We start from the raw sequence: 72,089 nt of genomic DNA on the forward strand, positions 1-72,089 counted from the left end.
ACAAGCTTTCCACTTAACTCTTCGTTTTTGCTTTCCCTTTGTATAAAACAAATAGTTCCTCAGAAAATAGTCTTTTAGCTTTGAAATGCTAATGAAATACAATTCCGGTTTCCCACTTACACATGCCCAGGACTATTCATCAATGAAAACAGAAAAATGTTATCAGTAAAAATAATGATAATAAAAGAAATATTGCTCATGTATAAATTCATGCAGGCTTCTAAATAGAGCTTATTTCACTGATGTCTCCTAGGCATGCTTATTGCAGTTTGATAGTGTTACCGATCCCAGTCCAAATAATCTGATATCCAGCCAACACATCATAGATGGGAAACAATCTTCATACTGGGGTGGGATAAATTCCTGCTGGGGATGTTTCCTTTTAAAAATCTGAACAGGTATGTAGAAATTATAATGATGGCTTCAAGAACTGATAAGTATACCTTCACAAGAAGTTCTTAAATTCTCACTTTGCGGCTTTCTTTTCAATGCCAGAAATAATAGTCAATATATGATAGAGAAAAGGTAAATTGGAATCCATTGCTAATTTATACATTTTATTAAATTTACAAGAGTTGCTTTTCCTTCAGTTTGATTCTTGGAATTGAACTACTTGGAAACTGAAGATTGAAACAAGAATTAACTTTCATTTAACCATTTAGTCATACCAACATCTGGACAATGCCCCATTCTTATGTTAAGGGTTTGATTCATTTTCAATGACTGCACATATTTTGCCTAGTGGATGCCTCTAACAGTTATACCACCATATTTTAAGTACTCGAAGTTCCACAGATCCTGATATGTTAAATAAACACTTATTCCAAAAGACAGTTTCAAAGATATGATGTTCCTTGTTGATTTTATGACTCTCTACAACTTTAGATACTTCTAGATTAGATGGACTGAACTCCCACATTCCAACACTCCTAATTCTTGCATAATGGCTGATAGAGATATAATCTACCACATCAAGGTTTAGAAGTGGCTGATCCCCTTTACTGGAATAAAGTCTTGCAAATCTTTAATGTCTATCTTCCATTCTTAATCTGTCACATGATAATAAAGATCTGACGGATCATTTAAACTCCCCAGAGATGATGAATAATCCACTGACATAGAGATGTGAGGATAAATCATATCCATTGAGATAATTTTAGAGGTAGCAAATAACAGAGCAGAGATTTTAAAGCCAACATCTGCATGGTAGGATGTTGAGGTGCTACAGAAGTGAATATGAGAGGAAGTTTATTGATAAGTCTTTTGGAGAGTCTTTTGGATTTTGCTTGTAATGTTAATCCTTACTGCAGCTGATCAGCTTTAAAAGTAAAAAGACAATATGAAGTCAAGACTTTTGTGAAAAGTGTCTGAAAACTCTTATTATACTAGCATGCAACCAGGCCAACAGATCATATGAGCTAGCTCAAGAACATCTGCAGCTCCAGCCAAAATGACTACAGATGTGTCATGCCACAAGCTCCACCCCTTTTAGATATCCATATGTGATGTCAAAAGTCTCTTAGAAGTAGAGCAAGGTTGGTACAACAATGCTTTAATTAGATTGACTGCTTTGACCTCTTTGTGGCTACTGCTGAGCTAGCTTCTTTTTCAATAGCCTTGCAACGGGGTAATGCAGATGCATATGTGGGTTGTGATGGATAATGCTCTGATGATTCTCACAAAGACCTATCTAAGCTCCACTCACAATCTTCCCATCATTGCTGGGCACAATTGCCACTATAATTCTGTCACTAGCATCTTTTCTCCTAAGGAATCCATCTCTATCCAAAAGTTTACTTAAGGAGGAAGAAAGTGATAATCCTCCTTCCATCAGTAGCTTTAATAGAAGGGAAAAACCTTGGGAGAAGGCCCTGAGGAGTAAGAGAATTGGGTGCACAGGCATGAGAGGTCCCTTAACCATCCAAGCTCTCCTAGAGCAGAATTACTTATTGCATCCTTGGACTGCCATCTAGTGGTTCTTTTTTTAAACTAACCTGGATCCTTTTAGAGAAGAACATGCCAGAAGAGCTTATGCCAGGCCTCTCTATGAGATGCTAGTGAGCCTTTTTAGATAACATTTATATTCTCTCAAAATTAGAAGGTGGTTGGGCGGAGTCCTGGAGGTAATCTCTTCAAGGTTAACTGGGAAGACTTCTGCCCCACTAGTGAAACATGAGGCTAGATTTGGGCTATTGTGAAGGCTTCATTGCAGGAGGGGAAAATTTTATTGACCTTGAAGAACAGCTGGCTTTAGGTCCCAGCTACATTGAACAACTAATATTACCAAGCCAAACTCCCATTTCTAGGGAAAGTTATTGAGAAGACTGGTGGACCAACAACTCCAAGGGACTCAGGAAAAGCATATTATTTGGATCTTTTAAAATTAGGGTTCAGATGTGGATATGAGGCAGGAATCATGTTGATTATTCTTATGACCTGATTTGAGGTAATTTTTAGATAAGGAGAGTATGACTTTGTTGAATTTCTTTGTAACATTCGATACTATTCATAACTGTATTTTCCCGAATAGCCTGCAAGGGCTGGGAGTAGATGATTCAACATTTTCCTGAATTCATGGTTCCAGTCATATTGGGGATATTCAAATCAATTCTAATCAGTGCTGTTAATTGAGAAGCTGATGAGAAAAGGACAAGTAGAAAATGAAGATTGCCTTCCCTCAGATAAAAGCCCACACGATTAGTTCCTTAGTATTTGATTGTCCAAAGTATTTACCATCTTTACCCACTACTTGGATGCAGTGGTGAATTTTTTTTTTTTTTACTACCGGTTCTGTGGCCGTGGCTTGGTGGGCGTGGCATGGGAAGAATACTGCAAAATCCCCATTCCCTTCGCACTCCAGGGAGAAGGAGACTTCCTTCTCCCTGGAGTGCGAAGGAATGCAAAATCTCCATTCGCACCCCACTCTGGGGCCAGCCAAAGGTGGTATTTGCTGGTTCTCCAAACTACTCAAAATTTCCGCTACTGGTTCTCCAAAACCTGTCAGAACCTGCTGAATTTCACCCCTGCTTGAATGGAAAGATACCCCATTTTTCATATATTCTTTCTGTGTCAAACCTTTTTGAAATAGGATTGACATAGGAAAAGGGATAGACAGTAAGTACTTCCCAGCCAAAACATAGGGTTAGGTAGAAAGTCATGTGGCTTATTCAACACTCATAATTTTTAGTACTCATAGTGCCTCTCAAAACCAGTTAACTACAGGTACTGAGGTACCAGTATATATTAAATGTACCTTATCTCCAAGAAATTCATAGAAGAAGAAACCTTTTTCTCCCCTTTTTAAGCTTTACAACAGTTCTGCAAAGTAAATTGGTTTGATGGTGGGACAAATCACCCATAACATATTTGAGATTTGATGTTCAATGTTCAATGTGTTCTTTGGAGTCTGACACTTCAACGACTAGAGTAGTTTGTTTGTCTTAACTTTTCTTTGGAGTTAACATTTGGCCTTGGATGTTGGATCTGCATGGCCCTGTCTAGCCATTGTGATTATAGATAACCATTTAATTAGAAAGGGGTAGAGTAGGGTAGGGTAGGGTAGGGTAGGGTAGAATGGAATAGAATAGAATAGAATAGAATAGAATAGAATAGAATAGAATAGAATAGATGTATTTTCATAGCACAAATAACCCAGTATATAAATTGTGGGAATTTTCTACCAACAGATATATTAGGGGAATATTGATATTTTGACCTTGTCTCCTTTTTTATTTTTATTTTTATCCTTTTTTATTATACTGCCAGTAAAATGAGATAGATATTTAACTATTTACTGATAAACTCACCACCAATTGTAATATTTTTCCTTGTTTTGCTTTTATTTTATTTTTATTTTAATGTGCTTTTTTGTTTTTTGATTTTTTTTAACAAACAAACACAGACAAACATAAAACCACCTTCCAGTTACATACAGTGTGTCAATTGGTTACAAAACTTTTGTGCTTCCTCACCATAGTTTTCACTTACAATTTATATAAAATCTCATATTATCAATCTGGTATATATGTATACAATTATTATCATTGTTAAACATTTATTTGACTATAACTATTATTACTTCCTTTTATGTGAGATATTCTAAATTAGGAATACATTTCTATTATGGCATTTCATTACATCATAACCCTAACCCTAACCCTAAAATCATCCAGTAGTGGTACATCTTTATATTATATTCTGTATAAAATTGTTTATCTTTGGTTACAAAACTTTTGTGCATCCCCTCCATAGTTCTCACTTACAGTTTATATAAAATCTCATATTATCAATCTAGTATATATGTATACATTATTATCATTGTTAATCCTTTATTTGACTATCACAATTATTACTTCATTTTATGCAAAATATTCTAAATGTAAATAAATTTAAATTAATGTTTATTATAGCATTTCATTACGTCATCCTGTATCCATCCAAAAATGGTACAATCTTTTATCTCTTGCCATTTGTAGTATTTGTGTTCTAATTGCTTTCTTGGTAGATCTTACATGGACTTCTCTTGGCAACTTGTTTTTAACTGCATATCTTGTAAAGACTCAAAATCCCTCATCTGTTCCTTCCATCATCTTCCCTTTGGAATTCTGCCAGAATTTCTATCATTGCTTCTGCCAAATTTTCTCCCTTTTTTCTTCTATATTCTGGAATCTGAGGTAAAATTCTGATCTGTCAATCTCCCATTCCAATATTCCACTCTTGTCTTTTTCAACCACGCTCAATTTGCTGTCAATATCTCCAATTTTCTTATCTCTTTGTTCATCTTTTTCTTCAATTTGTTTGAAATCTATCCTCATATTTAATCATCATTTGGTAGATATTCTTAATTTTTTCATCTGTTTTTCTTGTTCTTTGTTCAATATTCTCTGTTCTTTTTTCAATGTCCTCTGTTCTTATTTGTATTTTTTGAATTTCTTGCATAATCATCTGCAATGTCACTTCCTTTTCTTTTTCCTGCTGCAACATCATCTGTATTGAGCTTTTCTGCCAGATAGTAAACATTGCCACTATATAGAATCCAAGGCTTTTTTTATTAAGGTCCAAACAAAGTTAACAGTTCTCTTTCCAAGTTCACTGCAATCTTCTTTCTTTCAACTCCAAGCTTTCTTTTCACTCCAGTTCAACTACTGATAGTACCCCAGAGGAGCACCTGTATAAACAATCTGTGCTCATCCCGATATCATTTTCAATAAACAACTCAGAGTCCTTGAAATATAACACCAGCTCTTACTTTGCACAAGATTATCAAATGCTCAAAGAAAGAAAAGAAAAACAATGTTTCCAAGCCTCCCAGCCTCTAAGTGGCAGTTACTTCTTTTCCTCTAGTTTTACTTCCCTCTTTATATTCCATACTTAAAGTGGAGAGAATTTTTTTTAAAGAAAATGCAATAGATCATTGAAAAAAGAAAAAGAAAGTTTTAAACAACAAGTATTAAAAAGGAGGGGGGAAGCATTCCAGTTTTAAAAATAAGTGTTTGTAAAAATTCCAGCAATAAAAGTATTAAAGAAAAATAACACACTAAGTTTGACTCAGGCTTAATCTCGCCACTGGACCTCTTCTGTCTTCAATTTTAACTTTACTTTTGATCTTTTAGGGTGTTCTCTCATCTAATAATAAAAATTATCTCACCAATTCGACACACTTTCTCTCCAGCTTTCCTTCTATTTTGGAGCTGTCCCAACTTTCAGCAGCTTTAATGGCTGCTTCTTTGTCACCAGAAAAAAGGGCTTCTCCAGGATCTTCCAGGGACCTTGTGATGTCCCTGGGATCAGCAGGATGTGCCCTTTTCTAACACTGTTTCTACGGGATGGTTTAGGTCCAAAAGGACCGTCCAATGGCAGAGATATCGATGGCGATCTTGGAGCTTCAAGATCACACATCGTACCATCGTGACGTCAGCTCCACCTTCCATGTGTTTTTGTTTTTAATTCACTGGTCAGTGAATTAAAAAATATTTATTCATACATACATACATATATTTTGGCCTCCTAGATTTATAAAAGGTGTTGTTCTTTGGAAGTATGAGAAAGAGCTATACCTTGCTTAATCCAGCCAAAGTGTATTCTTAATTGAATATACACCTTTAGCATCTCATACTACATTGCTTAAAGTACTTGCATTGCAGAAGATGCCATGTTGTAGTATGTGTTGTAACAGAATGGAGAATGATCCGAAGATTCCTGCTTTGCTTTGTTTATTCTCATAGGAATATGTACGATCACCACAAATTAGTATCATTTCAAGTCCATCAAACCACATAAGTTTAATACTTCTCAAGATCATTAGCAAAGCATTTGTCAGGCAGGGCAGGACAGGACAGTTGAGAATACAGCATCCTGGCTTCTACAATTTGTAGTCAATATATAATCCATTGACTTTAACTGATCAAATTAAGCCCAAACATAACTGATCAGTGGAAATCTGTTGCTAACCTTCACCTGATTTCTGGTAGCATTGCTTAAAATCAACAGAACACATGTCCTAACATATGTTTATGCCCAGAGCATAAAGAAAAAAACCCATTGATATGGAAATAAGACTTCAGAAATTATTAGATCTTTAGAGTGTCCGTTTCAATTTAAAGTTAAAAAAACAAAAATATTTTGATGCTCTAGGAACCAAAGCTCTGATATAGTGTTCTTGAAATCACATTCCACTGCAGTATAAGTATACTTAAAACTAGAATGTCTAATCAAGATGACATATGATTAACCAGATATTCTCATGTAAAATGTAGGGAGAAACTAGGCAAAAAGTACATTTAATGTAATTAGATTCAATTAATTGTATTTATTTAGAAATTTTCTATGGCTGTCTAACTCTCTCTGTGATTCTGGGTGTCCTTCAAGGATAAGATCCCAATACAAAAATCAATAACCCCTCACCCTGCCCCACTGGTGACAACAATCAGATGAACCTCTTGATGGTTCAATCAAGACCCCAGACCCATTGGCAGAACCACGTCTTCAGGGCTTTATGAAAGAGTGCAAAAGTAGGGACTAATCTTATCTCTGCAGGATGATGTTCCATAGGGAGGAAGTCACTACAGAGGAAACCCTTCTTCTTGGTCCTATTGGATAGACCTCCTTAGGTGAGGGAACCCATAGAATTCCTGGCTCCCACTCTGGTGGGTCAGATAAATATGACTGAGAAAAGGGGACCTTCAAATAACCTGGTTCCAAGCTATGAAGGTAACAACCAGCCCTTTTATTGGACCCAGAAACAATTCAGCAGCTAATGCAGCTCCTGAAAAACGGTGACATGTATGCAAATTTAGGCTTGCACAAAACCATGTAGGCCACTGCATTTTGTAGCAATTGAAGCTTCTGGATACTTTTAAAGGGCACCCTCCATAAATGCAACTTAGTCAATACTGTATATCTTCCTTTCTTTGAGCCTATTTTTCATTTTGTGGGATGAACATGCTCCATTTTTAAAGCTATTTAAAAAATGTCTTTATGATGTTACTTTTGTCTTATTCCTTGAAACAACTTAAATTCGTTTCATTTTTAAATACTTTTCCCTTTTCTCTTGCAATATTTACCATGGACATTATTTAGGATGCTTCAGTGATGATGTGAATGATTATATGGTCACAAATTGAAATCTGCCCAGTTTGTATTATTGTTTAGACTGATCTGGCACACCCACTCCTTTTAGCCAATGGATGTTGCCCTCCAAAGGAGGCTACTTTGGCCTGGGCTGTGGAAGACCAGACACTGGTTTCTCTAGAGGCATTTTGTGAAGCATTTACTGTTACCAGACTTCTCCCAAACCAATAGGCCAAATCATCAGAGATTCAAAGACAAAGCTCTAGCTATTTTTTTTTAATTACAGATAAAATGGATAATGTATAGATGTTTTCAGTTCTGTTTGTTGCTTTATTGTTTACCATGTTTTAAATGAGCAGTTATTTTACATTAGTTTCTTTTTGAACCTTTTGAACACTGCCCAGAGTTACATCAATTGGAGTAGCACGGATGGATGGATGGATGGATGGATGGATGGATGGATGGATGGATGGGCAATCCAGTAGGTCAAAGAAAACCAGTACGTGCAGCTGTGGAGCTTGAGCCATATACACAGCTGATCCAAGATTCAAATCTAATTTCTATTTCTCCCTGCCATGCATTCCAACAGGCAGAGAGATATCTGCTTTTGGATAGGAGAAGTAGTCACTATCATTGAAGCACTTCCCTTGTTACTATAATGGAATGAGCTGCTCTCAGGCCCTTTGCATCTGACTTTGCCCAGTTCAGCCCTTATTGCCTAGACTTACCCAGACTCCTTATTTCCATGCATTTAGTTCTCTTTTGAAAAAAACCTGTTTTGAACACAGAGGTCTAGCAAATAGTACTTCTATATTTAAAATTTTAAATTAGACCTAAAATAAAGTATATTGAATCCATACATATAAGGAATCACTGTAAGACCTTATTAACATTTAGAAAAGGATTGTATAGCAAAGCCCTGTTGCAGAGATAGTTGATTTCAACCAGGACAAAGTTCCAGACTCTTCTAGTTTTGTGTTGCTGGTTCTGTCTCTAATGAATCATCTACCTCCTTTTAAAGCAGATTTTAAACATAAACTGAAATTTGGATGATTGTCCTTTTTCTGTGCCCATTATTCTGGTAGAATGGGGCAGGGCTTTTGTGTCTCCTGTATGGGTGCTATTGACCTGAGTCACCCTACGCTTACCTCTTCTTCAGTCCTGTGATGCTCAACCAGGCTACTTTCAGAAGAATGCTAGATCTGTTTTCCAAAATAGACCACTGGCAGAATAGGTGTGTATTAATGAATTTGCTATGTATTCAGCCATAACAGACTAAAGCATCTGTGACCTCTTAATGAGGCAGTTGAAAGATAGCTAGACCTAACAAGGTTGTCTTCACATGATCTTCCTTTGTCTTTTTAATAATTTTCCATTGTCATATTCAACCTTATCATCTGTTGGCAAATTTTTGAAGGGTTTCTGGGTGATATCGAAAGGTTGGGAACCAATGTAGTGCCAGGATCTTACATTGTGCACCTGGCCCTATCTTAAACGATTCCAGCATGGAGGCATGACAGCATGTTTCTTTAAAAAAAGGAAGTATTTACATGCTATATAAAAAGGAAGACTGTCAGAGAAAAGGTTAGAGTGTAGACTTCTCCTTGTCATGTATGCTTTGAATGTTCTGGAAATAATTTACTGAAAGGAGCATTTGACTGTTTGTTTCCTCCACAAACTGTTTGAAGCAGTACAATCAGATTGAGTACAATCAGATTCTTATATTCTATGAGGCTGCTAATTATTACGCTTCTTGGTGAGAAAAATGTAGCTTTACTATTTTTTGCTGGCAAGATTTTTAGACTTTTCATCTAGCTTTTTCCCCCCTTTTTTTGCATTGCATTTTTGTCCATATCTCTCCAGTCCAATTCATTCTCTAAAAGCTGCTCTTGCAATTTAGTCATAAAATGATCACAGAATCCCATTCTCTCTATTAACCAGTCCAATTTCTGTGGGCTGCTCTAATCTCCTTGCTGAGGTAGAAGCAGCTTTGCAAATGTCTCTTGCTTCAAAAATGAAATAATGGGAGCAGTAGCAGATGAGTGGTCACTGCAGGAGTTTTACAGAGCTCCCTAGCTCAAAATGTGCTACTATTATTTAAACTGAGAGGAAAACAACAATTGTATGTTTTATCACATAGAGCAACAAGGCACCAAAGATAGGATGCTTGCCCATATCTATTAGATAGAAGTATGGGACAGGAATGAAGAACTTGGGGGCACAAGTAGCCAGCCACTACCTCTCCTTAATATTACCAATATTAGCTACTTTGATCTTCTAGATTTTAATGGAAAAGGAAGCTCCAATAAATGGGTTGGATTTGAAAGAAGAAGTGTTTTCTCCCAAAGGGCTAGTTCATACTGGAGTAAAATGCTCTGAATTCTTCTTTTTTTTTTTCTTTCCATATGTAAATGTTTACAATGAAGCACTGGATTTCATTATATCATCATGATTATCTAGCATACTATCTCCCTGTTTCCTATTAAAATAATAACGACCTAAATTGGACTAAATTTTAAATGAATGCTTTCCATATCTATCTGTCTTCCATTTCTTAGTAGAAAAATTAAATCCAGTTCTATTGGATATTTCACTTAAAAATCACTACTTCAGACTGTTTGTGGAGGTACTGAATAGTCAAATGCTCCTTTCAGTAAATTATTTCCAGAACATTCAAAGCATACATGGCAAGGAGAAGCCTACATTCTAATCTTTTATCTGACAGTCTACCTTTTTATATATCATGCAAATATTTCATTTTTAGGGGAAGAAGCCCCGAAACATGCTGTCATGCCTTCACGCTGATACTTCCTTTGTGTCTCAAAGATCATTGATAACTTCATTTGTGCACTTTTCATACTCATTAAAAAGCCTCCTGAACATTGGTATATGTGATGTTTTGCAGATTGAAACATCTGATGGGATTTCCTAGAAGATTGTTTCCTAAAGGATTTTCATAACTACTATGTTAGAAAGGACATTATTTTGATAATGCATAAAAGTCACTGTTGTTAAACTGGTTTGTTTGTTTTATTTGCCAGTGCTTCTATCGGTCATAACAGCAGAGCTGTTTCACTGCTCAATCAATGATGGGATTCCAAAAAAATTATTACCAGTTCTGTGGGCGTGGCTTGGTGGGCATGGCAGGGGAAGGATACTGTACATTCCCACCTCACTCCAGGGAAAGGTTACTGCAAAATCCCATTCCCTCCTGATCAGCTGGGACTCAGGAGACAGATAATAGATGGGGGCAGGGCCAGTCAGAGGTGGCATTAATATAGGTTCTAGTGTGAATTGAGACTTGGCCTGATCCATTAGAATTAATTCCACATCAGCCAGGAATATAGAGTAAGATTTAGAATGTATATGCACCCCCAAACTTCAAAATGTTATGGTACCGTTTGTAATTCTAAAACACACAAACATGCACATATTAGGAGGAGTTACTAAGGAACGTGTGAAAAATAAAGAACTAAGTACAAAAAAATGCACTTGTCTATTATAGGTTGCACATGAAAGGTATGCAGACAACAAAAAAACAAAATCCTCTTTTAGAAATGCTTAGGAAAATAGGTTATCAATAATTCTGCAGAGTCTTCCTTCCCCCTTTGAAGTAAGAAAGGTAACAGGAATTACATTTGCAGATCTATTCTTCTTTACATAACACTGAAGAGTCATGCTCTTCCACAGCAAATCCATTGTGTGGCAGAATAATGAGCCTTAAGTTTCTAACTCACAGGAATTCTATCCAGCCAATGGAAAATAGTTTTACACCCCTCTAAGGTGATTAAATACGTTTATTCACCTTAAATATATCAAATTGATTTCAGCAGATTTGTTTTTCTCTTTTAGTGCTTTTAGCATCTAGCCAGAGCGCATTTCCATTTTCTAGGTAACCTAGAAACCTGCAGGTTTCCATATCACACAATACAAATTTGAGGGAATATCTATTATGTACAGAGGGGTTAGTTGCTATGGTTGCAAATTAATATAAATTAAGAGAATAGTATTACTTTATGGAAATGCACAAGAAAATGATTTGATTTAATGAAGATTTGATTGACTTGTCCCACAATTGGACTGACTTCAGTGAAATGAATGAAATCTGATAGCCATAAAGAACTTTCCTCCTGCTTCCAGGTTGTTATAGAACATTTGCTTTTCAGTTTCCCACTTAAACTTATATATCGCTTCATAGTGCTTTTACAGCACTCTCTAAGCGGTTTACAGAGTCAGCATATTGCCCCCAACAATCTGGGTCCTCATTTTACCCACCTCGGAAGGTTGAGTCAACCTTGAGGCGGCAAAATTTGAACTGCTGAACTGCAGCTAGCAGTCAGCTGAAGTAGCCTGCAGTACTGCACTCTAACCACTGGGCTCTTATTTAGAGTTCTGGGGAAATGACATGGAGTGAATGGCATGATGGTCTCTCTGTCATTGGCATGATTAAGTAGTTATTGAGCCTTATCATTTCCACAAATTCTGCTTGCTAAAAATGTTTAGGAGAAGAATGTCCCTTTGCTTTCCTCCTCTTTGAACATAACCACCACCACCTACCCACTGTCTACCAATGACTTTGCTTTATTGCTCATTCTATTTTCTGAGAAAAAGAGAAGCGAGACCATTCTGTTGCTCTGGCTTCTTCTGATTGGTTCATTTTGTGTGTGTTTCTACCTTTTCATGAAATCCATAAACTATTAAAAGCCTTCGATCTATCCAAGTGTGACCTCAGGGTATGGTCAAAAAAACTTTTTTAAAAAAGCAACTGACATAATGTGATCAAAGCTCCATCTACGTCTTATGTGAAACATATGTCCAACAGACAAAAGGAACAGGCAAAGCTTTGATTGCACCTGTCATCTTGACTTTCTTTTCCCTCACTCCCTCCAGACACCCTTGTATTTGTGTGATCTACTCTATTTGTGTGATCTACGCTCTAACTTTACCCTTATACCAACTAATGCAGTCTTACATTCTGTGCTAGCTGTTCCAATTTAACTTGAATTTCCACTCAGCACTCTGAATGCCTTAAATTTTATTGACCTATTTAAATCAAGCTTTATTTTAAACTTCCTTGTGAAAGCAAGATTTGTTAAAAAGTCCCAAGAAGAAGAAAATATCACTGGTCAAACATTTACTGCATTTAAGAATAGGTGATGGCAAGCAATGGTGGGATTCATTTTTTTTTTACTATCAGTTCTGTGGGCGTGGCTTGGTGGGTGTGGCAGGGGAAGGATACTGTAAAATCCCCATTCCCTCCTGATCAGCTGGGACTCGTGAGGCAGAGAATAGATGGGAGTGGGGCCAGCCACAGGTGGTATTTGCCGGTTCTCCAAACTACTCAAAATTTCGGCTACCAGTTCTCCAGAACTGATCAGAACTTGCTGAATACCACCTCTGATGACAAGACTACAAGTGGCTTTCCCCTGTACAAGAAGAGCACTTTTTCTATGTCTGTTTCTGTGGCATTATACCTGTGTAGCAGTCTGCTTTAGCTGATTCTGCTAAATTGGGCAGAATGTGGTCAGGTCATAATCATTGTTATCTGTCCAGAAGGGCCCAAACTTTTCCAATGATTCTCGGCATCTCAATGAAGTCAGTAATGAAGAAAGTGTCAAGCCTGCAACCGGTTCCTTTTAAGATCTTTGGTCTGCCACACTCTCTATTATTTTACTGTGCTTTTTCATTAGTGGGGAATTGGGAGGTGGAATAGTAAGGAATAGAATGCGTTGTTGTCAAAATAAAAAATTCCTTCCTAGAAGCCCAAGGTCATCCTTTGTCTCTACACCTCTGAACCTGACCGGAACTGGATGGGTAGAACTGCCAGCATGGCAGTGGAAGATTGAACCATATGATGGATTTGTGGGTGTGGGGGCAAGATCATGAACTTTCAACTGGTTGGGGAAACCCAGGAAGCTTTCAGATTCGGGTTTTCCACAGATGTGCCAACATGTCTCTCTTAATAAATTGGAACTTTAAAGAAAGCTCTGCCTTGAATTCTGATTTAATTTTGGGTGATATTTGGAACACTGACAGTAAGTTTGCCAATCAGCTATGTCAACACTCCTAGCTTTTTAGAATGATCCCATTCAAAAAGGCAAATTAGTGGTCACTCTTTACTCTCATATCAAGCAGCTAACTTTTGACACAGTTTCAAAAATGTTTCTGGTAAGGTATTTCTTGCAGTTGGTTTAGCACAACCTGGACTCTTTGTTGGAGGCCATGTTCCATCTATAGGCAATAAAACCTCACCCCACCATGATAGTGGAGGCAGATGACCATGCTATGCCCAAAACCTGTCTAGAAGCATGATGGTGTTTCCTATTCAAGATCTGCTCACCAAAAAAGGGTGGAAATGGTCCTTTGTGAGATCTCAACTGGTACAGAGTACCCTGTTCCATAAATAGTTGAATACGAATGCCTCTACATAAAGCTGGGCTCCAGAAATAATCTGTGCATCACCCCTTTAGCTGCATAGCAGCAATTTTGCCTCTGCCAAGTGGTTATCCTGAAAATACTAGATTGTCCTCATTTTTCCTTCAGGGGAAGAAGTGCTATTGATATATGCTGCTGGAAAATCAATAAGACTCACATGTCTGAGAAACTGAATTTTATTTTATTTTACTTTATTTTATATATCCCTACTTCTAGGGACACTTGTATCAAAATATTTACAATGGCTGCACATAAAATAAATGTTGAGAAATGGCAAGTATGACAGAACATAATCTAGCAAATACATGTAAAAACAGTATAATGAAGAAAGCAGGAAAGAGAATACTGTTTATATGAAACTTGCAACCCTGAAGCCCTCCTTACTTTTCATATCACTCAAGTACAATAAAGCAGAGACAGTATTAGCAACTTCCTAAGCATAGTTTCCATTATTTTGAACTGATCTATGTGGTGGGAAGGCAAATGATAACTCTGATGTAATAAGAAGTCTCTCCACTTTAATATAGCAATTTTCTGCTTGGCCCTCTATTTGCAAAATTTAATTAGCCGGTCTTCTTATGTCTTGGGAGACAAACTATATGCAATAAAAACAAGGGGAGGTTTAAGATGAGTACATACGCACACAAAACAGAAGCGTTGTTTCTATTATCACAGAATTCTGACTCAGGAACCTGTTTTATAGTACAAATAATTTCTTTCTTGACCAATGCAATATTAAGGTCTGCCTCCAATATACATTATATATTATTGTTTAAATGCAAGTTCCAATATTGAAAGTCCCACTTTAACAATGTTCCACCCCCATCCCCCATTCTATTCAATGAAATGAGAATTTTTTTAATCTAATTTGATGCTGGGAGATGAGATCACATGAGCCAGAGTTGAATGCCTCAAGGATTGACAGCTTGAAGAACACAAACTTTATGGACCCAACAGTTCTATCTTCATAGTATAGCTTTGTAAAATGAATGTATCCAGTTTTGCTGAAAAGTTGAATATCTTAATGACATGCTTTATAATTAGGAATATTGTTTGCCTTTCTCCACCTTCTCTCATCTCCCTTTACCATTCACCTCTTTTTCATTCCCCAAAGGCTACTGCCTTCTATCTTCTTCAACAACAGCAGCTCCATTTCTTTATATGACAATAAAGAGTGGAAATTAAATATTTTAAAACATTAAATTTAAAGGGTACAATTTAGATAATATTCAAACAGGTTTATTTTTCACATTTCATATTTTTTAATTCCAATGAATTTCTGTAGGGAGGAAAATGAGATTTTACAATGAAGTGACATCTCTCCCATCCAAAATTTGGAAAATAGACAAGTTGATAAATGGAACTGGTTATGGAACAGTTAGATGACTTAGGAGATGCTGGTTAGTTTAAAAAGTTCTGTCACCCAGTACTTCGTTGCTGTCCTTTAGCATCAGATGACTGAGGCAAGGACCTCATTTTACTTCATAATGTGGCCAGCTCTAACACTGCTTAATTTGGAAGGGAGGTTGATACTTTTAGTGTCACACTTCATGATACCTTCTTGGATTATTAGAAATGGGTGGATAATGTTCATGGGTGATATGTCATACTGCTGAAGGATCAAGAAGGAAATTGAGCAACTTATTTATTTCTGACTTTTCAGCTGTCAGTGAAGGAGAAGATGGAGGCCTTTGAATGGAGTCTGAGAAATACCACATCTCTAAGCTGAAGATTCTTCAACCATCTTCGTGGTCTTAAATTCATAACAGGAGAGAGTCTATAGCAATTCTCTCTTGTGGAGTTTTCAGTGTTTCGGCATATTGGGTGAGTAGTGTATTCATTATTTTTGGCAAACTTCTCATAGCAAAGTGAGTTCATAACCCTCCCACAAGTCCCCTAATTTCTAATCTTCCCTCTCTATTTCACTCTGACAACTCTCATTTTTTCCTGAGTACAAGATACAGGATCCCAATAATAAAGCTAAAGCAAAAGCAGATCCAGGCAAGTATAAAGGAATATCCAGGGTGACTGGGTTCATAATAATGACTAAATCGGGCAGTATAGATCGAGGCAGCAATCAAAATAAACAGCCCTGTGAAAACAAAAGCAAGCAAGCAAATAAATAATAAAATAAAGTAAAATTGGGAAGACACTTTAAAACTTTAGTTTATCCAAACAATTGTAGATTTCACAGTGAAAAGAACTGGAAAGAAAAGGATTAACTTCCTTTAAGTGAATATTGAAAAAAATCCAACTGCTTTGTTATTATAAAATAAATATATATTTTGTTTTGAGGCACATGGTTTATGATTACCTTATCAGATGGATTTTCTTTTAATCAAATCCAAAACCTAACACTCAGTTGATAGGAGTCAGTTGCATGTCTGCAGTCATTCCATATAGAGCCATAGTTGATATCCTGAACGCTGAACACATTATTTTCCCTCACCCATTTTTTCTGTCTTTTTTCCCTTCCTTATCAACATGCCCGATAAAAAAGTTCTTGAAAACTCCAATGCCTGCATGCTACTTTGTAATCTTGAGTTGGTCTAAAAAAGATTGTCTCAGACTCAATATAGAATATTTCTATAGTCTCTTATGGAGGGATGTGGTGGCTCAGTGGCTAAGAGGTTGAGCTTGTCGATCAGAAGGTCTGCAGTTCAGTGGTTCAAATTCCTAGCACCGCATAACGGAGTGAGCTCCCATTACTTGTCTCAGCTTCTGCCAACCTAGCAGTTCGAAAGCACATAAAAATGCAAATAAAAAATAGGGACCGCTTTGGTGGGAAGGTAACAGTTCTCCATGCACCTTTGGTGTTTAGTCATGCCGGCCACATGACCATGGAGACGTCTTCGGACAGCGCTGGCTCTTCGGCTTTGAAATGAAGATGAGACCATCCCCAGAGCCAGAAACGACTAGCACACATGTGCAGGGGAAACTTTACCTTTACGTATAGTCTCTTATATATAGATAAAGTCGATCTGAATGCCTTGGAATTATTATACTTTCTTCTTTATGGTAGGCCCCTGATACCTGTAGTAATGTAATTGTTTCTGTAGCCTGTCAATGAAGATACTATCTATTTCCACATATAGTGAATGGGTTTTTTTTAACATTGAAGCACCTTGTCAAAGTTCCCCAAGTGAAAAAAAAGTATAGAAGGTAACCATGATGAAAGACCCTTTTCATCAATAGCCTTCACAATTATAAAATACCCTCCATGTGGAATTTTTCCTGGTACCTTAACAGCTATCAAAGAAAGAAGACTTTATGTTTACACTTTGGTTTTCTATTTTCTTATTTCTGATAAATATTTTACTATTTAAGCAATGAACTATGTGCCTCTTGGATCCAATAAAACTATATGAAGTACTAGATAATAGTACTTCACATAGTATTAGTAGTATTTCCTACTTGAGCAGGGGGTTGGACTAAAAGACCTCCAAGGTCTCTTCCAACTCTGTTATTTTGTTACGTTTACATATCATAACTGTATACCACCCTTCTCCAGTATTTTGGACTGATTTCCAGTCTGCTACAATAGACAATGGTTTTCCTTACAGCAAATCAGCATAATGGCTCCAGTGATGTAGAAGCGTTTCCCCTTCTCCATGGTGAAGAGCTGTACCACAAACATGACCAAAGAGACAAAGGAAAAGATGATGGCCAGGATCATGAAGGCCTGCACAGCCTTGAGGGCAGCTAAAGACACAAGGAAAGGAAGAGAGTAAGAAAGGAATGCAGGAGTTCAATGTATAGCAATATATCATTAAAGCAATATCCATAGATAAAAATAAACAGTATATTACCCAAGTCATCATTGTGAACAACAATGTCCTGGCAATTGATTTCTGTACATTGCTTCCACAGCCCTGAGGAGTTTGTTTTCTGAGAAAGGGTGGTTACCATCCAGACCTAAAATAAAGCAGAAGAAGCTTTCATATTTGGATTTCTTCCCTTCAGGAACTGACATCAAGCTAAAAGTGGAAGCCAGTTTAGCTGAACTTTTGCAAAACTGTCATCAATAAGTACTAGGTTTTCCACAAAGGGTGATGTTTTTGTACCAAAAGACATTTTGGATTATGCTGAGATATAACAGATATTAGAGGGTTTTTTTTCCAACAATGCACGTACAATAATATGTGATTATTAGAATACATATACTTGCAAAATGCGATATGTTTAAGATAATATAAACTTAGAAAAAAGAGTTTGCCAAAATAGAAGGCAATTACTGATGTGAAATTTAACATTGATTTTGTAGGGATGTATAATAGAATGATTTATCTGAACAAAAAAACAAGATTTATGAAAATAGTTGTTGTTGTTGCAGGATCCAATCTGGGTTGGTCACTGGAACCAGAGGATTAGTCTTCCAGGTTTTAATGCTGGAGCCCATCCTCAGGGAACTTCTCTCTACTATAATGTGTGCCTTGGGCTATTATATGGGTCATATTTATGTGGTGCCTTCCTATTGGTTAATTGGTGTGTTGATGGCTGGCTATTTGCTGTTGTTTCCTTGTGTTGCCAAGTCCTTGGCTCCTAGGTACTGATAAGCTGGTGGTAAATCAGTACTCCTGTTGACTGACAAAGAGCCCATTTCCCAGGTTTCAATCATTTCCCTGGCTATCTTTGTACCTGCATGGCCAACAATCTTAGTCACTGAGAAATTGAATGTATGTTCTTGTTCATTACAATGTATTTGCCTTCATTCAATAGTTATTGTTGCTCAGAAAATACTGTAATTAGCAAGTCCCAATTAGAAGCTCATCTAGAAAGTCCATTTTGAGTTTCTTTTATTCTTGGGGAAGGAGAGGAGATTGGTTTCCAACAAGTGAAATGGCTATTTATAAAATATTTATTTTGTAAAAAGCTTGTTATGTTCAAACTACTTGCAAAGTAGTATTGGGATTTCTGCTGTTGTGGCAAATTTGGAAATGTTTGAAACCAATCCTGATCTAAGATATAGAAACTGGGGGAAAGAAACTCAGTGGGTATAAAATGAGAACATTGAAACCTAAGAACTGCCAGCTGGATTAAACCAAAGGGCTATTTACTCCAGCACTGTATCACACAGTGTCATGTCTGTTTCATCTGAGAAATTTATGAGACAGTTCTTTTCATTGTTGTTTCCCAGAGGCTAGTGTCTAAAGTACAGTATGCTGCATTTATTCTGGAGACAGTTTACAGCCACCCAGGCTACTAGTCACCAATAGCTATGCCTTCCTGAAATATCTACATCTCTCTTGAAGCATTTAAAGTGATAGCTATTATCATATTTATCTCTCTTGAGATTTGGGCTTCTTGGCTTGTGATAGGAAGACATATTTACTGCTTTGTCCCAGATAGTGCAAATGAATCAACTTTGACTTTCAGCACCTTAATACAATCATATACCATATATATGGTTTGTGATGGATGCTCCAACTGATAGTGTTTGCCCTTGTACACTAGGTATGAAGGACTGTCTTGTACTAGTTGACCTATTTCTTCATCAAGTGTTCAGTATTTTCTGTTCTGACAATAAGTCTCAATGGCTTAAAGCAGAAGCCTCTTACATCATCTTGTACCTGATCATTTTCAATTAGAAAAGGGTCTAATTGGAACCCAAATAGATGGCCATGAATAGGTCATCTATAACTGTTTCTGTAACTACTACTGTTCCACTAGGTATGATCCCTTCCTAGAGATTATTTCACAAGAGCTAACTTATCTCTTCACATGCTCCTCAGCCTTCTGTTCACAGGGTTTGGATCTATTTCCTCAGCAAGTCAGAAACATAGGATTAACTTTTTTCAAAAAAGAAAACAGAGATTCTCGAGTTTAGGTTTTACCAGATGTGCTTATTGGAGAACTGCAATCGAATAACTAAGATTATCAAGCCAGTGAAATTTAGAACAGCAAATTCAGGAAGCCATGACACTGAATTAAATAAAAAAAGTTTGCCTCATCATCTCTTGCAATAATATATGTTAATCCTTGCTGCATTTATTCTGTTTGTAACACAATGTATTTATAAATCATACAGAAGGCTGAAACCCTCCCATTCATGGGCATAAACAGGAGAGGGGGTCAAGCCACAAAAAATGTAGTGCAAATCACATGAATCTTTGCCCCTCCCTTGCCTGTTTTGACTTCCCTCCCTCCACCACAGATGAACTGTTCCCTTTGCGGTTGCCTTAATACCAGAAGCCAAACTGGCTGCTCCATGAACGGTCTTTGAGAGTTCTCAATTACAATGCAGCCACATTCCCAGATTTTAAAGAGTGCAAATAATTTATTAACAAGTATCCTTTAGGAAGCATTAGGTGCTAGATGCCCCGAGAATGTGGTGGAAAAGGTCATACTTCTGATGTCATGAATATTGTAGTCCTTCAACTGGATTTTCTCTGTGAGCTAAGCAGGGTCAGAGTTATTTGCTTTTTGGTGCATTTGTATCTTAAAAATGTTTTTAATGTAATTTGATATGTTAGCTACCATTTCATTTATATATTGACCCCTTAGGATAGAACTATATTTTCTATGCTTCTAGGTTATAGTGAGCAGAATAGAGATCCATTTAGAGCAGATTTATTTAGAGGAGAGCCATTGAAACAAATGAAAATACAGTTGTCTATTTCTTTATATAATTTCCTTTATGATTTTGGAGGCTGCCTGATTCTTAGGTTTGCAGACATCATATATACTGTATATAATGTCTGCAAACATTATAATATTAACCTAATATAGGTTAATGAGATATATGGGCATCAATTTTTCAAAGCCTAGTCTAAGATATAGATCTTAGTATTACTTTAAGAAAGGGTATAGGAGGGGCAGCAGTGAATTCTTATAACTTGCAACATGAAAATGGTTTCTTGGGTTTTATTCCTTGTAGAACCTATCCAGATGAATGTAACTGAGTGTTCCTGAGATTTTTTTTTAAATATACATTATTTACATAAAAAAGTAATTAAGCTGAGTACTTCAATGATACCCAAACAGTTGATAGGGGCCCATTTGGTCTAAGAAAATCTGAAGGAGAAAACATGGAGAAACACAGTAAAGGACATAGTACTTTTGTTCCAGCCTCTTACTTCATAAAATATTTTAGAGGAGATCCTTGGGGAGAAATCTAACTGCACATTTGCTATCTTCCATATTCAAATGAGAGTCATGAGAATCTGGAATGCATACAACAAAGATATCCCTACATTTCTCTCTCTCTATTCTATTCTCATGGATTTCTGATGTGAGGGGATAAATGCCAAATACTGGAACAACAGAGTGCTGAGAAAACAAAGAACCTATTATGGTTTCCTGAGTTTTTTGGCTTCTGAATATCTTTCCTGTTTTTGTTCAATAGTATGTTGGCTTGTGTGCCATGTGTGTGTATGAGTGTGTATAAAATAAGTAGGCTGCTTCAGATAGAAGTATCCAGCAGATGTCATCATAAACTAAAGCAAAGGAGCCAGTTGATATGTAAATATAAGCGTGGCCAAAGCAACAATGAGTAACACATTCCACTGTCTTTCTGCTTAGTTCACTTCTACCGTTCGTCAGCTAGCAGTCCAGAGTCAATGCTGTGAAATCCAATGAGGCTTCTTTTCTAATAAGTATACCTATTCATGCAACATTGGGTGTGGGTCATTGAAAATCAGTCCACGGCTGATTTTTTTTTAGGACACTGTTTTCTTTTCCAAAGGAAGTGGTGGGAAAAGAATCTTGAATTTTGAATCTTTTACCAGAAGTTTTTTTAAAGCCACAAGTACTTCCCCATTACCCCCAGAATTGCTCAACCATGCTATTGAACCATTATAAAATAAATAATTTGGGGGGGGAGACTGTTCCCTCTTATTTGCTTATCTCCTGAGGGTTATCCTTATTGTGAGTTTATTGAGATTAGTCTAATTAAGAGAACATAACGGAAATTATGTAGTTTAGAGCTAATGTCTCCAACATCAAATCAACCATACATTAACTTTACTGAAATATAAAAGGAATAACAATAATTGTGAAATACTATTGTAAAGGAAAAAGAATTTGATTGCTTGTTATTTTATTGAGATTAACAAAACTAAAACCATCTTAAATTTATCTTCCCAACCTGATCATCACTGGACTTCAAGCCACATTACCAGCTATGTAGACTTTGGATTGTGGAAATTTTAGCACATCAGGAGGGAACCAAATAAGATCAGGTTGCTTCACTTTTAACCCTGGTTCTTTTGAAGTATCAATCAACTTAAACATGAAAGGTTTTTAATATAACAGAGTGGGAGAGAGGTGGGAGGGAGGGAGAGGGAGAGAGAGAGAGAGAAAGAGAGTCTACAAGGCAATTCCTGCTCAATTAGAAAAAAAAACAGTGGACCTCAAAACCTATTCACACAGTCACCAAGGGCAATCATAAATATCAGAAAAGCCTGTTCTAGCCTGTGCTGAGTTAGTTTTTTATATCTCTAGTAAGAGAAAGACCATGCTAGTGTATGGTAGACAAAAATCAGGACAACTCTGGGATCACTTTCCAGACTAACACATTTTATTAAAAGACATAACACTTCACAAGCCTCAGTATCAAATACTGAGCCATAGTTCCCAAAGACCTATGCCTTGTAAATAAAATATGTTAATTTGAAGTGTTAATAGATTCTTCCTGATTTGTGTATCTGTGCCTGCCCATGTATGTGTGTATATATGTGTGTCCATGTGAAGTTTGTTTTTAGTGAACTGTATCTAAATACTAAACTAAGTAGTTTAAATTCTGCAAGTGTTAAAAATAAAATATGTTTCAAAAGGCTACTTGGTGATCAAATTACATACTAACATTTATAAATACAGATATTATTGCATATCCGTGACATTATAGCATTTTTTTACATTTGTAGATTCCTTGGTGTTCCCTGAAGTTGTGTGTGTGTGTTTGGTATTTGGGTTTTTTTGCAGAAGTTTCATTAGCCAACTAGGTAAAATTCTCAGAGCATGAAGAGAGTGGAGTTTTCTCTCTGTTTATGTGCAGGGGCTCATCCTGTTACTGTTGATATTTCTTGACATTTCTTTGGCCTTCTTATCTTTTGTCAATCATAATAACAAATTAAACAAAACTTAAAATGCATGCAAATTTTGTTCAGAGGAATTTCTACAACTTGGCCCGAAATGCCAAGTACTACAGAATTTAATGGGTACAATTATCTCAAGCCTACTTTTGAGAAATTCTTTACTTCCTGACCAAGAGTTGGGGGGGGGGCTGTCTTTTTTGCACAAAATGAAAAAAATCCTTTTGGAATTTACGGGGTGGGGAGGCATTTATCTATCTTTTTTTACATTAAAAATGCCTTATCTGTGCCATTTCCTGGAATAATGCATTTAATTATTGAAAGAAATACTGATCAGAAGAAAGCTATGTATGATGATCCAATCCTGACATCTAGACTTCCTTCTCTTGGTTCTTGGTTGATTTGTTTGATGCTCTAGGAACAAGGCTTTCAAGCTCAATATTTTGGAAGAGTGGAAGGGACAAATTTAGAAGAAGATTGCTCTATGAGGGGTCTTGCAAAGAGGTTAGACCAATTTTTCTCAACCATGGCAACCTTGAGATCTGTGGACTTTAATTTCCAGAATTCCCAGCCAACATTCCCGAACTTTGAATCCTGTTCTGCTACAGGTAATTCCCAGTCATAGAATCACAAAATTACAGAGTTGGAAAGCACCTCAGAGGTCATTTAGTTTAACCTCTTGCTCAGTGCAAGATGCAGCAAAACAGATTCCATGAAGTGCTAATCCAGCCAGCAAGGGCAAGCTTAATTCTATTGGTTTTTAATTATCACAGAGGGCAAGTAAAATTGGTACATGACACAGTCAAAAGAAAAATAGTTATACAGATTCATTATATGGTATAGTATTAATAGTGTATGTGAATGCAAGCAGACCTAATCAGTCATAAACTGAAGATTTTAAAAGAGTTCAGTTAATCAAAATGAGTTAATTTACCATATCGTTGCTGTTGTTACTGATTTTTTAATGCACAAAATACATTTCTGTAATAATATTGGAAATGAATACTGCTACTCTACTTGTCACAGTTTGATAGGAGATGGGGAAATAAAAGTTAAAGCTTTGAGAGGAAGAATTAAATCCGTTTTTACTTATTATTTGGATTATCCACGTAGTACAGGGCAGTGATGGGATTCAAAAATTTTCACTACCAGTTCGGTGGGCATGGCTAGGTGGGGAACATGTGACTGAGTGGGCCTGACCAATGTGACATCACTCATGCCCACTCAGTCACATTCTCCCCCACCTAGCCCCGCCCACAGGAAAAGATAGGAAAATTTTAAGGATTTTTCCCTGTCTACCCCTGTCCTCCCTTTTGTTAGTTGCCCCTGTTTCCTCGTTTCCTCCCCAACTACTGAAGGTTGCTTACCTTCTGCAGCAGCTGGTCCAGTCCGGAAGTCCCATTGCCTTGCAGACTTGCAAAGCAATGGGATGCGCATGCGCAAAGAAGATGGCGATGACAGCCATCGTCAACAGGAGGACTTTTCAGCGGCCTACGGTCAGCTGCCAGCCTCTTTGAAAGCCGGTATGCAAAAAGGCAGCACAAGCAAGCAGCAACCAAATGGGTGTGGTGAGCAACCGGTGACAGGGAGACTGGTTCAGGGGTGAGGCCAGCCGGCCATTGCTACCGGTTCTCTGAACTGGGCAAAATTTCTGCCACCAATTTGGGCGAACTCTCGCTAACCGGCTGAATACCACCTCTGGTTTTCAGGGGTGTCAAACTGGTGACTTGCGTGCCAGATGCATCATGCTCAGGCCACACCTATCCCAGCTCCGTGAATGGGGAAAATGTCACAAAACATCACGGCAATGTGACACAGCGAGTTTGACACCTGTGAGTTGGTTCTCTCTAGAGAAAGAGAGATACTAGCACGCTCCACTCAGTGCTAATGTTCATGTAGTCATAGAACCTATTTTAACAATTTTAGTGCTCAACACATCTGGAAAACATCAGAGTGTGGAGTGTGGATGACTGATAAAATATATAGCTAGCTATTTAAAATAACAACATCAATACTGGTTTATATTTTTCTTTTGCATCAATTCAACCACATTTATTAATTTAGTTTTAGAAATGACAACACAGAAATGTGTAAAATGCATCCTTTGTTACTAGGTGTTATTGTGCTTTTGCCTTTGCTGCTCTGTATTTGTCAAGTTCCAGAAACCGGTAATCTTGAAACTGGGAGAGTACACAGTGTTTCGGCATGGACAGGAAGGAACCACGCTAGATTTGTCATACAAACCAAGAAGTCTGCCAAATGATATATCCCTCTCTTCCCCATTGAGGTTGGCTTTGCCAAAGAGTTCATGAGAATGTTTTATGGTTCCAAAACAGACAAGCCAGGAAAGACCTTGTAATTATACAACAGACTGTCTGGCAGGTGGGAGAGCAAAGCATCTTATAACTAGTATGTCCTAACTCACTCAACTTGTTTCTGAGTGGGCTGGGTCCAGGTGTTTTCAGGATCAGGGTAAGGGAATGGAATGATCTCTATTTCACGCCTTTAGGCTGTTTTGAATTGTTGCTTTGTTTCAGTTAATAAATGGGGAATATGCCAAGCCTTAGGGCGTTACTTCTTTTGTAATTTTGAACAACCAGATTTAGAAATCTTATCCCACATAAATAAACCAGTCTGTTGTCTGTTGTCTTTTTTCTGGAGGTAATTTGTTTTGGGAAAGTAGTTCAGCATAAATATATGGTTGATGAACTGGCTTTTAAGAATGTGTAAATCAAGAAGATATGACCTGTCTTCCCATGTCTGTCACTCTGCAGATACAGTCAATTCTATTTGGTCCACACAACACCCAAAACTGTAATGTGATTTATTTGGTTTTGTCTTAACATGCCTTGTGTGATCACAGGCATTGTAGTTTGCATACTATGGTTAAAGGCTCAGTATAGTACAAACTAGCCACGTTTATTTAATGTAGTTAAAAGATCCATAGTTTAGTGTGATGTCTGAAATCGCTGTAAGTCCTAGATTCTTAAGACAGGAAGAAAGGAGAAGGGGAAGTCTAACACTATTAGAAGATCCTGCATTTAGGAAAATAGAGCTAGAGATCTTGTTGAGCCATGTGCTCTAAGCTGCCAATCTGGAAATGAAGGGACTGACAGCTTAGACCACATGGCTCAACAAGATCTCTAGCTCTAGCCTACTCTGCCTTATTAGACCGACAGGATTTTTACTGTTTTATAGCCAGGTAATCAGTAAACTGTACGTGGAAAAACTCCCAGTAAGATTCACACATTTGCCTTTTTTCAAAACTGTTGTGCTCCTTATCTCACTCTTGCCCCATAGAAATAGAAGCAGGATTGAAAATTCTTGATCACTCACCCTTATACTTTCATCCTGTCCCAACCATGATGCCCACAACTATCAGATGCCCCTAAACACAGAAAAGCTTCTGATTGCAAAAGCATTGCTTGCCATGGATCTGAACCAAGTTGAGGAGATCCAACAGCTTATGGCTGCTACTGCAGAACAGAAACACTGAGAAGGTTTTGCTACTTACGTTAGCGATAGTGGAGACAAAGAGCATGACAACAGTGGCAATATGAACCACAAATATTCCAGCCAGTAGTACCAACATCTTGGTTCTTCACTTCAGGAACAATCTCAGATGCAGAAAAGCCTTTGGGAGAGAAACAGATCTAGGTTAATCTAAAAAGCAAGCATTGAATGTAAGAGCATGGTTCAATATTAGTTCTATGCAGGCAACAAAGGACATATTTTAAAAAAATATCTGATCAGTGAAAAAAATGCAGTAAGTTGGATCTGCAAACAACCACTGTCAACTTATGACCACGATTGAGCCCAAAATTTCTGTTGTTAAATGAGACATTTGTTAAGTGAGTTTTGCCCTATTTTTACAACCTTCCTTGCCATGGTTGTTAAGTGAATCTCTGCAGCTGATAAGTTAATAACCCAGTTGTTAAGTGAATCTGGCTTCCCTATTGACTTTTCTTCTCAGAAGGTCACAAAAGGTGGTCACATGACCTTGGACACAGCAAGGGTCATAAATAGGAGTCAGTTGCCAAGCATCTGAATTTTGATCACATTATCATGGGGAAGCTACAAAGGTTGTAACTGTGAAAAATGGTCATAATGTACATTTTTCAATACTGCAGTAACTTTGAATGGTCACTAAATGAACTATTGTAAGTCAAGGACTACCTGTTCTAAGAAAATCTTCAATTTAATTATTTTGAGATGTTAGTGAAATACTGAGTAAAAGTCGTACGTATTTGAAGAAGGAGCCTAAATAAATAAATAAATCTATGAAAATGTATAGGGGTGTAAACCTTTATTGTATTCATTTTACTTTAAATCCTATTTCTTTACTGTTTACTACATTTTATCCCATCCTTCATTTAAAGCAGAGATGGAAAACATTGTGACCCGACAAATGCACGATAGACATATGCGCGCCGACAAAACTGCGACTTCAAAATCATGCCCACAAATTCACGATGTCAAAATCACGCCAACAAAAGCACGATGACAATAAAATCACATTTTTTTTAGGGTTAGGGTTAGGGTTATGGTTACGATTAGGGTTAGGGTTACGGTTAGGCTTATAACGTACATATGCGCTATTTTGTCATCACGCATTTGTCATCGCGCTATTGTCAAAAATCAATTAGCGATTTTGTTGTTGCGGTTTTGTACATATATCTATCATGCATTTGTCGGTGAACCGGAAAACATGTGTTCCCATGAGACCTTGTTCTAATTTCAGATCTCACCCGGTTTTCAAACTTTGCCCTGCCTCATTGGCTTTCCATTAGCCAACTTTTGCTCTGCCTTGCTCCCTCTAAATTAACCTTGGCAACATTAGGACTTCATCTCCCAGAATTCCCCAGCCAGCTTTCTGGCATCCTGGCAAACAAGGTAACACAGGCATGAACAAGGAAAAGTACCGCAAGCAGTAATCTTACCTTGAGGTAGGGTGGGGCAGCCTATAAAATTTATAAATAAAGAAACAAACAAACTTGGGAGAATCCTGGAAGGGGCTTATCCACCTGCTTTTATTTTCATTACTATAGAGCAAACTCAACAAAGGATTTTCTCTCCTCTTTATAGTTGGGGCTTTTCTCCTGCTCTAGTTCTTTATTCTGAGCACATGCTATACTTCCAGGGTCTTTGGAGTGAGCAATAAGTTATTGCTTACTCAGTTTAAAAGCTCTGGTCCTCACTATAGAGACAATGACCTGTCAATCCAGATATGCAGGTTCAGTAGTCTATGATACACAAGCATACCAAATAATACTTTGCAAGCAAAAAAATATTGGTTTATGCATGATATAATGTCTATCAATAGTAAATGGCTAATGTTAAGCAGATTTTGCATGAAGGCCAAGTCACATGTGTCTTTTGAATGTCTTGAGAATAGTACCTAAGGACTTTAAAAGTTTTTCCAAATTGCAACTGTTAAAATGATAAAAGGGAAATATTTGCTGTATGACTACTATGTTCTGCATTACAAATTATCATATCATTGCTTAAGAGTTGCTTAAGGTAGGCAGCCACGTAAATAAAAAGAAATAAATTAAATTATATATTAACTGTACTTAATTTTAATTAAATGTAAATTCCAATTAAAATTATGCTTTGCCCTGATTTCAACCACAATTTTCTTTTGCAATGCAGTTCCAAGTACACTGTTCAAAGACCCAGGGCAGCCTTGCCAGAAAAAAGGTTGCACACCTCTGATGTGTTTTGGGTTCTGTTTATCCCATCTGAATACTTCATTTTCTATCTAAGTTCATATAATGCTTTTGTATGTCTGTACATAAAGTAGGAATAAGAAAAGATCTATGGTTTTGCTCTGAGCAAAACAATGCTCATCAGACAGATACCATATTTCATTTCAGTAATGACCCGATCTTCCAAAAAACCCAGCCATGTAAGCTTAATGAGAATTAATGTCAACCATGGAGTGGGTTGTTGGCATTTGTTGATGGATTTTACTGAAAGTATATTCATCTCATTATGAAACTCTCAAAATTACAGTTACCAAAGTATTGTGCTTGGAATTGCATCCCGCAGAATTGTGGGTGAAGTCAAGGCAAACTTAATGGAAGATAGGGAAATGTGACATGATATTGCAATATTAGAATAAGTGGGATTATTCTGGAAGCACGATTCTCTTCCCACCACCATCCTAAGTCCAATGAATTCCATTGGTGATGGCAATATCTTCATATGTCTATGCTTCCATAAGCACCTCCAGGTGCTTTTGACCCTAACTTCCATGACTCCTTGTCAACACAACTAAATGAGATATGGAGTTTTTAGGACTACTGGACATGTCCACCTTAACATGTATTGTAAGTTTTTGTTTGAATTTCCTACAGCTAGAATAAACTGTTCTTCCTGATTTTACTTAAGTGATAGAGAAATATATCTTGTCCTGGTTTTTTTTTTTTAAATCAGTTCAGCGAGACAAAAACCTGCCAGAATATCTTGCAAATGGGAAATACCTAAAGAAAAAATCATTTGGACGACAAAAGGCAAAGTATTCCACATACTCTATGGTCAGTTCCATGAAGGTTTGTTCACTCTTGTTTAAGACTCAGCCTTCTCCATGTGTTCTTCAGAAAGACTCAATAGGTAAAATAGAAATTGGTTTCATATATCAGAACAACCTGAGGGCTTTCAAGGCAACAAACTGGCAGCCAATGCATTGTAGTTGCAATATGATCCTGTTTTTTTTAAAAGGTGTCTATTACCACCCTTGCTATTCCATTAGCAGATGCTACTTATCTGTGAGTATGTGACCACTCTAGCAAGCAGCCTCCCCATGTACAGCCTGCATTGGTTATATTTCCAGATGGCAAGCTTATTGTACAAGAGTATGGCTGGCATCTGCATGAGAACATGCTAGGCTACTATCAGACTGGATGCAGTGACATTTAGGAAGACCTGTTGCTGGAGAAGAGGGATCAATGATGTTACTGTGGAGTTTTCTGCAGAAGAACAATCCAGGCTTTATAACGTGGGACCCACCCAATTCTTTTTAGTACAATAAGTCTGCCTCAGTGCATTTCTGAAGAAAGCTGTCATTTATTTGTAATTAAGTTGATTCATGTTCCCATTCTTTCCTGACTGAACAACTAGTGATTATCTGTGGGATTTCTTAATGGTGCTGCAGTGTGTTTTTGTTAGGAAGTGGAAAAAGCTCAACATCTTAATTATCTATGATTCTGCAGCAATATAGAAGCAAATGTTAAATCCTGCATGACAGTGTTGGAATCTCTGGTCTCATGGCCTTAAAAAAAGGGGGGGATAGATGTACATATGCTTCCTCTTTCCTTAGATACTACATTAGCATTTTTTCATCTCTGACAATGCTTTTGGCCTTACTGACATCTCTGCCATACCAACAAATAGAGAATCACCAGATAAATTATCACAGTGATGGCTATTTTTTTTGTTTCACGTGCCAAAAGCATGCATGGCCGCACCCATAATGCAATGTGTTCATGACCCTCCATGCTCACATGCCCCCTGCCTCCCCCACATCCATTTTTGGCTTCCAAATTGGTGCAAGAGGCTTTCCAGGCCCAAAATGGGGTGTGGGGGACCACGCAAGGTCCCAAAATACAATGTGAGTGCCCCTCATGCATGCAACCTGCCTCCCCTGCACATGTGTGTATGCACCCCCACATGTGCCCTGCCCCCCTTGCATGCACGGCAGAGACCCAAAGACCAGCTGGCCAGCAGGAGGTGTGCACACATATGGGGTGGAGCTGGGCTGAGGCAACGGCTGGCATTCCTGTAGAGAGGGCTCTGCACGCCACCTGTGGCATGCCATCACAATATTATCATATTAAACCTAGAATGAAATAAACCCCATGCTATTTTATAGGATTGCAATTAATAAGGAGCACTTAGAAGAATTTCTGCCTTAAGAAACAGTTGGGCGTGGCATGACAGATTAGCAGTTTAGGCTGTTATGCAGCATTGCCCTCAGACTAAAAACAGCTGCAAATAAGAGGCTGGGACTGGAGAGACACTTGCAAAATAATCGCTTTAGGGGTGGAGCAAATTTGCAACTGGATCTCATGAGCTGCACACTGTGAGAAAAATGAACAGGAAAGTACAAATATCCACCTTGATTATTCTTGATAAGTAACATGAATACAAAACAAGCAAGTGGAACTACACACTCATGGAAATGCATTAATGCTAAAACTTTATAGGCGAGTATCATTGTGGCAAAGTAAGAAACAATAACCATGGCATAACTCATGACAGGGATTTAAAATAAATGTGCAATTTTAGGAAACAGCTATTAGCTGCTCTTACCTCCTTTGCAACTCAACAAAGACTAGTTGTTGCTTCTATTGCTCTAAAAGTTGAGAGTCAGACATTCCTGTTGATCTATTCAGAGGTAGACAACTTGTTTTGCTTATCAAGGTTGCAAATACAATCCCAGCTATCTCCTAGCAGGGCTGGGAAAAATTATTTTATGAAATCATGGAGAGTTACCATCAGTGTGGGAAGAGAATGTTAGGCTAGATGAACCAAACATGTTTCTTGATATTAGGTTACTGCTTCAAATTAGAGTGACAAATAAACACTGATATCCATTCCGATTTGTTAGCTATGCAGCTCTATGCATTATTCAGAAATAAGTTCTCTTTTTTCCAATAGGGTTTATTCCTAAATGCAGATGATTAAGAAAGCAACTTTAATCAGTGGAGAAGAAAGCTGTATTAGTGCCATTTTTGTTGCCAGCAGGCATTGTGCCTGTAATCAAAAAGTTAAAAACAGAATAGCTGTGATGATAAAATATATAATAATGCAGATTTCTTTTAATAATGCATTTCATGGAAACCTTAATCATAGAAATTTATAGAATCACACGTGTTACTCATTTATTCTACCATACCCATTTGCTTTTCTTCATTTAATTGCAGGCCTGCATGCATGAGAGAACAGTTTTTTAAATGTATTTGTCCTGTTTTGGAACAAGATATTATTTTTACTAAGTCTATCCAATTTTATCATTTCTTCTCTAGCTGTCCTTCATCAAAATTAGTAACCAAACAGAACACTCAAGATTATAGAAACAAGAGACAGAAATGACATATTTTGTGCTCTCATCCAGGTATTTTCTTCTGTGAATATATTCTCAAAGCCATTTTTCTCCCCTAAATTCCTTTCTGCTGAAATCTACTGGTCTTGCATGTTGAATACTAGCTGTACTTCCAACCTGTATTTTCCTGCTATTGCTTTGGCCTTACAGCTCCATTATCTCCACCACCACCACCCAGTACAGTGTAATAAATGGGAGGTTTACAGTGATGGCAGGAGATGACATCATAAACATGCATTTTCATCTAATAACTGCAGGTAAAACTATTCATTTAATAAATGCCCAGAAGCCATCCAATCAAGAGGCACTTATCCCAAAATAGTGATTCTTCAGGGCAAGGAAGTTTTTGATTTACTTAATTGGTAGTTCTATTCCTCAGTAATTGTGGCTTAAATCCACTCCTGTTCTGTGAATTCCAACTATGATAGTAGTAGTGGAAGAGCCATATTTAATTATGGAATGAGGGATTTAATGTAGCTTATTTTCTACAGAACATTATATTCAGTATCGCAAACTACGATGATTGATTCTGTGAAAACAAAATCATGAGCCTGTTGGCATTTTTCTTTTCTAAGAAACATTGCTAACAACTCTTACATGTATTCATAGAGAAGAACTCTTGAAAAGACCCCCCCTCCCACAGAAAAGGGAATATATAATGAGAAACACCTTTGCTATTTGTCTCTATGATGCAAAACTTTCCTGTAACTGTCTAGTTTGTCTCTATTTATTGGAAAACATTTCTACCCTACCACTTCTGCTATATCTGACACAGAAGAGGGAATCAAGATGGCAATAGGCATACCTCATTGGAAAGATTATTCCAAAGGCAGTTGTCTACCACGAAGAAGGTCAGTTCTGGGTAGCCACTTGCTGAACTTCATCAAGAAAGGATATCAGGAGTATGAGGCTAATGCTATGCCCTAGTCATCTGTTGATTGTTTTTTTTTAAACTTCAGGAATCACCAACTTAAACGTTCAGATTTCAAAGAGGAGCTATACATTTATCTATACACAATATTTATTTACATGTGTCTATTTCCCATAAAGAGGTTTGATAACATGCTTCAGGGAGCCCTTGGAAATGCAAGGTTTCTGAAATCCTAGCAAGTTTTGCATTTTTCATACATATAGAAAGGGTAGACTGAAGAAAAAGGGATAAATTATATTCTCTAGTACAGAAAAGAGTTGTGTAGTCATTCTTTGATTTGCACAGCTACTGTGCAGAATTTAGATCAGAATTTATCAATAGATGTGATTTGCAATAGCTCTATAAGGATATCATGCTCCCAGCTGCTTAACAATAGCAGAAACCAACCAATCTGCTTCATGTCTTAAATTTTACTGCTGACATGAATAAAGCTTGGGATAATAAGCACTGGAATTTGCTGCAAGCTCCAGTAAATTCTGGTATTCAAAACAGTTTTTTGGACTCAGAATTCTTTTAATGTTAAACATATGTTGTTTGTACCAGGCTATGATTTGATAGATTTTGGTGTTCCAGTACAAAGCAGATTTTGGTGTTTCAGTACAAAGCAATGTTCTCCATTCCACTATTCCTTCCTGACCAACTCTGTGAGCTGTGTGACAGTTTTAGTTTTATAGAAATAGATTTTTTCTAAACCTGTTTTCAAAATCTCCTTATTCAAAAGAAATAAAATTTATTAAATGAAATATATGGAAAGACAAGGATGAAATTTAATCTAATGAAAGTGTGATGATGTTTAACTCCACCTGAGGCAGGATTTTTTTTAATGCCCACAATACTACAATAACTTGTCTAGAACTACTTGCTCCTTTTCGGCCAAGTTTTCTGTGCCTCTCAAGAGACAAAATAATAATAGAAGAAAACCTTGTCTCCCACTTACACCAACAAGTGAGCAGATGTCGCCCTGCCACAGTAGTATTTCATGGTATACAACAGGGGTGGGTTTCAACCGGTTCGCAGTGGTCCCTGCGAACCGGTTGGTCGGCGAACCCAGAAGTAAGTAACTTCCGGGAACGGCGAAGGGCCCACCCGCCCGCCCGCGCTCCTTACCCGGTTTTGATGAGTTCTGTGCTTCCACGCATGCGCAGGACGCATACAGTGCCTGCACGATCCTCCAGGAGCAGCTGGAGCATCGCACAGACGCTAGTACGCATGCGTGCACCGCGCGCGTGCACGAGGACGCCGCCGGCCCCATTCCAACCGAACCGGTTGGAACGGGGCGAGAAACCCACCCCTGGTATACAAGATGTCAGGCCTGAGTATTGCCCTAAACCAGGGGTCCACAAACTTGGCAACTTTAAGATTTATGGACATCCACAAGTCTTAAAGTTGCCAAGTTTGAAGACCTCTGCCCTAGACCATGGGATAGAGAAAATAGTTGCAAGGCAAAGGGGAAAAAGTCATTTCCACAGCAATGACAAAACTCATCCCTGCCTTTCTGGTAGCAAGGAAAAGCTTCACGGTAACTGAGGTATTCATAAAACTTGAGAAAATGCATAGATGCAGAAGGCATAGGAGTGTTTGCAAAGTTCAAAACAGCCATCATTTTAGCAGTTGCTCATCGGAAGGGATTCCTCTTAGAGGCATAATTATATGTGCCTCTCATTTTGGTGGGAGGAAGGGGGTGGGTGAAATCAGCTTACCTGGGAACAAAATGCTTTTCACCATTCAGACAGAAGTGCCCTCACTAGTCTACAGCACTTCTGATCAAAGAAAAACATGTAGTAAGGCGGAGTTTCTAGGGAATCTCCCCCCCCCCTGAAAATACCTGACATACATATACACATATTTTCTTTGAGCTTCAAAATTGAACTGGAGTCTACAAAGCAATGTTCCATTTTCTGGTATCACACTTATTTTAACAATACCTCTAAGGTTATTGTAAGCCACCCAGTATCATTCAGGAGAGTGAGACAGGTAGCTTATAAATTTAATAAATTATAAATTATAAGCTTTCAGGGGGCATAGGAGAGGGCTGTAATCAAGTGCTTTATTTTAAAGTATTCTTCATCTCCCTTCCCACTAACCCCACCCACCCACAAACACATACATAGTGAAATGTATAGGGGCTGGCAGGGAACACCCTCATTGATTTGCCTTACAATAAATGACTTATTTCTAACTAGCCAGTTATTCATTTGTTGGTGGGTAACACTTCCAAGGACATGCTTTCAAGATTCCAAAAGTTCTCCTTTCTGATTCTACTGCATTGTGAAAAGAAGCAAAGTGGAGATTCCCTATTCACACAGTGATGGAAGGAAAGATACTAGCCTGGATGAAGCCAATCACCCTAAAGCCGTTATTTGCAAGGTTGTTCCTTTTGTAATTCACCCATCCTTCTGCTTGTGGGTAGTTTTCTGAGGCATATTCTACCCTATTTGGCATCCAGAGAGCCTTAAACCCAGAAGTGCCTTCACTTGCCAAATCACATTCTGAGGCCCCAGGAGCATCACTTGGTTTTCAGCAGCAATGCCCCAACTCCACACTAACTCTCCAGATGATCTTCTCCTCATCTTCATCAGCATTCCCTTGTTGTCTGCCCATGATATGCCCTTTACACTCATAGTACATAAATAGAAAGAAGTAGTGGCATATTTAATAGAAATATAAATTTCTATTATATATAAATAGAAAGAAGTAGTGGTAGGGAAGATAAAAGAGGCATGGCAGTAAAAGGAGGGAGGGAGGGAGGGAGGGAGGGAGGGGAGGGGAGGAAGGAAGGAAGGAAGGAAGGAAGGAAGGAAGGAAGGAAGGAAGGAAGGAAGGAAGGAAGGAAGGAAGGAAGGAAGGAAGGTTTTATGATTGACTAGCCAGGATTTGATGGAGAAGGAGGAGTGAAAGTTTTATGTTGCACACTAACTACAGGCCTCTACAATTTTGTATTTCATAGTGAAGAGATGGCATTAACAGTACTTCTTGTCAGGAAGCCCCTTCCCCTGGCATTTGCTTCAGCCTCCCTCACAAATGTGATTCAGTGGCCAAGTGTTAGCTCTTTGTCAACAGGATTAGTAACAGAGCAAATCAAGTATTAGGACATTTGGAAATTAAAGTGATGAATCAAAAGCAAATACTGTACATGGTAAGATTTGTGATACATCAAGTGCTGAGTGCCGCGGCCGCCCTAAATAAAATATGCGATTCAGCTAACTGAAACCAGGCTTTTATTTGGGAGTCCTGGCTCATTTAAGTCATACAAGGCCACCCATCTCCCTGAAAAGAAAGGAAAGAAGTTGAAGTATGTCACTTTTTGTTGTAATCATGTTTCTGATGAAATAGCCTTTGTACATATGCTACCTGCTCACTAAAGTAGGTTCCAGCAACTCAACACTGTAATTAAGGGATTGTTACAGGGGCAAAATTCTGACAGATTCTGGAGAACTGGTAGGAGAAATTTTGAGTAGTTTGGAGAACCCGCAAATACCCCCTCTGGCTGGCCCCAGAGTGGAGAGGGAACGGAGATTTTGCAATATCCTTCCCCTGCCACGCCCACCAAGCCACGCCCATAGAACTGGTAGTAAAAAAAATGAATTTCACCACTGGATATTTATATTTACTTTATTTTGGAGGAAATTATATTCATGTTATCATATTCTCCTGAGCCGCAGAAGAGTACAGCAGAGTGACAGATTGCATTAGAACCTGATTTGAATGCAGGAGATTCCATATTCTGGGATCTCCAGGAACAGAAGATGAACAGCAGATGAGAAGAGAAGACTCATCTATCTCTGATCCTGGAATGCTACTAGTAACAAGGAAGAATACTAAGCTAGATGGTCACGTAGCCTGATTTGTATAAAGACTGAATAGGCAACACAAAAATAATTACAAATAAAACCTCTGACCGGCCTATTAATCACGTTCTATTCTTCTTTGAATGGGAAGTAACTGATTAGTTTTATCAGTCACTCACAAATAGATAAATCATAAATTCAGTCTAGAATATATGATGGAAAAATCATTAGCCTCTGATGATTTTTATGCAATTCATCAATTCATTTTAAAAACCACCAATTCTATTCCCACTCCTGCAACTTGCTAAATTGTGAGATTGTGTTAATCCAAAAGGAGAAGGCAGTGAAGTCAAATCATAATTCCAACACACTCTGGCCAAATCTGATCTTTTTGTTCCCATCTGAAAAGCCACAGATGGGCTACTACAAAAGTTTGTAGACTCTGTTTTGACACTTCATCCTGATGCTACATCAAGTTCGATATTTTAAAAGGAAAATGGATATCCAGAATGTGCATACAACGTTTAGGACATTTTATTTATGAGCCGTAAATAAAAACAGTTAAATATATACTCATTGTTTATATATAGTAGTCTGAGGGTAGACTAACTTCTCAGGAGTACACATACTTGTGCACGATGAACAATATGGTAATAGGATATGCCAGTAAGGCAACTGAGCATGTGTTGGCTAGTTTTTTAAGGAGAGTTTTTGGTGAAGGAAAGCCCATGAACCACCTGAGCAGTGGAATCCCTCAGTGAGCAAGTCTGGACAGCACCAATCAATACTCAGAAAAGCATCCTGGCAAGAATAACTCTGCTTTTACTTGCTTGGTTAGACAGATGGAAAACATGAGCAACATCTTGCTTTCCTGGTGACTATGATTCATTTGGAGAATGGATGACTCTTCTGAAGAGTAATAAATACAGCTGACATTTGCTCAGAAAGTGTCAACCATCAAGCATTAAGTCATGCAAGTATCTCTAGAAGGGAGGCAACTGCAGGCAACTGCCTGAGGCTGGAAGTAGCCAAGAGCAACCAGGGAGGAAAATATTGTATCTCTCTGGTCCCACCCACTTTTACTCCAGACTTGCAGCAATGAAGGAACAAGAAGGAAGAAGCAGGGAACAAGAAAGGGGGTGGGAGAAAGCCTCACAGAGATCTTTCCTTCCCAGTTTCAAACCATAAAATGAGTCATTGTGTTGAGATGGATAGCAATAAACAAACAAACAAATATCCTTCTCCAGTTTTATAGAGTAAGACAAAATTAAGTTGGTGCATCATTCACATCCAGTGCTTTTGTAAAAGCTGCTGTTGAATTCTGATTTTCTTCTGGTTTACATATAGCCAAAGGCTTTAGAGCTCTTGACACTTTCAGGGAGGGAGGGAGGGAGGAAAATAAATCAGAGTAGAAAAAGAGGATGAAACATTAAGACAGATTATAGGGCTGGATTTAATGTACTGATATGGAACAGGATTGATATTTAGAAAAGAGTGTTACACTTTATTGTGAGAGGCATAACTTTTTATCGCATGGGTGTGCAAACCTTTGGTGATCAAGTCACATTTAATATGGGAAAGAGCCACTTAGAACCACAAAGTGACTAAGTAGTATTACACATGAGGGTGGATTTAATTTAGGGGAGTTCGAAGGGTTTTCTTATGATATGTCTATTTTAGAGTTGTACTACAGTTTTCTTGCAATTTCAGTAAAAACAAATAAGAAACTATGGTGTCAGCTTTTGGGATTAGCAATTATACAGAGGCCACTCAGAATTGCAAAACTCAACTTGGGAACACACTTACAATACAATACAATAGCAGAGTTGGAAGGGACCTTGGAGGTCTTCTAGTCCAACCCCCTGCCTAGGCAGGAAACCCTATACTGTTTCAGACAAATGGCTATCCAACATCTTCTTAAAGACTTGCAGTGTTGGGGCATTCACAACTTCTGGAGGCAAGCTGTTCCACTGATTAATTGTTCTAACTGTCAGGAAATTTGGTACTACTTGATACTACTGATTAAGTATTCCTTTGAAAAGTATAAAAGTATAGCTTCTCTCTAAGTAATATCACTGTATTCCTAGCAATTCCTCATGTATATGACTTTGCATTTGTGTCCCATTATGATTTGTGTGCACCACTGAAAATCCAAGCTATGAACTAATATGATGTAATATTACTTTTGTAGTATGTGGAAACTTATGGCAACTCTGATAACAAATATGCTGCCTCACACGCTACATAAGGAATTGGGAAAATGTGGTACTTGCATACATTCTAATTTTCTCATGTTTGCTACAGCTTTTGGGAGTTGGAGTTCAACTACATCTATAGGACCTTGCTTCTCATTCTCGCTCCAGACCAGAACAAGCCTTACTCCCAATTGCTCATTGGCTAAGATCTGGAAGACATGGTGCCTTCTAGGGAATGCCATTTGATGAGAGCATGAGATCAAGCCTTGTCAGGGGCTACATGGGGTCAGGCCGTATCAAGGGCTGCCCTCCTTTTCTGGAGCAGTATTCCCCTGAAGTCAAATTATCCCAATTTTTAGGGCTTTCAAAATCAATCAAGATCTGGCTTTTTTAGTGGATCTTCTGGGTCTGGTGTTACAGTTGTCCTCTCCTGTGTGGGAGTAATTGGAAATGGGTTGATGCCTGAGAGCATGCAGTATTTCTTATGGTGATTATTATTATCTCTTTTATTCATTAAACATAAAAATTGGTCAACTGAACATTTAAAAATGTATCACAAATATCATTGACTGGCACTGATGGTTGATACGGGTTGCTGCCAGCATCCTGGGTAACCAAGTACCTTCTTAAAATGTACGATTATTATTATTGTTGTTGTTGTCTAACTACAGCATATATAAATAAAGAAACTAGGAAGTGGATACTGGTTGTATTAATGTAATAAGTGTTCTTATATGGGGGGGGGGGGTGTCTTTCAAACATTACCCCAAAAATTAGGAAATAAAACACAAGTGGAATTATTATACAATTTCTCTTAAAAATGCATTAGGTCAATGCTTCTGTCTCACTGCATGTTTTTAAGCAGCTTAGGATATTAATGATGGAGCTTAGAAAAATATTGACAGTGGTCAGGCGGTCTAAAATTCACCCCTGAACTCTGTAGGTTTTTGTTTGAACAAAATAAACAAGAATTGCACTTTTGCTAGCCCTTCTTTCAACTACATTAACATATATTTTCCTAAACTGGAAATATTAAATGTGGGACCTGAATGAAAGACATCTATATGCATTTGTTGCATATTGAAAAATGAACAACATAGAACAACTACCTATGGAAAGTAGCTATTTTTTCATTGTATATACTGTATTTCTATTCAGAGGCCTCTCAAGGTATCTCTTCCACAATTTAATAAAAAATGATCAAAACATTTTTTTGTTGAGGAAATGGGAAAGAAAGTAAGGATGAAATTGCTTCAATGGAGGAGAGAACATTTATTTGATCCAGCAGCCTTGTTTTCACAATTGACTATAACCATAAATTCACCTGGGTAGCCCTAGGCAAGCTCCAGCTTTCTCTCAGCTCCAGTCCCAACACGTGTATTACAACAATTATATTAACTAGCATGGCTGTTGCAATGAGTGCTGAATAATGTGAATAAAGCAAAGCAATTTACCACTGGGTAGATCCAGAGCTCTTAGTGCTTCTCAGAGGGAATGGTTTTGTCCTGCTTCAAATTCTTCTTATGATTTTCTCCAGGATGTTAGGATAATAAGGTTGGTTCCACTTAGAACTCTAAAGTGTGTAATCTCTTAGAGCTATAATAAAGTTCATGCTGGAACAGGCAATGTGATTCTTGGCTTTAATCCTCATACAAGAATCTACATGTACAGTACTCATTCTACCTCTGGAAGTGAAATAAAACATGCATATTTTGTCATCTGAAAACTTTTTTTCTCATGCATACCAATGTGTTAAAAACACATAAATACAGAAGTAATTTTCAAAGGTTGCAAGGAATTACCAGGTGGTTTATTAGAAATGCCATATACAACCAGCCACTGAGATCTACCAACTTTTTAGTAGCTTGAATGATCCAATACAATTAGATGAGCTCTGCAGACTATATTTATTGAATTATTGATTGCATTTATGTCATTGCCTATCTCACTAGCAGGTGACTCTAAATGGCATATACAATCAAAATCCAAACTAACGATTGCAAAATTGAGGATCTTCTGGAAAGCCAGCAAGGTTGGGCCAATCTCACCTTTATTAGTCATACACGGATAATTAATATATTCTTATACATTACATACAGTCAAGAATATGGCTTAGGCATTGTATATGTATATAGCATGAGGAAAAAAGCAGAGGAATTATTTGCCAATTAGCCCACCACTTCTTCCCCCTTCCCAATACACACTCCTGTTTAGTTTCCTTGAAGTCTTCGCTGCCTGCAGTTATGCTTGATTTAATGAGTTGCTCTGCAATAAATAGCAAGTGGCAATATTTCTAGTCATGTCAGGAAAACTACTGCTAATTGCTGAATATCAAGCAGTTTTAAAGGCATAGTCAAAAGGCTGAAAGCCCTTCAAGTGCTTTTTGCAATAACAAACATGGCATTAAAATGCTTAAAACAGAGTTGCCAAATGCTGCTTTTCCCTGTCTAATCAGCATCACCTGCAGAAAGGCACCACAGTATATTTTTCAGGTATACATTTTGTAACTTTGCTAGAAAGAGGTGGGTAGTAGAGGTCGATGTAAAAAGAGTAAAAACGACAGTTCAGAAAACTGGAAAGACTTTACTAGACCCTGGTCTAAAATAATAAAACAGTGTCCTAATTTATCTAGAAGAATCATACCACCCACAACCATTTTCAACACAAACTTAAAATCTTTATTTTACCCTAAATATATACTGAAAAGAGAGAAGTGAGTGTAAGTTGGAGAGGCTGCTTTGGATGTATAAAGAAGTGTTGAAGAGTTCAAAATTATGTAAATACTATGAGTGTCAATATGTATCAACTTTTATTACAAAAGATAACATTTTGCTCCTTGTGTAAAAAATTATTTTTCTTGTCTTGATTTTGCTTCTACTCTTACTGTAACTCCACCTAGTTGGATTTCTCACCTCAAAATGGACCTGTGACACATATGAACATTGAACTCCAACATTTCCTTTGTAACTCTTCTCAAACAGACTGCTCCTGTGTTTCTAAGATGGAAAAAATGTTTCTTCTTTCCATTCTCTTTTATCAAAAGGTGTGTCTACCTATAATTCATGTAAACACACTGGAGAATTCTTAAGTATATTACAATAAGGATGTGGAATGGAAGAGAACAAGGAGTGGTCATCTGAGAATGCAAGAGCCAAAGCATCCACAAATGTAGCCATGAACTAGGACACCACATGGCCACATCATGCTGTTTTCTACTTCACATTGAAAAATGTAAGTCTTGGGGATGTGGATTACCTTGGTTTTAGTCCCCCCAAATATCAACCATGAGATTAGTCTTCTTTCTCATCCCAAACTGTAGGACCACAGTTGGGGTTAACTCCACTTGAATGTTTCATTTTTCCCTCCAGTACAAGAATATTGAAAGCAAAACAGAACTGGAGTGATGTTCTGATGGATTTTCTTCCTGAGCTATAACTGACAGCAGATTTTAAAAAGTATAGCTGCAGTGTAGTGGTTTTCAAAATGGTAGAATGCTGAACTACATGGCTACCATATTTGAGCTGCATGAATCCATCAAGACAATAACTAAACTACAGAAAAAGTATTGGCATTTTCCTCATCTCTTTGCAGCCTTCTACTTTATCTAGTTCTGGTTATCTAGTTATGGTGGCCTAATCTGTAAAGCTACATTGTTTATTTTAAAATTCTTTTTAACTTTTTACCCAAATCTCTTTCTGAAAATTCAGCTCTGCCTTCTTTGTGTTTTAAAAACCTCTCCAGAATCCAGAGGCATTATGAGAAGAGTTCTCACTGCCTAACACTTAAAATAAAGACTATTTGTCCCATTTGAGATTGAAGAAAAGCTTTCTGTTATATTAGATGGAAAGTTTCAGAATACTCATGGGGTCTTCAGAGATTGTACACGATGCGGCTTGGTCTCAACCTAGGGCCCTGTTTAGGAGGAGACGCTACATCAAACATCTCTGTTCTTTCTGCTTTTGCTTTAGGTTTTGAAAAATCTACTAAAAACAAAGCAAAATATGAAAATATAAAATGCTCTTCAACTAACATGGATTTTTCTATATTATGCAATACAGGAGCTGAGGGAGCACCCTCCAGAGTCCCTTCTTCTCTGCAAATAGAACTGCCAGGGGTGGAGTTCAAAATTTTTAGCAAGCAGTTCTCTGCAGGGTTGCTGGGTGGACATGCCCATGGTTGTCATGGCCTAGTCGGCCTCCTGCGCCATGGCAGATGGGGGTGTTTTTGCCCTCCCTGGGCTGCGGAGGCTTTTCTTGAGTCTCTAGGAGGGCAAAAACGGCTTCCCCGGGCTGCAGAGGCCCTCTGGAGGCCAGAAACTTCCCAAAACTCTGGTAGGCCCATTTTTTGCCCTCCCCAAGCCTCCGTATGTGCCTGAACTTACCTGCATCCAAAACGGACCACATGGGGACTCCTGGGAGAGAAGGGTGGGTGGGGCCAGCCAGGAGTGGGATTTGGGGGTTCTCCAAACTGGACAAAATCTTAGCTAGAGGTTCTCCCGAACCCCTGCAAAACCCAGCAGCCCACCCCTGAGAACCGCACATTTGTAGGAAAGCTCCTTCCTTAAAGATAGTTTTGAGAACTTGCATGTGCCTTTTTGTTTTGTTACTGATGACAGAAGAGGATTTCTGCTCCGTCTCTTTGAATCCTGGCTAGAAAGCAAAGAAATAATCTCAAACATTTGCATCTAATTCTTTGACTCCTCATTGTGCTATATTTTGAAAAGCAAAGGCCTTAAAAAGGTATGGTGAAGACCAGACACAAAAAAATTGCGGCCCAACCAATGCAAGTATGACATTTGATTTCATTCAATTGAAATCAATCAACATTAAATTAACTGAATGCAGAGATCATGATTGCTTATTGTGCAAGTGATCATTTTGTACTTCAGTCACCTAAAGCAGTGGTCTCCAACCTTGGCAACTTTAAGACCTGTGGACGTCAACTCCCAGAGTTCCTCAGCCAGCAAAGCTGGCTGAGAAACTCTGGGAGTTGAAGTCCACAGGTCTTAAAGTTGCCAAGGTTGGAGACCACTGACCTAAAGAATTGCAATTTGATAGTGAGTTTTAGAGGGACTCTGAAGTCGCACTGTGGGTTGCCTTTGGGTTCCACAGGGGCCCCTTGGCTTTAAGAAGGGCAGGAGAGGCCATTGGGCTTTCAGTTAGGCTGGACCAAAGTTCTTTTTCTAACAGTCTTTCTATTCAATAAAGACATAGCTGGTTCTTGAAGAAAGGAACCCAAATAGCTGCCAATGTTCCAGAGGCTGAAGATACAGATTCAGAAGTGTAAAGTCTGGCACCATTATGGTTCCTGTGTACAGATCAGTACAGAACAATATAACTCCTCAAAGTTATAAAGTGCTTTAACTAAGCTTTGTAACATAACATTCTCTCTTACTAGAGGTGTGATTCTCTATTCTGAAAATAATTAGGGTATCTATCCTGCTGAAGACTTGAGCTGATTGGTTTACTAAGCATATTAATCAAAGCATAAGTCCTTCCCATATGCATGTAACCTTTTTGAACAGCATTTAATTTCCTACTCAGACTGCTGTCCACTTAATCGCCTTTTGAATTTATGGTATATCTTCCTGGAGCCCTCAAGGTGAGCTAAGATTATTTCTTTCCGTTTGTTTTAAATATTTTGATATTTATCATTATATTAATATAAATATATTAATAGGTTTCAGGTGGAGCCTGTTGAAATTGTAGTTATTCCCCAGTTCATACTCATCTCCCTTTCATGGGGTCAACCAAAGACAGACAAACAGATAAATCAATCCACTGCAGAATGAAGGCATTTTCATTGAAAGTTATGGAACCTAACCATACCCAAGGAGTGGGGAAAACAGACTCTAGTCTTCCTGCAGGCACAGAAGGTAGGTGGATAACGTCAAGGCAGTCACTTTCACTCAGCCCTATCCTGGGAAATGGAAGAATATCTATCTACCAATCTACACTGAGAATCTTTCCCTCCCTCCCACCCCCTGCCTGTCTGTGTGTGTGAATATTTTATGTCCCAGTTTACAGAGGATCTTTTGAACCTGCTTTTCTAAAAAAAAACCATTTAAAATAACAGTAAAGGCATTCTAACATTAACAACCACATAGGACCACATACCCTAACCATAAATATTGGTGGTCATTATTATTATTTTTTCATTAGCCATGGAAAAGCTTAAAGATTAGCAGAAAAACTAATGTTTGGGAATCACATCTGACTTTCCTACTCAGACTTCTGTCCATGGGAACTAGCAACCTTCCCTGGATTTTTTCCTTCAAAATTGTAACTTTGGGGACAGTACCCCGGCTCCCTTATAAGATTGCACAATGATATCAGGTCACCCTCACCTAACATTGTTCATTCAGATCAGTAGCCATTTGCTATGATGGTTAAAGTGATCCTGTGTTCTTATACTTCTCTACACCACACATTGAAAATCAAAGCTGATAGCCTATGCCATGGCCTGGCTTGTACCCACCCCATTCTTGCCTCTATTGGAAATAGAATACTGGATGAGCTGAATACGTGGCCTGATCCAGCAGTGCTGCATCTAATTAGTAGCATTCTAGGACGTGTGTGTGTCCCACTCCCTGCCATATGATTCTCCTTGAGCAAGAATATAATTCTCTTCCCACAAATATATAAATTGAGTCATCTGAAACTTTTTGGCATGGCTGTTATTTCAATCTCATGCTTTCTATTAATGTGAGGTACTGACCATTGTGTCTTTCATGAATAGCACACAAACTAGTGGTCTTGGGCACTGTAACATAAAGTACTTAACTCATGACCCAACTTTATTTTTTTTAAAAAAAAAACACCTTACTGTTGAGAAGTTCTTTAGCCAGTAAGTCCATCTGGTATTCCTTTTTAATATAGGCAGCAAAATGGAAAGGAACAGGAAATTAAGTGGGAGGACAGAAACTACAGCCATTTGCCTGCCAATAACAGCCCCATTTTTAATAAATAAGGTATTTTCACATGATGGCCCATTAATATAGACAACCTAAATTTGTACACATTTACTTGAAAAACAGACCGTCCATATAGCCCATGAGTGCATATTCATATATGTATATGAGGATCAGGTCTGAAAAGTCTCTCAGTCTGCAGAATGAACCATTGAAAAAAATGGAAATATGCCTATCAATTTCATAAATTGAATATCAATGCAGTTGATATGGCACCAGTCTTTTCAATAAACAGCTGCTGCTAATGCTGTGAAATGGTAGGAGATGCTAGGTCATTACTGCAGAAGTTTCATAAGAAGATTCTGCACCACTATCTTATCTGGAAGCAAACCACATTTCAGTATGAACTCCATAATCCTAGAACTCTTCCATTTCAACTTCTCCCAGGCATCCTTTTTAACATGAGTGGTTCCAGAAGCAGAACACAGAATAGGGCTAATATGATTGCCATAAAAGAAGTTGAACAAGTTCTTCATCCAAATCAGGTGTCGTGTTTTTATCCACTTTATTACATATTCACAACAACAAAAATCACCTCACTGGAAACATGCTGAAACAGGCCACACCTAGGGGAAACTGTTTTCCACCAAACATAGTATCTGAGCTTCTTTAAGCCACATATTCATATACACCCACACACATATTATTATTAAGAGGACCTTTGTGCCTTTTGAATTAGGAAAAACATCTTTTCAACAAAATGCAATGCAGCCTTAGAAATGCCTTTTTCTTTAATCCCTCCATGGAATGTGGCTGTCTTCAGGGCAAAAATGCAAAGCAGTATCTATTGAGGCATCTCTGCAAAGTAACATCTAATCTTCATCAGAGATTATTGATCTATGGCTATTATTGAATGATTAGAAGTTTCATATTGCTTAACTGCCTACATGTTGATCAGTGAATAGCATTAATTAGACACTGTTCTTTAAAGCTGATATTAGGCAAGGAAAGCATCAGGCTGAGTTGCAAGCAAATTGCTTACAGCTATAATAGCATCAACCTTATGAAACGTCATATATACATGACACAATCCACATTCAAATAATGCATCTATAATGCCCGTTAATTAATCTTAAACCACATATATGAAACCATATATATTTGATAATATTTATAACTCGCTTCTCTGCCCAATGTACAGCTAAGGGTATGAAATATATGAAAAACTAAATAAAACAAATAACACTAATAATAAAGTAACAGTAGACATGAACATTAGTAAAATGTAATAAGGTCATTGCATGATTACTAATGCATTGCAACCTATGTGAAGCTATCTAAAGTATAATGAAGAAAAGCCAAATTGCTCTAGAGTGTTACTACATGTGTATTATTCTAAGGGAGCCCCAGTCTCAACTGCCTACAAATGTAATCCACTGGTGGGATTTCCGATGATGAGTGCCAATTATGAGAAAGTTTCAACTGAGAGAAAGTCCAGATATTCTACTTCTCGGTCATATTTTATGTCTTTATAGATTAGATCCAGCACTTCCTTAATTTAAGACTGGAAACAAACTGGGAGCCAGTGCAGTTGATCTGAGACTATTTGTAACATGATTTTGAAAGTGCACAGACAGCAGTGTTTCTAACTTGCTGAAGTTAACAAACATTTTCCAAAGCATCCTGCATAGAACATTAGGTTTATAATCTAAAACTGAAACAATTAAGGCCTGGGTCATTCCTAGAGAAAGCAATTAAGAGAAATTACTGGCAGTTAAAGATTATATCAGTCTATAGGTTCACCTCTCCAAAACTTTTGTAATCAATGAAGCTACTCAAATCTAGGTGCATCTCCTCATCCCATTTCCATTTTGACCTTCTCTAATTTCTTAAATTATGGACAGTCATCTTTAACATTGTCCTTACACTGGGAATTTTCTTAGAGTAAATTATTTTGCTCTAGGTTTTGGGGGTGGGGGGGGAAATCCAATGCCAGAGCAGACCTATTAATAAAATCAAGTTAACTAATCACAGTAACGATGGAAAACATGTTACGGTCCACAACCCCTTTCTTCTTTATTCCTGTGTTAAGGAAAAGGGATCTTTCGCAGAAAAAATTAATTGGACTCTTCACTGTAGCTGTTTCTGCTTCCTCCAGTTCAGATTCATTACATGTTGCGTTTTCTTCACAAGAGAAATTTGCAAATTGAAAAGTTTCATAACAAAGGAACGTGGCAACTCCTGAGCTCTCTGCCACATTTGCACCTTAGATGCTCTCTTCTCCACATGCAGGCTTTAATTTTGGCAAGGAACAACAGCCTCTGAAAGAGCCTTTTCTTTTGTCTGGGATGCCTGTTGTTGGAGGAGTGGAGCTGCTAAAGTTACATGCATGAACAATCAAAACTTTAAAATCCACTGGAAACCCTAAGCGTGCCTGTGGATTAGAGGAAAGTCAATCTCTCCTAGCTCAATGTGAGAACGGGATCTCACAAAGACAGGGAGGAAATCAGCAGTCAGAGTTGTGGAAAAGCAGACTTACCTTAGTGAAAGGACTTCTGTGATGAGAGCTTCTTCTGCTTGTCCTCCTACTGCCTTGAAAACCAGAGATGCACTGTAGGGAGTGCCCCAGCTGGTGGGGTTATAAGTTTTCCCAGCTGTTGTATTGGGATATTCAGTAGGGTGGTGTCCTTTGACTGTGTTTGAGAAGTTTCAATGAATCAGACTCTCTTTACAGACAGAATGAAAAAAAAAATAATCCACTCCACCCTGTTTTCTTGGATCTGAGCCAGAAGCTGTTGGGCGGGAACCGGCAATTGCAAAACCTCTTTCTTCATGACTCAGTGCAGCAAAAGCAGCAGTGAGAGAAGACTGTATAAAAACGGGAGACTTCCAGTCCGATGAGTAATAAAAGAGGGAACAAAGATTCAAGCTCTGTCTGCTTAAGAATACAAAGAATTCTTGTTGCCAATGATAATAATAAACAAACACTAACAGCTATAAATGTTGTAAAAATGCCAACAAGATCCAGTACACAACTGCTGGGTACAGAGGGTGGTGATAGTCTCATGAGTCATGCTCCAACACCACACTCCTTGGCCAAAGTGTGGAGAATGTTGACCATTCATAAAAAAACAGCACTGGGGAGGGGGGTGCAAAAGGGGAATGGAATGTGGTGAACTTTGGCTTATTGGAATGTCAAGTTCTCAAATTTCAGGGTGTGTCCATCATGGAGTTCTGTGAGAATACTGTGACGCAAATTCTTATCTTCAATTTCAGAAGGCATTTGCTCATACAAAGCATGAATTTGGTGGACTTGATGTCCGGCCATGGGCAAACCATGGGCATAATCATTCCCTAGTGGCTCCAGATTTGGAACCTTAGACAAGATGTTTTAAGAATCCATTTCCAGGAGCAAGCTCGTTTCTTTGTTTCTACTATCACTGCTACATCTTCATTTGCTATTTACATCCAATCATAAAACTTGCCCAGAGGGAGAACACATACAAATGACAGATGATCTCCTTAGAGAAATTCCAGAGGATCAAGCTATACCACTTACCCAAAAAACTGAGTACCAGGGTATAAACAATATTGGCATGACCTTGTTGTTATGCCAATACCTACCAATATCAGGCAATGGTTAAGGTGCTGAATTAAGAAAAAGGAAGCCTAAATTCAAGTCCACCTGCAGCCATAAAAATTCACTGGGTAACGTTGAACCTCTTAATCCAATCTACTCCCCCAGGTTGTTATTTGTGGGGGAAAATGGAGGAGGGATACTACCTATGTTTCCTAGAGCTTCTAGAGCAGGGCTTTCAAACTTGCCGCCCGCAGGCTGAATGCATCACGTGCTGGCCACGCCCACACCTGGTTTAGTGAGGGGGGAGTCGCATTATGTCACATGACAATGTCATGATGATGCAACTTTGACACCCCTGTTCTAGAAGGAAGGTAGAATGTAAATAAAAGAAACTACTGTACCTGACAAAAATACCATCATATACGCCAATATCCACACTTTCCAAAGGCTATGATTTGGAATTCTCAGAGATTGTTTATGTTTAATTTATATTTGTTTTTTTAATTGTTTATCTTCTTAAGAGTCCCATAGCAGAAAGTCACAAAAGGTATCATATAAACATCAAACAGATAGAATTCTAGATCTTCAAAACAACCAAGCTGCCTTGGATTGATTTGCCTTTGTTTTTACAAAATCGGGTGAAATAAAATTATAATACATGAATAGCAAACAGTGCTTGTAAATGACTCAAAGTGAACTAGCACCTTTGGGAGGTTTTTCTGTATTGTTGCATGGGGATTAACAACCAAGGACATTTTAAAGTTTAGGACAATAAGCAGGAGGGTTCCCAAAACTGCTGCTTCCTTATCCAACTCAACCACATAAAGCCACAATTGTTAAAACATGAAAGGTTCTTTATACCTTACAATTATTGTAGATGTCATACCTCATTAATGCTGGTGACTATACTAAGCATTGTTACCAGACCCTTAAGTGTCCATCCTAAAATTTTAGACTAGGATGTGCATTTCAAGGTCCAGTATTAACTCTTATCATGGTCATTCCCAATTATTCAGCTCAGTTTGCACAATTTTCCAACAATAATAATAATAATAATAATAATAATAATAATAATAATAATAATAATAATAATAATATGATGTTCCAATTACGATGTTTAGCCAGCTCTGGTTCCTTGAGGTAGTATTAAGATTTGAACTGGAAAGTAAGGAATCAGCAAAGAGGAGCCAATGTTCATTACTGAGTTTCATTTTTCCATCAGATGGCTGTTACAATACAGTCCATAACCAATAATTTATGGATTTGATGGTAAAACACAGCAGATTATTAAAAGCAGGTAATTATGATATAGCCTTAGAAAGAGAGGGTAAAATATAACTGCTGTTAAGAAGATTGGAAGCCACTTCCTTACGGTATTACTTTTTTCGTTTTGTTCCTTTTCTATTTCTTTTACTTTGTTTCTTTTCACTTTCTTAATACTTTTCCCTATCTCAGTTCAAAATTTGTATTGTGTTTATTCTGTTGAAAATTTCTACAACAATAATTATTTTAAAAAAAGAAAGAAAAGGAGTTAAGCCATAAAGCCTTTTCTATCTTTTTCTGAATATCTGATTCAACACTAGGTCTTAACACTAGAAATTCCTCTACACCGCTGCCAATTGTTTCTACTCATTTATTTATTTATTTATTTATTTATTTATTTATTTATTTATTTATTTATTTATTTTTGTTGTTGGTTGCGAAGTCATGTCCAACCCATCGTGACTCCATGGACAACAATCCTACAGGCCTTCCTGTCCTCTACCATCCTCTCGAGTCCATTTAAGATCACATCTACTGTGATTCTATCCAGCCACCTCATTCTCTGTCGTCCCCTTCTCCTTTTGCCCTCAATCTTTTCCAGTATTAGGCTCTTCTCCAGTAAGTCCTTCCTTCTCATTAGGTGGCATAATATTTGAGTTTCATCTTCAGGATCTGGCCTTCTAGAGCAGTCAGGGTTGATATCCTCTTTGATCCAAGGGACTCTCAGGAGTCTTCTCCAGCACTATAGTTCAAAGGCCTCAATTCTTTGGCACTCAGCCTTTCCTGTAGTCCAACTTTCACAGCCATACATTACAACTGGAAAAACCATAGCCTTGATTATGCTCACTTTTGTTGGCAGGGTGATGTCTCTGCTTTTTAGTATGCTGTCTAGATTTGCCATAGCTTTCCTCCCCAGAAGCAAGCGTCTTTAAATTTCTTGGCTGTTATTTTTTTTATCCCACCTTTATTACTTATATAAATAATTCAAGGTGGAGAACATACTTAATACACCTTCCTTCTCCTATTTTCCCTATAATAACAACCACTCTTAAACCATTCACTAAGGCTGCTTTACTATTACTATTAGTCTTCTCATCATTCCTATCACCCATTTCCTCCAACTTATGACTGTAGAACTGTAACTTTGTTGCTTGTATCCCTACAATTTATATTGATATTGATTGTTTCCTGATTGCTTATTTGTACCCTATGACTATCATTAAGTGTTGTACCTTATGATTCTTGACAAATGTATCTTGTCTTGTACACCAGTGGTGGGTTCCGGACAGTACGGCCTAGAATGGGCATACCGATGGTAGCTGGGATCAGCGTACCGGAATGGTGGCTCATTTGGCTTACCTACCCACCCACGTTCCTTATCACTTTTTGATGCAAACGGGCCAATTGCGCATGCACGCACAGCGTACGGTAGCTGCACGACCTCAACCGAGCAGCTGAGTGTCACTGGGCGGTGGTGTGTGCATGCGCATGCCCGGCCCCGTCACAGCGTATCGGGTGTGACTGGATCCAGAACCCACCACTGATGTACACAGAGAGCATATGCACCAAAGACAAATTCCTTGTGTGTCCAATCACACTTGGCCAATAAAGAATTCTATTCTATTCTGTGAGGTGAGTTTGGCTGTGAGAAAATGACTGGCCCCAAGTCACCCAGTCAGTTTTCACGCCTAAGGCAGGACCAAAACACACAGACTCCTGATTTCTAGCCTAGTATCTTAACCACTAAACCAAACAGTCTCTTAGTTCCTAATTGTTCCTAGAATTAGTTTAAACCTTGGGCAGATAAATGTATGCAAACCTTTCATTAACTTCATTTAATTTGATTAGCTTCTCCCAGGCACCCATTGAAGGAGTTCAACTTTTCAACTCTCTTCCCCAAGTTACCAAGTAGGTGTGCTTCCACTATATGAAACCCGCCCTCATTATTTAACGCTAAAAGGCAATAAGTGGCAGCATGGTTACATGAATACAAGCTATTTGACAGGAAAATCAATATAGTTGCAGAAAATACAAGCTATGCCCTTCACATCCAGGGTAGCAGGCCACTCGAGTTACAGCTTGCCATACACTAATATATATTTGTCTGAATGCTGTATGACTGGTTATATCTTCATTTCATCACAGTTACATAAATTAAGGGGAGAGCTGAGTACATATGCGTGGTAAAATAATATGTTCTACCTTGTTTTCATCACATATCATCAGATCCTTCTTTTCTTCTTTTGCTGTGCAAGGTCTGGAAATTATAATTTCCAGAGAACAGCAGAGAGGAAAAGGACTATTCATTGTTTGCCTCCACATCTTTCAGCTTCCCCCAGCAACTGTTCTGAAGTAAATGTGGGTCTGGAAAAGGATGGAAGTGGGATGGGAAAATAAGGATTTTGAAGAAAGACCAAAACTCTGCTTCCTTCTGCTCTCTATACTTTGTATGAAATTTGTGTCCTCCTGGCTGTGCTTTGAAAACTGGGGAAATGGCAGCTAAACAGAGAAGATGTTCAACGACTATCTGGTGAGGCTTTGGAACTGTTGCAAACAGTCAACTTGTTTACAGAAGTTCAGAAAAACTGAAACACAAAAGCTTTTAGGAAAGGACAACTGGAAGTTGAATTACTATTTTATTATTGTCTATAAAGCATGCACAAGATCTGAAGACATCCATGTGATATCTATGGCATTCTACAGAAACATGTGATGTCCTTCAGAACATTGTGATGAATTGAATTTGTCATGCACAAACCAGCAGGGCTACATATAAGAGGTTTCATTGATACTCTAGGGGGATGGAGACAGAGTGTTCCAGATTTGTAGCGTGGAATGTGTTACACCCCCCCCCCCCAATGACTCGTTCTTTCCAAGCTAAAAGTAGGTTTACCATCATATCTATATCATTTTATGTACCGTACTGTATACTGTGAAGAATTTCAGATTTGAAGGCAAAGAAGTATTTTGTAATATGCAAAAGTGTGAACATAACAATTCTTTTAAAGCCCTTGTATTATTTCCCAGGTTAATAAAACTGTTCTCTACAGGAGCCCTAAGTCTTGGGAAAAGATTTTTTGCTTTAAGGAGTTGCAAAAATGCTATACAGTATGTTTGCATCTGTACTCACTTCTTTGCCTTCAAAAATAAAACATTGCCAGGCCCTACCATGTTTCCAGAATATAAGCCCTAGCCTGATTTTTAACTATGTGCTTAATATAAGCCCTACCCCCAAAATAAACCCTAGTGAAGGGGGTGAGTGTGGACAGCACAGTGGACAGTGAGCATGCAACAGGCTGCTGGTATCTGGCATGAGCTGCAGTCCGTGCAGCACAGCTGAGTTGATTACTTTCCAAGCAGAAGGTGGAGGCACAGGTGGGGGGCGGGGGAAGACAATGATCTTGATGCACCACTTAGGCTGTGGGGAAATCGAGAGTCAATGGGCTTCAGTGGGTAGCCAACCATGGGAGGCTTGTCTTCATGTCTCTCAGCTTGCCTGTGGCCCATGCACTGTGTCAGCATCACCTGCCTTCTTCCCCGTGCCTCAGTTGCCGAGATGGTGCAGTGGTTAGAGTGCTGTACTGCAGCCACTTCAGCTGACTGTTATCTGCAGTTTGGCGGTTCAAATCTCACTGGCTCAAGGTTGACTCAGCCTTCCATCCTTCCGAGGTGGGTGAAATGAGGACCCGGATTGTTGTTGGGGGCAATATGCTGACTCTGTAAACTACTTAGAGAGGGCTGAAAGCCCTATGAAGCGGTATATAAGTCGAACTGCTATTGCTATACCATCAGTCTTGTGTGCTTGCTACCTCTTGTATGCACACTGGAGTGGTGGTGGTGATCACACTGAAATTGTGTTTCCCCAAAAGTAAACCCTAGGTCTTATTTTTGGGAAGACACAGTGGTAACTTATTTTTGTCTGAGGACTACCATGAGGGAATCACTAGTCAGCCTGTACAGAGATATTTGGCAAACTGTCCACATTTCATAGGATTCTGAGAGGTTTCTTTTCTCAAAACACGTTCCTCTCCCAGGTCTACAACTAGCTCTTAAGCAGCTTCTGCAACTCCATGTAAATCAACCCCTCGAACCATCAAGCAATATTTCTCAGACATGGATGGAAAAAGCATGACCTAGAGAATCTCCCTGCTATATCTTGTGACATGATCAAATTATGCCATTCTCATCCTTAGATTTGGAAATTTACCCTTGATCACATAGCAATTTATATTTTAATTCAATCCGCCTGTGTGACCAACCAGGATTTTGAACATAGTTACACAAATATTTCAAAAATTTAATTTAATTTAATTCGTATGGCCACCCACTCTAGAAGACTCTGGGCAGCTTGCAAAATTAAAAAGTAACAGCAAAACAATCAAAATAGTTAAAATGCACGTAACAAGCAGCCTGGACTAAGACAGATAGAACAACAAACTGGACAGGATCCTACCAATATAAAACAACCACATGCCTTGTCTATTATAACTACTCAGGGGCTGGACAGAATCAAAGTCTTAAGAACCTTCCACAGCTCTAGAAGAGTGGACACTAACCATGCTATTCGAGAAGGCAGGGATCACAGTAGCGAAGGCATGGTTTTTCAGTCCCACATTAGGTAAAAGTTCCTCTTGCACATATGTGCTAGTCATTCCCGACTCTAGGGGCAGTGTTCATCTCCATTTCAAAGCCAAAGAGCCAGTGCTGTCTGAAGATGTCTCTGTGGTCATGTGGCCGGCATGACTAAATGTTGAAGGTGCATGGAATGATGTTACCTTCCCACCAAAGGTGGTTCCTGTTTTTCTACTTGCATTTTTACATGCTTTCAAACTGCTAGGTTGGCATAAGCTGGGACAAGGAACGGGAGCTCACTCTGTTATACGGCGCTAGGGATTTAAACTGCTGAACTGCCGATTGACAAGCTCAGCGTCTTAGTCACTGAGCCACCACATCCCTTCAGTCCCACATTAGGGCAACATTTAATTGAATGGATCTGGGGTGCACCCACTCTGCCTGGGTGAGAGAAATAATTGAACATAGGTGTCCAATTGGACATAGGACTCAGGCCCAATGCCATGATGGACATTGAACAGGCAGCCATATCTTGAATTGCCAATTAAAATATGAATTGTTTTGCATTTGAAATGCCCCAGTTTGAGTGTGAAATAGTAAATTTACACTCAGGATAGGGCATTTAAAATGAAAAACCCTTGTTTTATGCTCAAAATGACATGTTTCAATTTCATGCTCAAAACATTTTCAAGTTATTAAAACAACCCGTTTTTTATGCAAAGCAACTGATTCATACCATTTTAACAAAACAGAACAGAAAAGCAGAGGGGGAAGGGATCTTCTAATCCAACCCCCTGCTCAGGCAGGAAGCCCTATAACATTTCAGACAAATGGTTGTCCTCTTTGTAAAAACTTCCAGTGTTGGAGCAGTCACAACTTCTGGAGGCAAGTTGTTCCACTGATTAATTGTTCTGTCAGGACACTTCTCCTTAGTTCTAGTTGCTTCTCTCCTTGACCAGTTTCCATCCATTGCTTCTTGTCCTGCCTTCAGGTGCTTTGAAGAATAGCTTGACTCCCTCTTCTTTGTGGCAACCCCTGAGATATTGGAATGCTGCTATCATGTCTGCCCTAGTCCTTCTTTTCATTAAACTAGACATACCCAGTTCCTGCAATCATTCTTCATATATTTAAGCCTCCAGTCCCCTAATCATCTTTATTGCTCTTCTCTGCACTCTTTATAGAGTCTCCACATCTTTTTCTACATCATGGCGACCAAAACTGGATGCAGTATTCCAATTGTGGTTTTACCAAGGCAATATAAAATGCTATTAATACTTCATGTTATCTTAATTCTATCCCTTTGTTAATGCAACATAAATTTAAATATTCAAAAAGGGCAGGCATTACTATTTGTGGTCCTTGGAAACAGGTAAAAGAAATTGGAATCAGTAAAGCATACTGTACACAAATAGCAAAAGAAGTAACTAAGGCAGCTTTAAGCATGCAAAAAAAAAATAGAAACATGCTTGGGAGCCAGGATTGTTAGTTACATACATATGTATAATATTTAATGTAAATTTAATTTAATAGTTGTTACATTAATAAATTAAATTAAATGTTAAATTTAATTAAATTGCAAATTAAATTACTTGTCATATTTCTAGGTCACCCAACCATCAGATTACTCTGGCTGATCAAACTTATAGTTAGTCATATATGTAGATCATTTGAAATTAGTGGGTATCAGACATCTCCATCTACTCTATGACAAATTTGATTCAATTCAGAGGTAATGCCCCTGGGTTTTCTATGCACCTATGCAATACCTAGTTACAGGTAGTCCTCAATTTACAATACAATTAAGCCCAAAATTTCCATTGCTAAGCAAGATAATGTGTAAGTGGGTTTTGCCCCATTTTATAACGTTTCTTGCCACAATTATTAAATGAATCATGCAGTTGTTAAATTAGTAACACAGTTGTTCAGTGAATTTGACTTCCCCATTGACTTTGCTTGTCAGAAGTTCACAAAAGGTGAACATGACCCTGGGACACTGCAACCATCATAAATATGAGTCTGTTGCCAAGTGTCTGAATTTTGATCACATGATCATGCTTCAATGGTCATAAGTGTGAAAAATGGTCATAAGTCATTTTTTCAGTGCTGTTATAACTTCTATAACAGTCAATAAAAGAACTGTTGTAAGCCAAGGACCAGAGGTGGGTTGCTGCCAGTTTAGCCCAGATCGGCAAAACCAGGAGTAATTTGATTTGGTTTGGTTTATTGGATTTATATGCCACCCTTCTCCCAAAGACTCAGGATGGCGTACAACATAAGAAAAAAACACATATTATAAAAGTTAAAAAAAATTAAATAGAATATCCCAAACAAACCCAATTAGGATGAACAATAACATTTTTTTAAAAAAATCGATTAAAATTAACAATGATCAATAATTTATTTTGTTTTGTTCAGGCCAGGCTTGCTTGCTGAAAAAGCCAACTTTTTAGGGCGCGTCAGAAGGACTAGAGGTCGGGGATTATACGAAGCTCCGGGGGCAACTCATTCCAGAGGGAAGGCACTCCCACAGAGAAGGCTCTCCTCCTTGGGGTCGCTAGCTGACACTGTCTGGCCGACGGCATCCTGACGAGGCCAACTCTGTGGGATCGCACTGGACAGTGGGAGGCTACCGGTGGCAGTAGGTGGTCTCACAGGTATCCTGGGCCTAAGCCATGGAGCGCTTTAAAGGTCATAATTAATACCTTGAATCGCACCCAGAAGACAACCGGCAACCAGTGCAGGCATCCTAAAAGGGGTGCAACCTAGGTGCCCCCATGATAACCTGCGCAGCCGCATTCTGGACCAGTTGAAGCCTCCGGGTGCTCTTCAAGGGCAGCTCCATGTAGAGAGTGTTACAGTAGTCCAGGCAAGAAAGGACGAGGGCATGAGTGACTGTGCACAGAGCATCCCAAACCAGGAAGGGGCGCAACTGACGTACCAGGCGAACCTGGTAAAAGGCCCCCCTGGTCACGGTCATCAGGTGTTCTTCTAAACTAAGCCGCGTATCCAAGGAGGACGCCTAGATTGCGGGCCCTCTCTGAGGGGACTAAAATTTCTCCCCCTATCATCAAAGATGGAACAAGATGCACAAATCGGGATGACGGAAACCACAGCCACTCAGTCTTGGAGGGATTGAGCTTGAGCCTGTTCCTCCCCATCCAGATCCGCACAGCCTCCAGGCATCGGGACATCGGAACATCATGTCGAGGGCATCATTTGGGTGGTTTGGGGTAGAGATGAAAAGTTGGGTATCATCAGCATATGACTCCTTCTTCTTTGTGGCAACCCCTGAGATATTGGAACCACTCACCCAGTGGTTTTATATATATATAATTTGGTGGTTAAAACCCAGTGGTTTTATATATATATAATTTATTTATCAGCACAAATAAAAAAACACATGTGTGTGTGTGTGTGTGTGTGTGTGTGTGTGTGTGTGTGTGTGTGTGTGTGTGTTTTGAACAGGAGGGGTGAGAGAAGTGACCCCTGGGGCACCCCACAAGTGACGCGCCTCGGGGTCGATCCCTGCCCTCCAGTCAACACAAACTGTGATCGATCCGACAGGTAGGAGGAGAACCACCGTAAAATGGTGCCCTCCATTCCCAACCCCCCGAATCATCACAGTAGGATACCATGGTCGATGGTATCGAAAGCCACTGAGAGGTCTAATAGGACCAGGACAGAGGAGCAGTCCCTGTCCCGGGCCTGCCAGAGATCATCGACTAACGTGACCAATGCCATCTCCATGCTGTATCCGGGTCTGAAACCCAACTGAAACGGATCCAGGTAGACAGCTTCATCCACGTACTGGGGAAGCTGACGTGCTACCGCACTCTTGGCAACCTTCACTATAAAGCGAAGGTTGGAGACCGGACAATAGTTGGCTAAAGAAGCTGGGTCCAGGGAAGGCTTCTTAAGGAGGGGCCTCACCACCGCCTCATTCAAGGCGGTGGGAAAGAACCCCTCTCTCAACAAAGCATTGGTAATCACCTGGAGTCGGCCTCGTGTCACCTCCTGGGAAGCCGAGACTAACCAAGAGGGACACGAGTCCAGCACACAAGTGGCAGCACTGAGTCTCCCCATAATCCTGTCCATGCCCTCGGGGGTCACAGGGTCAAACTCATCCCAGATGGTCTCCACAAGATTCATCCCTGTCGACTCACCCGAATCTACCCAGTCAGAGTCCAAGCCTGTCCAGATCTGAGTGATTTTATCCTGCAGATACTGAACAAATTCTTCAGCCCTATCCTGCAAGGGGTTTTTCCCAGCTCCTTGGTTAAATAAGGAGCAGGTCACCCTAAACAGGGCAGCTGGGCAGTTATCTGCGGATGCGATAAGAATGGAAAAATGTTGCTGTTTTGCCGCTTTTATCGCCACTAAGTAGGACTTAATATAAATTCTTACTAGTGTTCGATCAGATTCGGACTGGCTAGCCCTCCAACCACTCTCTAGGCGTCTTTTCCGGCATTTTGTCTCCCGGAGCTCCACAGTAAACCAGGGAGCTACCTGGGATCGCAAAGGCACAACACGATCCAAAGCCCCAGTGGCCGCCCTATCCCAGGCTTCCACTAGGGCTTCGGTCAAGTTGTGAGCAAGGGATTCAGGAAAAATCCCAAGCTCCATCAGGAACCTTTCAGGCTCCGCTTGTCCACCCGGGCAGAAGCATCACGCACAAGCACACCCGAACCAGTAGTAAAGAAATTGGCAACCCACCAAGGACTACCTGTAGACTTCAGGAATACTCCCAATGTGGATCTCTACACATTCCTTCTGCTTCAATATAACCTGTTAGGCTTAGTACCTGGTCTACTCTACACAGTTCTGCTCTTGTTGGAAGGCAGCTTGTTCCACAGGTAGATGTTCCTCTATTATGGAATTTATCTTTTTTATAATTAATCTTTTTGTTGCAGAGAATATTGCTTTAATGAATCTATGATAGTGCTGAATATTTGATGGAATCCACTGTATAGTTTTATCAAGATTTTCGGCAAATTTGGGGCCACCTGGCTTTTTTTAAAGTTTCTGACAGCTGTCCCAACTTATTCAGTTAGAAAAGAAAGACTCTCAGGTCCATGGTTAGCCAAAGGTACACTTTACTGAAGCCAAGTGGTTACAGAAGAAGCGAAGCTGGATCTGAGATTTTCACACCCAAAGCATATGTACATGGTTAACTTTTCCAATTAGGGACTAACAAATTATTTGGGTAACAGTCCCTTTGGGTAACAGCTGGCAGAATTCCTTTGCTTAATCTTGGAATGGCTGGCAATTCTCACAAAACGGTGCAATGCTTGGTTTCGATTCCTCGTGGTAACCCTCCCTCTTATCTTACCCCACAGCTGTCAGCGGCAGGCAATGCACAATGCATAACATAGCTGAATGGCAGCTGTGACAGTTACATCTGGGTCTAGGGGTAGAATGAATTAGGGGAATTTGGGTTCCAACTTCTAGCAAGATAGGACTGTGTTGGCTGTGCAGGAATATATCCATTATTTTCCTGTTTATGGGGTCGGACTGCAAATTTGGGCCTTCTATGACAATGCACAAATCTGGATTGGTTTTGCAGTTCCATGCCACCAATCTAAATGTGCCCTTATCTTTAGCATATCAGTTGGATTTCTTTGCTGAGGCACAGTTGGACAATAGTTCCCTGTTGTTATCAGTGGAACAGTATTTCCAGTTAAGATGATGGCTATTGAAATCATCCACATAGATTGTTGGGTACAGCTTGATGTTTGGGCCATGCTGTGCCCAGACTGTCAGAGGTGGTTTATAGATGTTCACTATTGTTAGATCACCTTGTTTGGGTACTATTCAAACATTAAAACCAAATGCTTACTTAAAGAACTCATGCATATCAAGTCCATGCTAAAGTTGGAGCTAGCTCGCTTCCCTTTAAGGAACTCAGGAAAGGATGGAATTGAACTTTCCTTTCACCCAAATACTCTGTAAGGAATTTTCTCTTCTTTATAGACAATTCTAATACATACATAAAGTCTCCCTCTCATTGTTCACAATGAAATACTTTGATCTATATATTTGAAGGAACCAAGCCCCCTCACATGGATCTTAGCCCTAATGCTATAGCCGAGGGGTGTCAAACTCAATGCCCGGGGGCTGGATCTAGCAGGGTGCTTAGATCTGGAAACAGGGCCTAACGCTAACCCTGGAAACAGTGAAGGACCAGTGGCCCTCCTGAGCTCCGTTTTCACTGGCAGAGGGTTGCAGGAGACCATCACAGCTGAAAATAGAGCGTGGGAGCCCGCTTTCGCTGGCAGAGCACTCAGGCTGCCACAGGCACCCCCAACACAAGTGACGTTCAGCTGGCCACGCCTAGCCCAGCACCACCACCACCCCACACACACACATATCTTGGTCAAACACAAGCCTATTTCAGCCCCCAATGAAATCAAGTTTGACATCCCTGCTATAGACAAGGTTAAGGCCCAGTTTTATATTTATCATTTTAAAGAGATGCCACCTGAGTACACAAAACAGCCTACATTATTCTGTTTTCTAGAATGTTGTTGTTAATATTTCACATAAAGCCCTTTAAAAAATATAAGCTGTGCTATTCTGCAGATCCATAGCTGAATGCCACCCATCCTTATCTATGGGAGGATGGAAGTTGTGCTTTTTTTTAATGTTTCCCACGTAAGAAAAAGAGATTCAGGGACAACATATAATTTTTTCCTGTTGTTAATAACAATATCATTCCAATCCCTTTCCCAGATACTTCTAAAACATTAATTAAAAGCAACTGATACACAATTCTAAGTCATTATTTACTTACCTATTATACTAACCTGAACACAGAGCCCATAATTATTATCTCCTGGGCTTTCTATGGTTAGAAAAATGGAGTAGTTCACTTGCAGCTTCAGGAGGAACTCATTCAAAACTCACAAAATTATACTTTTAGAAGTACTTTTAATGTTTGATTTTTTAAATGTTCACCCTTCACTATTGGTCATCCCAACTCTTATTTTAATACCTAATCATTTTCTTAATAATTAAAAAGAATCTTCAAGGATATCCTTTTATCTCATAATTTAGAAATTTAATCTCTACATTCTAAATATATGGGGTTAACATTTTATTAACCATTACACTCGCAGCAAATAAAATTTATTTTGAAAATTTAAAAAAACATGAATTTAGAAAGATGCTGATTCTACCACTCTTTCTTCAGTCATTGAAAATAGACATGACAAGTAGATCACTATCATTGATATCATTCATTGCTGGGTAAGAGGAGAGAAGGCTGTATTTCTTTATTTTTTTCCCCCACAAGCAAATTACAAATTCAAGAAAATTGTTTTTATTTTGGTGTGCTGCTCAAATAAATGATGGTGGCCCTATATCACACTTTGCAAGCCAAGAAGATCCTAGGTACTATCTTGGCAATGCCTGACAAAATTCCCTGTCTAAAGTCCTGCATGTTGCTAATCAATGTAGAACATGGGTGTCAAACTCAATCATGGTGCAATGTTTTTGCCTTTGCAGAGCCTGACCCGGAGTGGGTGTGGCCTGCAGGTGATACATCCGGCCTATGGGCTGCCAGTTTGACACCCTTAATGTAGATTATTCAAGTAGACTTTGAACACATAGAATGTTCTCTGTTTTTACCAAAAACCCTGGGTTTTATCAACTAGAATTGGTGAAAAAGATATGAACTTAGAATTTAAAAAAGACTGTGTCCAGGAATTGATTCTGAGCATTGGAATTAACTTCCCCATACAGAGAGTTCACTCTACAATGTACATATTAGCCAGAGGTGGGTTCCTACCAGTTCACACCTATTCGGTAGAACCGTTTTGTCAAATCTATTGAACCGGTTAGAAGAGGTTCCACCAGTGGACCCGGAAAGCAGACCACACTTACAGAAGAGGCTCCAAAAAATTTTGAAACCCACCACTGATATTAGCCCATTGACTTACGCTGGATATTTACTGGAAAACTTGAAAGGAACATCCAAATAGAGTTGCTTGAATAGTGAGGAGGGCAGCAAATAAATTTAATTAATAAATAAACATGACAGCAAAATGTCCTCATACTTATACTTATTTTTATAAATGTATGCACGTGGATACATGGATGTGTGTAATGTGTGTATAAAAAATCATCTACAAACATATGCAACGCCGACAGCAATCCACCCCTGTTCCACCAATTCCAGGTCACATAGGCACTGTTCTGACAAGAACATCAAATCAGGTTGCTGACCACTATTCCTGGTTGAGTCCTGGATAACTTGGACAGGCCCATGAAAATTGTGGTTTCCATGAAATCCCGAGCTACCTCCTAACCCACCGCAGGGATGGTAGATAAGCTTAGGGAACTCCACTGCCAGCCCGCAGTGAGGTCCAGGAGGACAGGTAGGAAAGCTGTCATGCAGTGGGGAAGTTGGTACAACAATTCCATTTGATCCCTTGAATCCAACCTAAGAAAAAAGATCTCATAGCCAGGCACTTTTAGAGCCATGCTCCTGAAACTAGAAAGTGTCTAATGACAACAGCCCCACAGGAGTGGGCTGCTGGGGGTTTGCAGGGGTACAGGAGAACCTCTAGCTAAGATTTTGTGCAGTTTGGAGAATCCACAAATACCACTCCTGGCTGGCCCTGCCCAACCCAGCCTGCCCCTCCCAGGAGTCCCCATGCAGCCGGTTTTGGACGCAGGTAGGTAAGTGCAGGACACGTGCTGAGGCTCAGGGAGGGTGAAAAATGGGCCTACCAGAAGTTCGGTAGGGTCTCCTGAGCATGGGGAAGCCGTTTTCACCCTCCCAGAGGCTTGAAAAAAGCCTCTGGAGCCCAAGGAGGGCAAAAACACCCCCCACACCCACACCAACACCGTGGTGCAGGAGGCCGACTAGGCCACACTCACCATGGCCATGCCCACCCAGCACCTAGCAGAGAACTCCTTGCTAAAAAAATTAAGCCCGCCCCTGCACACACCCCTCCACAGCCCTGTAGTCTAAGACGTGTCATATTCAATAACCTGTTAGGTATGTTTCTGAGGGAAAAACACCTCCCTCTGAGCCTAGCCAGGTCTCTATGATACAAGCCAGTTCATCTTTCTCTGCAAGAATCAAGTGAGAAATAAGATAACCCTTATTACAGGCTGGCCTGACATTTAAAAGCTTCAGCCTAAAACAGCCCCCCCCCTCCGATTTACTGACCAGGGTTAGGGCAGAATGAGAAACTGGTGCTAAATACCAAGAGCACATTCCAAGTGATTGGCTTCCCCCTTGCATCCCGTATCTCCAGTTAGTTGACTCCACTGAAATACACCTTGACTCCCCTGCCAGCCATTCCATCTTCAACATTCTTTTATTGCTCTAAAAGGGGAAGCTCGTCCAACTGGAAAACAGTCAGGAGTAAGGTGAACCCAACAGGCATTATTGCATTTATTCTCAGTGTCCTCAAGCCCGCACCACCCCCTTCGTCAATGCAACAATTGGGGTCACATCCAGCACCTCCCTATCCCCCAAAACACTCACTATACATCCACTCAGTTCATAACAGTCCCTGCCCAGTCTTTCTCACCCACCATGCAGGGAGCCATTCTCCTTTCTCCAGTTCTCAACCAGAGGAGAGGAAGCAACACACTTATTTGATTCTCACACAACCCACAATAGATTGAGAATTAATACACTTTTTCCTCCTCTTCATTTATAGTCTGTTTTCTTTTCTTGCTTTTTTGCACTGTATTGTCATTCTATTTTATAACCATATGGGCAGGAAATGGTTTTCTGAGATTCAGCATAGAAATATGCAAGCATTTTTAACAGGGGAAAATGTGAAACAGATATTTTAGTGGAGGGAAATTTGGAACTTGGAAAAGGAAAGGCCTATTATAAAAGCAGATGCTTGCCTAATAAGCTATGGTTACTTTCTACAGTATGATTACTGTAGTATTATGACTTTGCAAGCTTGTTCACATTTAAAGCTAGCTTTCCTCAGTCCTCCCATCATTGTTAATTCATACCAAGCACACTGCAATATTGTATGTGCTTCATTTTCCAGATGTAGTCAGATCTCAGGATTACAGGATTGAGTGCAACATTTTTCAGCTTTAGCATATTTAGAGTGTGTGGCAGAAGTGGAGCAGGCAATATGGTTTTTAAAAAGGGAGGAAAACTGCAATTATAAAACTGATTCCACTTACTTTCTCATGGTTGCCTATGTTTAGGCTAGGTCTTCTATATTTTCTTAACTTTTAAATTGTACACACCATAGAAGTAGCATAAGATAAAGATATCAGGTATTATAGAAATAGGGTAGCAATTCCAGCTGGAGGCTTTACTGTCTCAGTTGGTGTAGCTAATGAACTAAAGTTTCTTTCATGAATTAAAATTGTTCCCCCATTAACGTATAAATATGACTTCAGGGTAGCTTTTTGAAGGATGCATGTCTCTCACAAGCCTTTGAAGGCTCTTTGGCTCCCCTCACCTGTACTAACAGAAAGCTGAAGCTAGAAAATTACTTTTTCAAACCAAAGGCAGAATTTCTCACAGCTTGTTTTTTTGATATGAAACAACCATGTCAAACATCCTACTCACATAGCAGTGTTGAACGTAATAGACAGAGACATTCCCATGAGCTCCAAATTTAATAGAAATTACTTTGAATGTTTTAAAATGGAGTTAGAAACACATAACAAGGAGGGAAATAGCAACATGGCTCAGAGAAAATACTGTTCAGACAACTTACTAACCCAGTTTGCTTTATTACAATTAACAGCTATTAGATAAATTAACCCAATATGGTACTCTTGTATTCCTATCCCTTGGACTATGCGTGGGGTGTCAATGGCTTGGATGCCATTATTACTTAGCTATTCCAGCAGTTTGGAAACATTGGCTATATCCTGCAGACAATGAACAGATTCAAGCCCTTCCAACAAATCATGTCCATTCTAGGCTAGAATGCCCCATGTAAAGTAGATTATGGAGCCAGCAATTGTGTTTAGGAGATAACAATTTCCATTATTGACAGGATAGCAGTGGTATAAAGATATTGCAAACTGTAAAAAAAAAAAAAGGCTTTTGGAATCTCTGCAAAGGATACATAGAATTTGGGCAAAAGTTTCTAGATGAGTGAAAAGGAGCTTCCTGCTCTAAAGGAAAGAAAGTTAGTCAAGAAAATGGGATAGAGGGAGCACTGTTCCCTCTAAGGTGCGCGGCCGCACAGCTGCGCACATGGCAAGTAAACATTGCGCAGCAGTTTCCCACTGCCACGCAGTCGTTTGCTGGACACGGACTGCAGCGCTTCGGATCTTTCAACAAAGCCTTTCCCCACCCTGCGCTGGGGGACGCGCTTGTGTGCAAGCTGGCGCCCCAAACAGAGCTGGCTCCAGTCATCTCCCTGCCTTTTCTTCCCTTTTTATGCCCTGTCTCAGACGTGCAGGCGCGAATGCTATGGACTCGCCCACTTAGACATCGAGGTTGCTGCGTGCTTAGCTGCGGCCGTATCTCCTCTTGTTTTTTCCCCTCCCTCTTACATGCCCCCTTGGTGCAGCAGGCTAACGCCGGCGAATGGAGTGGGGTGGACTACATGGCACAACTGGGTAAATTATAAACCACAGATTTTAATCCTATTTAATTTTTAATGGTATCAAATTTAGCTATAAAGTGGCTTTTCCCTGGGCCTGCTAAATTCTGGTCCCTGGTGATTCATTCATTCATTCATTTATTATATTTATATGCCGCCCTTTTCCCCCGAAGGGGACTCAGGGCGGCTAACAAATCAAATCAGGGAAGGGGGGGGGGGTACAGACAAAAAATAAAAAATAAAAACGATACATAACAATACATAATTTAAAAACACACAACAGTCATACCATTCAAGACGGGGGCAACAGCTCTTTAGCCCAGGCCTGTCGGAACAGCCAGGTTTTAACGGCTTTGCGGAAGGCCTGGAGGGTGGTAAGGGTTCGAATCTCCACGGGGAGTTCGTTCCAAAGGGTCGGAGCAGCCACAGAGAAGGCTCTCCTCCGGGTAGTCGCCAGTCGACACTGGCCGGCGGATGGAATTCAGAGGAGGCCTAATCTGTGGGATCTAATCGGTCTAGCGGAGGTGATTGGCAGCAGGCGGTCTCTCAAGTACCCATTGTGGTGATACAATGAGTTAAATGCATTCTGGCCTGGATTTCCTATTGTGCAATTTGTGTCATGGACTTAATCATTTTAAATTCCATAAAATGCCAGTACACATCCTTTCTGCCAAGAGATCAGAAAAAACAATGCTCGAATCTTCTGATATTTAAATGATTTATAATGTTGTTTAGATATATAATTTGGATTACATTTGAAAGCTATGCATTGATTAAATACTACGGAATACAATCCTGAGGCAGTTCTTCTTTCTTTTTTGGTTTTAGAAAAGGATAATTCCCTTTTTAGCCAGGCTTTTTGAATTAGATTAACACCAGTTTTTAAGTAGATTTCAATTTAAAAAAAATCTGTTAGCTGCTTTGAATACCTTGAAGATGAAAAGATGGGGTACAAAACTTAAATAATAAAAAATTGTACATTCATTTTGAAAAATAAATGCAATACTTGATTAATTTCATATCTTTATTTAAAATAGTTTTGGCATGGCATATGATTTTATTGACTCAGTTGGAAATGATGTGGATGTTGTATCTGATTCTGAGATATATATATTCTTAAGTAACATAACATATAGCATATAGTCCAAACTTGCTAGACTATTTAATTGATCTTACTACTTTAAAGGGGGAGAGTTTCATGATAAATTATTTTATTACATTTATGTTGCATTTATATATTATATTTATTACATTTATATTCCAAATTATATATTTGTATTGTTATTTTAGTGTTTATTGTCAATTTTGATAGATATTATATTGATATATCAATACTGATTTTAATCATACTAAATAACAATTACGGCTATTATTTATCAGCATTAAATATTTACAGTTTTTAATATTGAGTTAGTCATATTTTAGAATAATAGGATTATCTTTTAATAGGATAATTGGCAAAATCTAATTCAAATGTGATGGGTTGCATTCCAAAGGAATGTGAGAGGACAAGTTGCCTGCAAAATGCCAGGACCCCGGCTGTTGGTGCCATGTCTCTCTCTAGCCAGTCTAACAATGTAAAAGCTGAGCAGAGAGCCTTTTTTTTTTTCAGTGTGAGCGGAAAAGTATAGTGTTTGAGTGGCACATTTTCATGCCTGGCATTCATCAGGCTGAAACCTTGCTCGCAATTGGTGCTTGACGCTTGGAATGTTGCGCAAATGTCCAGCAGACGTGACAGCAGTTCAAACTGTTGCTCTCTTAGGTGCTCAGGCATGAAACTGTGCAGCTCAAACACTGTACTTTTCCGCTCACACTGAAAAAAAAATAGAGGGAACATTGAGAGGGAGGCAAGTTGTCTATTGTGTAGAAGAGGAGAAGAAAGGGAGAGTAGCAGAAGGAGCAACTAATGGAAAGAGCTTGGAAAGAAGGAGAACGTAGGATCAGGGCAGATTTTATCGGGACCTAAACATGAAGGAACAGTATCAGCAGAAAACAGATGGATAAGCAAGAGAACAAGACTAAAGGCCAGCTGACTGCAATAAAATTGCTGAGAGAGCTACTGTGCCCTAAAGAAGTATGCAGAATGGAAGCTTTGCCACTGCTGTTTCTATATTGTGCTCTCATGTTTTTCAGGAGTAAAAGAAGGCTGAAAAATGAGAGGGTGAAGGCATATTGGCCATTTAGTCATGCCGGGTGAATTAATCTGCCAATTTATTACTTTGGTTAATGTGGTTGCATTACTTGTGGTTTCCATTTGTAAGTGTGACAGCTATTTCACCATTGAGATTCTTTTTTTGTTGGCGGAGGCTTGTGCACACAGAGGAGAGGAGGAATGGGCTGGAAAGAAGAGCTGGGTGTGAGAGAAATGCATAGATCAGGAACACCTAAAGTAACTGCATACCTGAGATGCTTTCACATTTGTTTCTGGGCCAAAGAGGAGGAGTTTCTACTTACATTTCAAGTAATACAGCTCTTCCTCTATTTGTCATTCATAACTTCTCTAAAAAGAAAAGAAAATTTTGTAACTATGTTTCACAAACATGTTATTAAATCTCCCCACCCCACCTCACCTCACCCCAAATTAAATAAATAATGTACATTTGTGTAGTATCTTCTATACCTAATGTTGCAAACCGATTTCAACCCAAATTCAATTCATACCACCGCCTGGAATAAACTTTTACCTCAACATTAGAATATTCTATTCTAATGATGACCATAATACACTCAAAACAGGGGAGTATCACTCATTCATTCAATGGCAGAAAACACAAAACTGCATGGGAAAGTCCTATGCTTAATCACAGCATTAAAGACAGGCAAATATGCACAGGTAGTTCCTGGTTCAACACTACTGTCCATGAGAGGAATATAGATGTCCTGGTGGACCCCACTTAAGTATGATGCATAGAGTGCAGCAGTTGCCAAAAAACCCAACCAATTCTTGGCTGTATCAACAGAAGGATAGTATAAAGATCAAGGGATGTGACAGTCCTGTTCTATACTGCATTAGTAAAGCCACATTTGGAATACTGCATACAATTCTGGCTAGCACACTACAAAAAAGATACTAAGGTCTTAGAAAGAGTTCAGAGCAGAGTAGTTAAGATGATAGAGCAGAGGTGTCAAACTCACATCGTCACGGTGGTGTCACGTGACATAGTGGGACTCCCCCCCTTTGCCAAACCGATCATGGGCATGACTAGCATGTCACACATCCAGCCCGTGGCCCGTGAATTTGATAGAGGGTCTGGAGGCCCTGTGATAGAGAGTCTGGAGGCTAAATCCTACGAAGAAGGGCTAAAGGAAGTAAGTATGATTAATTTAATGAATAGAAGACTGAGAGGAGACATCTCAGCGCTCTTCCAATAATTGAGGGGATTACTTCAAGATTGAGGACATTGATGTATTCTCCATAGGACCTTGAGAGTAGGACAAGATGCAATGGGAAGCTCCTCAGATGGAGATCCAACCTGGAAATAAGGACCTTGAGAGTAGGACAAGATGCAATGGGAAGCTCCTCAGATGGAGATCCAACCTGGAAATAAGGAGGAATTTCCTGATGGTGTGAACTATTAACCAGTTGAACAGCTTGCCTCCTAGAGCTGTGAGTGTTCAAACACTGGAGATTTTCAAAAAATTGAACAATAATTTATCTGACATGGTATGAGGACTCATGCCTTGGGCAGGGGTATTGAACCTGATGATTTCCAAAGACCCTTCTAACCCTATGGTTTTATGAACAGGAAACTGAGTTTTCCAGGCACTTTAGTTCAAGCTTTCACAACATCATAGGAGACTCTGATGAAGCGTCATCTCTTCTACAACCTATAAACTATAGTCTCCCCTACCAGCCACTCTCACTAGCTGGCTAGGGGTACCTGCCAATCCACTTACCACCCGTAGTCATCAATTTCATTGACAGCCATTACCCTGAGAAGGGTAATCAACCTCTATCAAGCAAACCCTCATCATCCAGGACATGATTTTGAGAACCAAAGGCAAAATGGCTTCCACAAATGGCTTCCACTAGCAGCCTTCCAAAACCAGACTTCCACTGCCACTATCCCTTCCCAGCTCAACCAATCCCAACCATCCAATTCCTTCAAAGATGAAATCAAATAGTCCCTCAGGGTCTCAGATAATCTCATGATATGGTGCCATGGGAAATATTTTGTTGAATCATCTATCCCCAACAGAAGTCAGTCTATCACACGGTCTATCACAAGCATAGCAAAAACATGGCTGGGCATATTTATCATTGCCTACAAGATGACAAAGTCTCTGGCAGGCAGAACATTCTCACCATCCCTGCCAAAGCCTCCAGATCCAATTCAAGGCAGTCCAGTTTGACACCAAAGCCAGCCTGGGAAAGTCATGTGGGTCGCCGATGAGCCAGCATATCTTCCACAACCCCAACAGTCTTTATAACACCATCACAAATGTTCAACAGAGTTCATGTTAATACGACCAACCATTCTCACCACTGTCTTGCTGGAAGATCTGTGTGTATGTATAGTATTTTACAGTAATTATATTTTATTGCTTTAGATTTTAAACTCCTTTGTTTTTGTCTAATTTAGATGGTGCTTTAGTTTTCATTTCATTTCATTTTATTGCATACGTTTTTCTTCCAACTGCATTTTTAGTGTGTTTTATTGAAACTGCCAAGACACAGCTTTGCCTAGTGAGCAGTTTGAATTTTAATAAATGAATAAAACCAATAAAAACATATGCATTCTATTCAATATTCAATATTAAACAGGAAATTCATTTAAAAATACATGATGAATACAGCAGATGCTGTCAAACATAACTTAAGCTTTACTATCATTGTTGATAGCTTTATTATCATTGTTGATAGCTTTAGTATCATTCTAAGGGAAGTGGTGACTCAGTGGCTAAGACGCTGAGCTTGTCAATCAGAAAGGTTGGCAGTTCAGGGGTTCGAATCCCTAGTGCCGTGTAAGGGAGTGAGCTCCTGTTACTTGTCCCAGCTTCTGCCAACCTAGCAGTTCAAAGGCATGTAAAAATGCAAGTAGAAAAATAGGGACCACCTTGGTGGGAAGGAAATAATGTTCCATGCACCTTCAGCATTTAGTCATGCTGACCACATGACCACGGAGACGTCTTCAGACAGCACTGGTTCTTTGGCTTTG

At 39.0% G+C, this 72,089-nt stretch overlaps 1 protein-coding gene across 1 annotated transcript; it reads right to left on the reverse strand.

Moving 5' to 3' along the window:
* Positions 1–14,164: 14,164 nt before the first annotated feature.
* On the reverse strand, positions 14,165–48,684 carry EMP1 (epithelial membrane protein 1). The gene is made up of 5 exons (XM_014074965.2): positions 48,506–48,684; positions 26,551–26,670; positions 17,814–17,919; positions 17,566–17,706; positions 14,165–16,096 (listed from the first exon to the last, which is right to left on the reverse strand). Exons 2-5 carry the CDS (start codon positions 26,626–26,628, stop codon positions 15,942–15,944), a joined length of 480 nt encoding a protein of 159 aa, XP_013930440.2. The 5' UTR covers positions 26,629–26,670; positions 48,506–48,684; the 3' UTR covers positions 14,165–15,941.
* Positions 48,685–72,089: the final 23,405 nt, after the last annotated feature.

This window comes from Thamnophis sirtalis, unplaced genomic scaffold (assembly GCF_051295495.1).
Source record: "Thamnophis sirtalis isolate CommonGarterSnake01/CBP01778 unplaced genomic scaffold, rThaSir2_p1.2 scaffold_9, whole genome shotgun sequence".
Classification (NCBI taxonomy): domain Eukaryota; kingdom Metazoa; phylum Chordata; class Lepidosauria; order Squamata; family Natricidae; genus Thamnophis; species Thamnophis sirtalis.

Coding starts and splice junctions, on each gene's coding strand:
- EMP1 (XM_014074965.2), bottom strand. CDS start 26,628: ATGTTGGTACTACTGGCTGGAATATTTGTGGTTCATATTGCCACTGTT. Junction 17,920..26,550: donor TTGTCTCCACTATCGCTAAC/GTAAGTAGCAAA, acceptor GCTTTATTTTAG/GTCTGGATGGTAACCACCCT. Junction 16,097..17,565: donor AGCCATTATGCTGATTTGCT/GTAAGGAAAACC, acceptor TTGTTTTCACAG/GGCTGTTTATTTTGATTGCT.